Source organism: Lampetra fluviatilis, unplaced genomic scaffold (assembly GCF_964198595.1).
Source record: "Lampetra fluviatilis unplaced genomic scaffold, kcLamFluv1.1 SCAFFOLD_556, whole genome shotgun sequence".
In the NCBI taxonomy this organism is placed as follows: domain Eukaryota; kingdom Metazoa; phylum Chordata; class Hyperoartia; order Petromyzontiformes; family Petromyzontidae; genus Lampetra; species Lampetra fluviatilis.
The window spans coordinates 1-69,517 of record NW_027620550.1 but is presented as its reverse complement, the minus strand read 5'-3'; the positions used below and the strand labels follow the sequence as shown (position 1 = coordinate 69,517).

The window sequence follows — 69,517 nt, the reverse complement described above, 5'->3', positions numbered from 1 at the left end:
GACCTCACCGACAAAACCTACGAATATGATTCCTTGCAGTCGCGAAAGCTTCGAATCTAGAGTCAAGGGACATCTAAATATCAGCAGACTTCGCGTTTCAACGGAAACCAGGATGCGGTGCTAGAACAAGAGCCGCGAAAGGGGGTCTCCTTTTCTCTGGCGCGCTGTGGGATAGCCTGGAGGCGGACAAACGTGGACGTCGCGCCGACGGTCATGGGGGGGGGGGGGTGGGATTTCAACTGCACCCTTGACCCGGCCCTCGACCGTAACGGCGCCGAGCCTCACCCAGAGTCCTCAGCGTGGGCGGCATTGGCCGACGTGGTGCGGTGGCTGGGGGCTGCGCGGGATGCGTGGCGCCCTGCGCCGACCCGCGCAGCGGCAGTAACTCGTGGCGTCGCTGCGACTTTCACGGGAAAATAAGCCTCGCCAGGCTGGGATCGGCTGTACGTCAGCGCTGGCGAACACCAACCTGCGCGGCGAGAGCAGGATCATCCCGTCCGGGTTTTCAGACCATCACGTGGCCTCCTCGCTTGCTGCGCGTCCCCCCAAGGAGGGGCGCGCCGCAGCGCCTACTGGAAATTCGACACTCGGCTGCTGCAGGACGCAGCCTTCAAAGAGGCCTTCAGGGCCTGCTGGGCTCGTCGGGGGTGGCCGCCAAGAGCGTCTTCGACGGCGTTTTCGCGATGGTGGGAGCACGTAAAGGCGCAGGTACGGGCGCTCTCTGCCTGCAGCTCCGGAGCCAGCAAGCCTCTGCCAAGGAAGATGCGGTCAAGACGTCTACAGGACGAACTGTTGCTCCGCGAGGCGGAGCTGGGGGGGGGGGGGGTCGGCCCAGGGCACGCACGGCGGCAAGGGGAGAGCTGCTGCTGCTGCTGGAGAAGCAGCAGCTCTTCGGCGCCGTCACGGACCGACAGGCGAACGGCTCGTTCAGTACAAAGGAGGAGGAGGAGGAGGGGCCACATGGCAAGGTTGGCGAGGGAGTTTCAACCGCGACCTATTCCAGGCCGGGGGTTCGTGCCGAGGGAGTTTCAACCGCGACCTATTCCAGGCCGCGAATTCGTGGCGAGGGAGTTTCAACCGCGACCTATTCCAGGCCGGGGGTTCGTGGCGAGGGAGTTTCAACCGCGACCTATTCCAGGCCGCGGATTCGTGGCGAGGGAGTTTCAACCGCGACCTATTCCAGGCCGGGGGTTCGTGCCGAGGGAGTTTCAACCGCGACCTATTCCAGGCCGGGGATTCGTGCCGAGGGAGTTTCAACCGCGACCTATTCCAGGCCGCGGATTCGTGGCGAGGGAGTTTCAACCGCGACCTATTCCAGGCCGGGGATTCGTGCCGAGGGAGTTTCAACCGCGACCTATTCCAGGCCGGGGATTCGTGCCGAGGGAGTTTCAACCGCGACCTATTCCAGGCCGGGGATTCGTGCCGAGGGAGTTTCAACCGCGACCTATTCCAGGCCGGGGATTCGTGCCGAGGGAGTTTCAACCGCGACCTATTCCAGGCCGGGGATTCGTGGCGAGGGAGTTTCAACCGCGACCTATTGCAGGCCGGGGGTTCGTGGCGAGGGAGTTTCAACCGCGGCCTATTCCAGGCCGCGGATTCGTGCCGAGGGAGTTTCAACCGCGACCTATTCCAGGCCGGGGATTCGTGCCGAGGGAGTTTCAACCGCAACCTATTCCAGGCGGGGGATTCGTGGCGAGGGAGTTTCAACCGCGACCTATTCCAGGCCGGAGATTCATGCCGAGGGAGTTTCAACCGCGACCTATTCCAGGCCGCGGATTCGTGCCGAGGGAGTTTCAACCGCGACCTATTCCAGGCCGGGGGTTCGTGCCGAGGGAGTTTCAACCGCGACCTATTCCAGGCCGGGGGTTCGTGCCGAGGGAGTTTCAACCGCGACCTATTCCAGGCCGGGGGTTCGTGCCGGGAAGCAACTCGGGATTTATTCGACGGGTGGCCCCCCCGCCCCCTTCGAGGAATCCGAGAGCGTAACGCCCGGACGCCCCCCCGTCGAGCGGGAGGAACTCTACGCCGCCGTGAGAGAGAGGGCTCGCGGCCCGCAAGGCCCCCGGGCGTCGACGGCGTGCCGGCCGAATTTTACGCAACCTTCTGGGACGACCTCGCGTCGAGAGCCTGCCCAAGAAGGGGGGGGTGCTCCCTCAGAGCTGCTCGGAGGGCCGTCGTCACCCTGCCTGCCCAAGAAGGGAGACCTGCGCCGCGTCGAGAACTGGCGGCCGCTTTCTCTTCTGCGCGCCGACTACGAAATCTTTGCGAAGGCGCTGGCCACAACCGCCTCAAGCCGGCGGTGGGCCAGCTTGTTGGACCCGAGCAAAACTTTGCTGCGTCCCTGGCCGATGCTTGCACGACAACGCGAGCACGGGGTCAGGGACGTGATCGCACCGGAGGAGAGGGACGGCACGTACTTGGGCCTCCTCTTCCTCGACCAGGAGAAGGCCTTCGACCGGGTCGGCCACCGCTTCCTGGAGGAGCTGCTCGCCGCGTCCGGGTTTGGGCCGGCGTTCAGGTCGCGCGTGCGGCTCCTGTGTACGCCGCGCGAGCCGCTGTTCCTCAACGGCCGCTTCGCCGAGATCCCAGAGGAAGCGACGCCGGCCCGCCGGCCGTTTCCCCTCGGCGGGGACGCGACCGGCAACCCGGCGTGGAGATCCTCCGCCGCGGCCGACGTCGGCGGCGGCGGTGCCGCGAGATGACTCCGGCAAACTGTTCAAACTCGGGGGCTGCCAGAGCGTGACCTTTCGGGGGGCGCGCGGCTGAAGGGAGCGCCGTACGCGTGCAGCTTGAAGGCGCTGCGCTGCCGGGAGCTGGCGGAACTCCCAGACTCCAGGTGGAGGAGAGCGCCTCGGCACCGTCGGGCGCGGCCACCCCCCCAGTGGGGCCGCCTGTACAGGCCCCCCCCCCCCCCATCACCAAACGCCGTGGGGACCTGCAGTGGAGGCTGCTCCAACCGGACGCTGCCCTCGGCAGCGTCGCAGAACAAAGTCGTCCCCGGGGGCGTCTGACCGGTGTGCTTTCTGCGGCGCAAGAGAAGGCCTGGCGCACCAGTACGCGGGGTGAGCCGGAACGGCCGTCCCCGCTGTTCCGGCTCCTGGGAGACGTCTCAAGGAAACCGGGGATGGGCTTCCAGGGGAGCTGGTTCGCGTACGGGGTGCCCTACTTACCGAACAAGCGCCACGACCTTGTGAATTTCGTCCGTGCCCGGGCCAAAATGGCTGTATACGAGACGATATGCGTGGACTAGTCAAGGAGGCGCGGCTCCCATCTGGAGCACGCGTACCCGTGCGCGCACGCGGGTGGACAATCACGACGTTTTCTGCGAAAGGTCGGGGGGGGGGGGGCGGGGGGGGGTCCCGGTCAGGCCCTTTGCACCGTGTCAGACGGCAGGCTGACGCTCACCATCTAGAACGGGCTGCGCCTAGGAATGTGCCGGTGTTTTTTGTTTCCCTGCCGCTACGAGGGCTCGCAAAATATGAAGATGACTCCCGCGCGATTTGCCCCTTGGGGGCGATAAAGTTGCCCTAAAAGTGAAAAAAAAAGTCTGTGTCTCTCTGTCTCGCTGTGTGTCTCTCTGTGTCTCTCTGTGTCTCACTCTGTCTGTCTCTCTGTATCTCTCTGTGTCTCTCTCTGTGTCTCTCTCTGTGTCTCTCTGTCTCTCTGTCTCACTCTCTGTCTCTCTGTGTCTCTGTCTGTGTAGGTGAACGGCGTTGCTGTGGAGTGTACGTCTCTCTCTGTGTCTCACTCTGTCTCTCTGTGTCTCTGTGTCTCACTCTGTCTCTCTGTGTCTCTCTCTGTGTCTCTCTCTGTGTCTCTCTCTGTGTCTCTCTGTCTCTCTCTGTCTGTGTAGGTGAACGGCGTTGCCGTGGAGTGTACCTCTCTCTCCGAGTGGGAGAGCCTCCTCGCGCGGGAGAGCCTGGAGTCCGTGTCTCTCTCCGTCGTCAAGGTAAAGATAAAGACGCACATCTCCCCGGCGTAGCCTTCGTGGGCCGTCGGGGCAAGTGCTGTGAGCAGCGAGCAGATTCAACGGGAGGCTGATCGACGCCCGGGTGCGATCAAGGGATGGCTCCCCATTGGTCAACCACGTTGCGCATCTTCTTGGTTTTTTCGGTGAAGTCACGTAGAAGGGAAGTAATAAAATAATTAAAATAAAACATAAAACAATTCTCACGACGTTTCGGCCACAACGCAAGCAGCCGTCCTCAGGTGCGCCGATGATCTGGTGATTGCCGCTCGTTCAGAGGAGGCGTTGGAGACGCTGCTGCTGAGACTGGAGCGTGCCACTAAGAGGTGGGGCCTTACCATCAGCCCCACTAAAACTAAGCACCTGCCTGGCTATTTTGTACCATCGGACACTCCACCCACACAACTCCCAATCAGGTGATGGGGGGGCAGTTGTGGAGAGAGTGGAGAGTTTCCCACTTACCTGGGCAGTGTGCTCATGACACAAATCCTTAAAAGAGTGTGTGTGTGAGTGTGTGTGTGAGTGTGTGCGATCAAGGGATGGCTCCCTATTGGTCAACCACGTTCTGTATGCCGATGATTTGGTAATAGCTGCTCATTCAGAAGAGGAGTTGGGAGACGCTGCTGCTGAGACTGGAGCGTGCCACTAAGAGGTGCGGGGCCTTACCATCAGCCCCACCAAAACTAAGCACCTGCCTGGCTATTTTGTACCATCGGACACTCCACCCACACAACTCCCAATCAGGTGACGGGGGGGCAGTTGTGGAGAGAGTGGAGAGTTTCCCAAACCTGGGCAGTGTGCTCATGACACAAATCCTTAAAAGAGTGTGTGTGTGAGTGTGTGTGCGATCAAGGGATGGCTCCCTATTGGTCAACCACGTTCTGTATGCCGATGATTTGGTAATAGCCGCTCATTCAGAAGAGGAGTTGGGAGACGCTGCTGCTGAGACTGGAGCGTGCCACTAAGAGGCGGGGGCCTTACCATCAGCCCCACCAAAACTAAGCACCTGCCTGGCTATTTTGTACCATCGGACACTCCGCCCACACAACTCCCAATCAGGTGATGGGGCAGTTGTGGAGAGAGTGGAGAGTTTCCCACTTACCTGGGCAGTGTGCTCATGACACAAATCCTTAAAAGAGTGTGTGTGTGAGTGTGTGTGTGAGTGTGTGCGATCAAGGGATGGCTCCCTATTGGTCAACCACGTTCTGTATGCCGATGATTTGGTAATAGCTGCTCATTCAGAAGAGGAGTTGGGAGACGCTGCTGCTGAGACTGGAGCGTGCCACTAAGAGGCGGGGGCCTTACCATCAGCCCCACCAAAACTAAGCACCTGCCTGGCTATTTTGTACCATCGGACACTCCACCCACACAACTCCCAATCAGGTGATGGGGCAGTTGTGGAGAGAGTGGAGAGTTTCTCAAACCTGGGCAGTGTGCTCATGACACAAATCCTTAAAAGAGTGTGTGTGTGAGTGTGTGTGTGAGTGTGTGTGTGAGTGTGTGTGCGATCAAGGGATGGCTCCCTATTGGTCAACCACGTTCTGTATGCCGATGATTTGGTAATAGCCGCTCATTCAGAAGAGGAGTTGGGAGACGCTGCTGCTGAGACTGGAGCGTGCCCCTAAGAGGTGGGGCCTTACCATCAGCCCCACCAAAACTAAGCACCTGCCTGGGTATTTTGTACCATCGGACACTCCACCCACACAACTCCCAATCAGGTGATGGGGGGGCAGTAGTGGAGAGAGTGGAGAGTTTCCCACTTACCTGGGCAGTGTGCTCATGACACAAATCCTTAAAAGAGTGTGTGTGTGAGTGTGTGTGTGAGTGTGTGTGTGATCAAGGGATGGCTCCCTATTGGTCAACCACGTTCTGTATGCCGATGATTTGGTAATAGCCGCTCATTCAGAAGAGGAGTTGGGAGACTCTGCTGCTGAGACTGGAGCTTGCCACTAAGAGGCGGGGCCTTACCATCAGCCCCACCAAAACTAAGCACCTGCCTGGGTGTTTTGTACCATCGGACACTCCACCCACACAACTCCCAATCAGGTCATGGGGGGGCAGTTGTGGAGAGAGTGGAGAGTTTCCCACTTACCTGGGCAGTGTGCTCATGACACAAATCCTTAAAAGAGTGTGTGTGTGAGTGTGTGTGTGAGTGTGTGCGATCAAGGGATGGCTCCCTATTGGTCAACCACGTTCTGTATGCCGATGATTTGGTAATAGCTGCTCATTCAGAAGAGGAGTTGGGAGACGCTGCTGCTGAGACTGGAGCGTGCCACTAAGAGGTGTGGGGCCTTACCATCAGCCCCACCAAAACTAAGCACCTGCCTGGGTATTTTGTACCATCGGACACTCCACCCACACAACTCCCAATCAGGTGATGGGGGGGCAGTAGTGGAGAGAGTGGAGAGTTTCCCACTTACCTGGGCAGTGTGCTCATGACCGGCTCCGGTTTGACAGCGGAGGTCTCGCTCCGAATCAGTCGAGCGGCAATATCTTTTCATCGGTTGCGTGACGCTGCTGTGTGCAAGCTGCCTGGTCTGTCGCTCCGCACGAAGCTTCGGGTCTTCTCGGCCACCCCCTAACCACCCCCTAACCACCCCCTAACCACCCCCTAACCAGCCCCTAACCAGCCCCTAACCAGCCCCTAACCAGCCCCTAACCAGCCCCTAACCAGCCCCTAACCAGCCCCTAACCAGCCCCTAACCAGCTCCTAACCACCCCCTAACCAGCCCCTAACCAGCCCCTAACCAGCCCCTAACCATCCCCTAACCAGCCCCTAACCACCCCCTAACCAGCCCCTAACCAGCCCCTAACCAGCCCCTAACCATCCCCTAACCACCCCCTAACCAGCTCCTAACCACCCCCTAACCACCCCCTAACCAGCCCCTAACCAGCCCCTAACCAGCCCCTAACCATCCCCTAACCATCCCCTAACCACCCCCTAACCACCCCCTAACCATCCCCTAACCACCCCCTAACCACCCCCTAACCAGCCCCTAACCAGCCCCTAACCACCCCCTAACCACCCCCTAACCAGCCCCTAACCACCCCCTAACCACCCCCTAACCAGCCCCTAACCACCCCCTAACCACCCCCTAACCAGCCCCTAACCATCCCCTAACCACCCCCTAACCACCCCCTAACCAGCCCCTAACCAGCCCCTAACCAGCCCCTAACCATCCCCTAACCACCCCCTAACCAGCCCCTAACCACCCCCTAACCACCACGTCACAACAATACAAATACAGGATAGGATTGGAGAGTTTCCCATACCTGGGCAGTGTGCTGATGACCGGCTCCGGTTTGACAGCGGAGGTCTCGTTCCGAATCAGTCGAGCGGCAATATCTTTTCATCGGTTGCGTGACGCTGCTGCGTGGAAGCCACCTGGTCTGTCGCTCCGCACGAAGCTTCGGGTCTTCTCGGCCACGGTCATTCCCTCCCCCTTCTCTACGCTTGCGAAACGTGGACCCCCCCCCCCCCCTAGTGGAGCATCTTCGCCGGTTAGAAACATTGAGGCTGGCCTGCCTACGATCCATCCTGTGTCTCACTCTCTGTGTGTCTCTCTGTGTGTCTCTCTGTGTGTGTCTCTCTGTGTGTCACTCTCTGTGTGTCTCTCTGTCTCTCTCTCTCTCTGTGTGTCTCACTCTGTGTGTCTCACTCTGTGTCTCTCTCACTCTGTGTGTGTCTCACTCTGTCTCTCTCTGTCTCACTCTCTCCGTGTGTCTCACTGTGTGTGTGTCTCACTCTGTCTCACTCTCTCTCTGTGTGTCTCTCTCTGTGTCTCTCTCTCTCTGTGTGTCTCTCTGTGTGTCTCACTCTGTGTGTCTCTCTCACTCTGTGTGTGTCTCACTCTGTCTCTCTCTGTCTCACTCTCTCCGTGTGTCTCACTGTGTGTGTGTCTCACTCTGTCTCACTCTCTCTCTGTGTGTCTCTCTCTGTGTCTCTCTCACTCTGTGTGTGTCTCACTCTGTCTCTCTCTGTCTCACTCTCTCCGTGTGTGTCTCACTCTGTCTCTCTCTGTCTCACTCTCTCCGTGTGTCTCACTGTGTGTGTGTCTCACTCTGTCTCACTCTCTCTCTGTGTGTCTCTCTCTGTGTCTCTCTCTCTCTCTGTGTGTCTCTCTGTGTGTCTCACTCTGTGTCTCTCTCACTCTGTGTGTGTCTCACTCTGTCTCTCTCTGTCTCACTCTCTCCGTCTGTCTCACTGTGTGTGCGTCTCACTCTGTCTCACTCTCTCTCTGTGTGTCTCTCCCACCCCCCTCACACCCCTCACCCCCCCACAGACCTCCCCCACCACCACCGCCACGCTGGACATCATCGACCCCGCCACCACCACCACCACCACCACCACCCCCACACTCCTCCTCCCGCACCACCACTACCACCTCCGCCACCACCACCACCAGCACCACCACCACCACCAACACGTCCTCCTCGGTCAGCCGCAGACTCAACAGAATCAACCTCTGCTCCACCGCCGCCGCCGCCACCACCACCCTCACCGCCGCCTTATCCAAGAGCAGCAGATATCATCTCAGCCTGGCCTCGTAGTAGGAGGAGGAGTTGGAGGAGGAGGATCCATTGTGCACAGCCGTAGTAACAGCAGCGGCGGCAGTGGCAGCAGCAGCAGCAGCAACAGCGTCTCTCTGCACGCACCGCGGGCTTACCGGCTGTACGTTCCCGACGGTCAGCAGCAGCAGCAGCAGCAGCTGCAGCAGCAAGAGCAGCAGCAGCAGCAGCAGCAGCAGCAACAGCAGCTGGAACAGCAGCAGCAGCAGCGTCACAACAACAACAATCGTCACAACAAAAACAACAGCAGCAGCGGCGGCAGCAGCAGCAGCAACCGCCGCCACCACCGTCGTCACCAGCAGCAGCAGCAGCAGCAGCAAGATGTGCAACAGGTGGTGTATCAGCATCAGCAGCAGCAGCAGCAGCAGCAAGATGTGCAACAGGTGGTGTATCAGCAGCAGCAGCAGCAGCAGCAAGATGTGCAACAGGTGGTGTATCAGCAGCAGCAGCAGCAAGAGGATCAGAAGCAGGTAGTGCTGTATCAGCAGCATCAGCATCAGCATCATCAGCAGCAGCAGCAGCAGCATCAGCAGCATCAGGAGCAGCTGTATCAGCAGCAGCTGCAGCAGCAGCAGCAGCATCAGCAGCAGCAGCATCAACAGCAGCAGCATCAGCAGCATCAGGAGCAGCAGCATCAGCAGCAGCATTGCAGCCTTCTTTACTACCCACACCCAGTGACATCGCCACCACCACCACCAGCATCATCATCATCACAGCACCACCACCAACAACAACAACAACAGCAACAACAGCAGCAACAGCAGCAACAGCAACAGCAGCAACAGCAACAACAACAGCAGCAACACGGCGTTGGCAGCAGCCTCCAACGTAGCGGCAGCAACAACAACAACCACAACAACCTCCGTCGCAGCAGCAGCAGCGGCAGCAGCGGCGGTGGCAACGATAGCCAGAAGCTCCACCACCACCACCACCACAACAAGCAGCACAACCTCCACCACCACCACCACCACCACAGCAACAACGAAGATGACCACCACCACCACCACCGCCACCACCACCTCCTGGGGCTCCATCAACGGAGGCATTCGGACACGGTCTCCACGTTTCGCCCCGAGTTTGGTTCGCTCAACAACCCGGACCACCACAACCACCACCACCACCACCAGCAGCAGCAGCAGCAGCAGCAGCAGCAGCAGCAGCAGCAGCAGCGGCAAAGGCGGCGACATCGTCTCCCGCTTCTTGAAGAGCCACCGCCCCCGGGTTGTGGTGGTGGTGGTGGTGGTAGTGGTGGAGTTGGTGGTGGAGTTGGTGGTGGAGGAGGGAGTGGTGGTGGAGATGGCGGTGGAGATTGTGGTGGTGGTGGATTTTGTGGTGGTGGTGGTGGTGGAGTTGGTGGTGGTGGAGATATAGGAGGTATCGGTGGAGTTTGTGGTGGTGGTGGTGGAGTTTGTGGTGGAGGTGGTGGTGGAGTTGGTGGTGGAGTTAGTGGTGGAGTTGTTGGTGGTGGTGTCAACGTCTCTGGGAGAAGCCGCGGGACTTGGCCCAGAGTCTCCTCTTCGACGCTTTCGCTGTCGCTTGGCGGGGTCCTCTCGCCCCCCGTAGCTCCACCCCCCGTAGCTCCACCCCACGTAGCTCCACCCCACGTAGCTCCACCCCACGTCTCTCCCCACGTCTCTCCCCCCGTAGCTCCACTCCCCGTGTCTCCCCGTGTCTCTCCCCTTGTCTCTCCCCTCGCCTCTCCCCCCGTCTCTCCCCCCGTAGCTCCACCCCCCGTCTCTCCCCCCGTAGCTCCACCCCACGTCTCTCCCCCCCCCGTCTCTCTCCACGCTGCTGGGGACAGCGATGGTACCTCTCCGCCCGCCGCTGGTTGGGAGATCTCTTGCGATGGTACCTCTCCGTCCGTCGCTTGCGATGGGGTCTCCACCGCCGACTGGGGCGTTGGCGTCTCCTCCGTCACATCCACAGCCTCATCCACGGCGGCAACAGCGGCGATGACGGGGGTTTCGACAGCATCCGGCGCGGACAAACGCCTCGCCGCTGAGGAGAACTCGTCGGATGGGGAGAGGGAGGAGGAGCGAGTGTCGGTGGTGGTGGTCGGTGGTCGCGGTGGCAGTGGTGGTGGCGGTAGTGGTGGTAGTGGCAGTGGTGGTGTCAGTGGTGGCAACGTTGGTGGTGGTGGCAGCTTTGGCGTCAGCGGCGGTGGTGGTGGTGGTGGTGGTGTCAGGGTTGGTGGCATCAGCGGCATCATCATCAGCAGCAGCAGCAGCAGCAGCGGTGGTGTCAGGGTTGGTGGCATTAGTGGCGTCAGCGGTGGAGGCAACGTTGGTGCTAGCGACGTCAGCGTTGGTGGTGGCGGTGGTGGTGGCAACGTCAGTGGCATCAGCAGCATCAGCACTGGCATCAGCAGCATCAGCACTGGCATCAGCAGCAGCAGCAGCAGCAGCAGCAGCGTTGTCGTGGTTACGACGGACGCGACGGTGCCTGTGAGCGTCCGAGGCGCTGCCACTCTGGGCGGACGCCTCTCGGTGTTCAGGCCGCTTCGCCGACGGCCGCCCATCTCGTGCGACACGTTTCGACGTCCTGCCGGGTCCGTCACCACCACCACCACCACCACCGCCGCCGCCGCAGCAGCAGCAGCAGCAGCAGCAGCAACAGCAACAGCAGCAGGAGCTACAGCAGCAGCAGGAGGAGCTACAGCAGCAGCAGCAGCAGCAGCAGCAGGAGGAGCGGGTGAACCTGCGGTCGTGCCTGCCACCGTTTCTACGGCTGCAGCCGCCAACACCACCATCATCGGCAACACCACCGCCACCACCGCCGCCACCGCCGCCACCGCCGCCACCACCGCCGCCACCACATTGTCTCGGCATGGGCAGCACCAGCGGCGTGGTTGTGGGACGGTGGTGATGGAGGACGATCGCCGCGGCGGATTGGCGGAGGAGGAGGAGGAGACGTTGGAGTCGTCGTCGTCGTCATCAACTTCCGATGACGATGATGACGACGATGATGATGAGGAAGGGGTGGACAGCGATGGGGTTGAGAGTAGTAGGTGGAGCAGGAGGAGGACTGTGGCCGATGCTCCGGCCGACGGGCAGAGGTGGGAGAGCGGTGGTGGTGGAGCGAGCTTGGGTGGAGCGAGCGTGGGGGGTGGAGCGAGTGTGGGGGGTGGAGCAAGTTTAGGTGGAGCGAGCTTAGGTAGAGCAAGCTTGGGTGGAGCGAGCGGTGGTGGTGGAGCGGGGAGCGACACTACACTCACCCCGCCCGCTAGTCCCACCACCGCCACGTCCACCGCTCCCACACGGCTGCTGCTTCTGCTGCCCATGAAGAAGCGGCAGCGGCAGCAGCAGCAGCAGCAGCATCAGCAGCAGCAGCAGCAGCATCAGCAGCAGCATCAGCAGCAGCATCAGCAGCAGCAGCAGCAGCAGCAGCATCAGCAGCAGCATCAGCAGCAGCATCAGCAGCAGGAGGAGGAGGCACTGGTGGCGGTGAAACGGGAGCTTCGGAGTGCCGGGCCTGGACCAAGCGCTTCTGTGTCTCCTCCTCCACTCATCAGGGTGAGGGGAGACACAGGCTGTGTTGGCACGGCTCGCTTGTGGCAATGGAAAAACCTACAAACTGTAACCGTGCTAGACACAGGCTGTGTTGGCACGGTTGTGGAAAACCGTGACCTGTAACCGTGCTAGACACAGGCTGTGTGTTGGCACGGCTCGCTTGTGGTAATGGAAAAACCTACAAACTGTAACCGTGCTAGACACAGGCTGTGTGTTGGCACGGCTCGCTTGTGGCAATGGAAAAACCTACAAACTGTAACCGTGCTAGACACAGGCTGTGTTGGCACGGCTCGCTTGTGGCAATGGAAAAACCTACAAACTGTAACCGTGCTAGACACAGGCTGTGTGTTGGCACGGCTCGCTTGTGGCAATGGAAAAACCTACAAACTGTAACCGTGCTAGACACAGGCTGTGTTGGCACGGCTCGCTTGTGGCAATGGAAAAACCTACAAACTGTAACCGTGCTAGACACAGGCTGTGTGTTGGCACGGCTCGCTTGTGGCAATGGAAAAACCTGCAACCTGTAACCGTGCTAGACACAGGCTGTGTTGGCACGGTTGTGGAAAACCGTGACCTGTAACCGTGCTAGACACAGGCTGTGTTGGCACGGCTCGCTTGTGGCAATGGAAAAACCTACAAACTGTAACCGTGCTAGACACAGGCTGTGTTGGCACGGCTCGCTTGTGGTAATGGAAAAACCTACAAACTGTAACCGTGCTGGACACAGGCTGTGTGTTGGCACGGCTCGCTTGTGGTGTAATGGAAAAACCTACAAACTGTAACCGTGCTAGACACAGGCTGTGTTGGCACGGCTCGCTTGTGGCAATGGAAAAACCTACAAACTGTAACCGTGCTAGACACAGGCTGTGGTGGCACGGCTCGCTTGTGGCAATGGAAAAACCTACAAACTGTAACCGTGCTAGACACAGGCTGTGTTGGCACGGCTCGCTTGTGGCAATGGAAAAACCTACAAACTGTAACCGTGCTAGACACAGGCTGTGGTGGCACGGCTCGCTTGTGGCAATGGAAAAACCTACAAACTGTAACCGTGCTAGACACAGGCTGTGTTGGCACGGTTGTGGAAAACCGTGACCTGTAACCGTGCTAGACACAGGCTGTGTGTTGGCACGGCTCGCTTGTGGTAATGGAAAAACCTACAAACTGTAACCGTGCTGGACACAGGCTGTGTGTTGGCACGGCTGCTCTTGTTGGTGCCAGTGAGGGAACGCGGAGTTGGGGAGCGTTTGGAACTCATGGCGTTTATTTAACAACAAGTAAAAGGAGATTTCGCTCAGAAAAAAAAAATGGTGGGGGAGGGAGGGTGAGGGAGGGAGGGGGAGGGAGGGAGGGTGAGGGAGGGAGAGGGAGGGAGGGTGAGGGAGGGAGGGTGAGGGAGGGAGGGGGAGGGAGGGAGGAGAGGGAGGGAGGAGAGGGAGGGAGGGTGAGGGAGGGAGGGTGAGGGAGGGAGGGTGAGGGAGGGGAAGGGAGGGAGGAGAGGGAGGGGGAGGGAGGGAGGAGAGGGAGGGAGGAGGGAGAGGGAGGGAGGGTGAGGGAGGGTGAGGGAGGGGAAGGGAGGGAGGGAGGAGAGGGAGGAGGGAGAGGGAGGGAGGGTGAGGGAGGGAGGGTGAGGGAGGGAGGGTGAGGGAGGGAGGGGAAGGGAGGGAGGAGAGGGAGGAGGGAGAGGGAGGGAGGGTGAGGGAGGGAGGGTGAGGGAGGGAGGGTGAGGGAGGGAGGGGAAGGGAGGGAGGAGAGGGAGGAGGGAGAGGGAGGGAGGGTGAGGGAGGGAGGGTGAGGGAGGGAGGGGAAGGGAGGGAGGGGAAGGGAGGGAGGAGAGGGAGGAGGGAGAGGGAGGGAGAGGGAGGGAGGGTGAGGGAGGGAGGGGAAGGGAGGGAGGGGAAGGGAGGGAGGAGAGGGAGGAGGGAGAGGGAGGGAGAGGGAGGGAGGGTGAGGGAGGGAGGGGAAGGGAGGGAGGGGAAGGGAGGGAGGAGAGGGAGGAGGGAGAGGGAGGGAGAGGGAGGGAGGGTGAGGGAGGGAGGGTGAGGGAGGGAGGGTGAGGGAGGGGAAGGGAGGGAGGAGAGGGAGGGGGAGGGAGGGAGGGAGGAGAGGGAGGGGAAGGGAGGGAGGGAGGGTGAGGGAGGGAAGGGAAGGGAGGGAGGAGAGGGAGGAGGGAGAGGGAGGGAGGGGGAGGGAGGGAGGGGAAGGGAGGGAGGTCTGGACAAAGTCCCATCGGTGAGCTCCTCCGGCAGGCAAGGCTGCGTTGGCTGGGTCATGTAGCCCGCATGCCCAGCCACCGCATGCCTCAACAGCTTTTGTTCGGCCGGATCGAGGGGGCTAAACGGGCGCGGCACGGGCTAGAGAAGAGATGGAGCGATGTGGTACATGAGGCACGGGCTAGAGAAGAGATGGAGTGACGTGGTACGGGAGGCACGGGCTAGAGAAGAGATGGAGTGATGTGGTACGGGAGGCACGGGCTAGAGAAGAGATGGAGTGATGTGGTACGGGAGGCACGGGCTAGAGAAGAGATGGAGTGACGTGGTACGGGAGGCACGGGCTAGAGAAGAGATGGAGCGATGTGGTACAGGAGGCACGGGCTAGAGGAGAGATGGAGTGACGTGGTACAGGAGGCACGGGCTAGAGAAGAGATGGAGCGATGTGGTACAGGAGGCACGGGCTAGAGAAGAGATGGAGTGACGTGGTACGGGAGGCACGGGCTAGAGAAGAGATGGAGCGATGTGGTACAGGAGGCACGGGCTAGAGAAGAGATGGAGTGACGTGGTACGGGAGGCACGGGCTAGAGAAGAGATGGAGTGACGTGGTACGGGAGGCACGGGCTAGAGAAGAGATGGAGTGACGTGGTACGGGAGGCACGGGCTAGAGAAGAGATGGAGCGATGTGGTACAGGAGGCACGGGCTAGAGAAGAGATGGAGTGATGTGGTACAGGAGGACGTGGAGCTGAGTGGACTTGCCGATGACTGGTACCAGCGGTGTCAAGATCGGCCTCAGTGGAGGAGGCTCGTGAAGGACGCTGCTGGGCAGTTGGAGGCAGTCGCCCTCCAACAACAACGGAGGGCGGAGGAGCGACGCTCACAACAACGAGCGGAGCGCCGGGTGGCTAAAGCACAGCAAGTTGGCACAGTAGGGGGCACAGGTGGTGCATCAGCCAGTCATCTCGGTCATTTCGGTCAGTCGACCCGTGGCACCTGCTGGGTCTGCCCCGTGACCTCCTCCTCATGCACCTAGCCTGGCACAGCAGTCAACCCATGGCACCTGCTGGGTCTGCCCCGTGACCTCCTCCTCATGCACCTAGCCTGGCACAGCAGTACAACCCGTGGCACCTGCTGGGTCTGCCCCGTGACCTCCTGCCAGCGGGCGTTCGACACGTCACGTGGTAGCCTCAAGGTGCACATGGCCTGGCACAAGCGTCGTGGTGACGTCACCGCCACTTAGTGGCGAATGGCGGTTGTTGTTGTTGTTGTTGTGTCTGTGTGTGTGTGTGTCACTGTGTGTGTGTCTCTCTGTGTGTGTCTCTCACTGTCTCTGTGTGTGTCTGTGTGTCTCTCTGTGTGTCTCTGTGTGTGTCTCACTGTCTCTGTGTGTGTCTGTGTGTCTCTCACTGTCTCCGTGTGTGTCTGTGTGTCTCGCTGTGTGTCTCTGAGTGTCTCTGTATGTCTCTGTGTGTGTCTCTCACTGTCTCTGTGTGTGTCTCTCACTGTCTCTGTGTGTCTCTGTGTGTGTCTCTCACTGTCTCTGTGTGTGTCTGAGTGTCTCTGTATGTCTCTGTGTGTGTCTCTCACTGTCTCTGTGTGTGTCTGTGTGTCTCTCTGTGTGTCTCTGTGTGTGTCTCTCACTGTCTCTGTGTGTCTCTGTGTGTGTCTCTCACTGTCTCTCTGTGTGTCTGTGTGTCTCTCACTGTCTCTGTGTGTGTCTGTGTGTCTCTCACTGTCTCTCTGTGTGTCTGTGTGTCTCTCACTGTCTCTGTGTGTGTCTCTCACTGTCTCTGTGTGTCTCTGTGTGTGTCTCTCACTGTCTCTGTGTGTGTCTCTCACTGTCTCTGAGTGTCTCTGTATGTCTCTGTGTGTGTCTCTCACTGTCTCTGTGTGTCTCTGTGTGTCTCTGAGTGTCTCTCACTGTCTCTGTGTGTGTCTGTGTGTCTCTGAGTGTCTCTGTATGTCTCTGTGTGTGTCTCTCACTGTCTCTGTGTGTGTCTGTGTGTCTCTGAGTGTCTCTGTGTGTCTCTGTGTGTGTCTCTCACTGTCTCTGTGTGTGTCTGTGTGTCTCTGAGTGTCTCTGTATGTCTCTGTGTGTGTCTCTCACTGTCTCTGTGTGTGTCTGTGTGTCTCTGAGTGTCTCTGTATGTCTCTGTGTGTGTCTCTCACTGTCTCTGTGTGTGTCTGTGTGTCTCTGAGTGTCTCTGTATGTCTCTGTGTGTGTCTCTCACTGTCTCTGTGTGTCTCTGTGTGTCTCTGTGTGTGTCTCTGTGTGTGTCTCTCACTGTCTCTGTGTGTCTCTGTGTGTCTCTGTGTGTGTCTCTGTGTGTGTCTGTGTGTCTCTCTGTGTGTCTCTGTGTGTCTGTGTGTCTCTGTGTGTGTCTCTGTGTGTGTCTCTGTGTGTCTCTGTGTGTGTCTCTGTGTGTCTCTGTGTGTCTCTGTGTGTGTCTGTGTGTCTCGCTGTGTGTCTCTGTGTGTGTCTTTCACTGTCTCTGTGTGTCTCTGTGTGACTCTGTATGTCTCTGTGTGTGTCTCTCACTGTCTCTGTGTGTGTCTGTGTGTCTCTCTGTGTGTCTCTGTGTGTGTCTGTGTGTCTCTGTATGTCTCTGTGTGTCTCTGTATGTCTCTGTGTGTGTCTCTCACTGTCTCTGTGTGTGTCTGTGTGTCTCGCTGTGTGTCTCTGTGTGTCTGTGTGTGTCTGTATGTCTCTGTGTGTGTCCCTCACTGTCTCTGTGTGTGTCTGTGTGTCTCTCTGTGTGTCTCTGTGTGTCTGTGTGTCTCTGTATGTCTCTGTGTGTGTCTCTCACTGTCTCTGTGTGTGTCTGTGTGTCTCTCTGTGTGTGTCTCTCACTGTCTCTGTGTGTGTCTCTCTGTGTGTCTCTGTGTGTGTCTCTCACTGTCTCTGTGTGTCTCTGAGTGTCTCTGTGTGTGTCTGTGTGTCTCTCTGTGTGTCTCTGTGTGTGTCTCTCACTGTCTCTGTGTGTCTCTGAGTGTCTCTGTGTGTGTCTCTGTGTGTGTCTCTCACTGTCTCTGTGTGTGTCTGTGTGTCTCTGTGTGTGTCTCTGTGTGTGTCTCTCACTGTCTCTGTGTGTGTCTGAGTGTCTCGCTGTGTGTCTCTGTGTGTGTCTCTCACTGTCTCTGTGTCTCTCTGTGTGTCTCTCTGTGTGTCTCTGTGTGTGTCTCTCACTGTCTCTGTGTGTCTCTGAGTGTCTCTGTGTGTGTCTGTGTGTCTCTCTGTGTGTCTCTGTGTGTGTCTCTCACTGTCTCTGTGTGTCTCTGAGTGTCTCTGTGTGTGTCTCTGTGTGTGTCTCTCACTGTCTCTGTGTGTGTCTGTGTGTCTCTGTGTGTGTCTCTGTGTGTGTCTCTCACTGTCTCTGTGTGTCTCTCTGTGTGTCTCTCTGTGTGTCTGTGTGTGTGTCTCTCACTGTCTCTGTGTGTGTCTGTGTGTCTCTCTGTGTGTCTCTGTGTGTGTCTCTCACTGTCTCTGTGTGTGTCTGTGTGTCTCTCTGTGTGTCTCTGTGTGTCTGTGTGTCTCTGTGTGTGTCTCTCACTGTCTCTGTGTGTCTCTGAGTGTCTCTGTATGTCTCTGTGTGTGTCTCTCACTGTCTCTGTGTGTGTCTGTGTGTCTCGCTGTGTGTCTCTGTGTGTGTCTCTCACTGTCTCTGTGTGTCTCTGTGTGTGTCTGTGTGTGTCTGTATGTCTCTGTGTGTGTCTCTCTGTATGTCTCTGTGTGTGTCTCTCACTGTCTCTGTGTGTCTCTGTGTGTGTCTGTGTGTGTCTGTGTGTCTCTGAGTGTCTCTGTATGTCTCTGTGTGTGTCTCTCACTGTCTCTGTGTGTCTCTGAGTGTCTCTGTGTGTGTCTGTGTGTGTCTCTCTCTGTGTGTGTCTCTCACTGTCTCTGTGTGTCTCTGTGTGTGTCTCTCACTGTCTTTGTGTGTGTCTGTGTGTCTCTGTGTGTGTCTCTCTCTGTGTGTGTCTCTCACTGTCTCTGTGTGTCTCTGTGTGTGTCTCTCACTGTCTCTGTGTGTGTCTGTGTGTCTCTCTGTGTGTCTCTGTGTGTGTCTCTCACTGTCTCTGAGTGTCTCTGTATGTCTCTGTGTGTGTCTCTGTGTGTGTCTCTCACTGTCTCTGTGTGTCTCTCTGTGTGTCTCTGTGTGTGTCTCTCACTGTCTCTGTGTGTCTCTGAGTGTCTCTGTGTGTGTCTCTCACTGTCTCTGTGTGTGTCTGTGTGTCTCTGAGTGTCTCTGTGTGTGTCTCTCACTGTCTCTGTGTGTCTCTGTGTGTGTCTCTCACTGTCTCTGTGTGTGTCTGTGTGTGTCTGTGTGTGTCTGAGTGTCTCTGTATGTCTCTGTGTGTGTCTCTCACTGTCTCTGTGTGTCTGTGTGTGTGTCTCTCACTGTCTCTGTGTGTCTCTGAGTGTCTCTGTGTGTGTCTGTGTGTCTCTGTGTGTGTCTCTCACTGTCTCTGTGTGTCTCTGTGTGTGTCTCTCACTGTCTCTGTGTGTGTCTGTGTGTCTCGTTGTGTGTCTCTGTGTGTGTCTGTGTGTCTCTGTATGTCTCTGTGTGTGTCTGTGTGTCTCTGTGTGTGTCTCTCACTGTCTCTGTGTGTCTCTGTGTGTGTCTCTCACTGTCTCTGTGTGTGTCTGTGTGTCTCGTTGTGTGTCTCTGTGTGTGTCTGTGTGTCTCGTTGTGTGTCTCTGTGTGTGTCTCTCACTGTCTCTGTGTGTGTCTGTGTGTCTCTGTATGTCTCTGTGTGTGTCTCTCACTGTCTCTGTGTGTGTCTGTGTGTCTCGCTGTGTGTCTCTGTGTGTGTCTCTCACTGTCTCTGTGTGTCTCTGAGTGTCTCTGTGTGTGTCTGTGTGTCTCTCTGTGTGTCTCTGTGTGTGTCTGTGTGTCTCTGTATGTCTCTGTATGTCTCTGTGTGTGTCTCTCACTGTCTCTGTGTGTGTCTGAGTGTCTCTGTATGTCTCTGTGTGTGTCTCTCACTGTCTCTGTGTGTGTCTGTGTGTCTCTGTGTGTGTCTCTCACTGTCTCTGTGTGTGTCTGTGTGTCTCTCTGTGTGTCTCTGTGTGTGTCTCTCACTGTCTCTGTGTGTGTCTGTGTGTCTCTCTGTGTGTGTCTGTATGTCTCTGTGTGTGTCTCTCACTGTCTCTGTGTGTGTCTGTGTGTCTCGCTGTGTGTCTCTGTGTGTCTGTGTGTGTCTGTATGTCTCTGTGTGTGTCTCTCACTGTCTCTGTGTGTCTCTGAGTGTCTCTGTGTGTGTCTGTGTGTCTCTCTGTGTGTCTCTGTGTGTCTCTGTGTGTCTCTGTGTGACTCTGTATGTCTCTGTGTGTGTCTCTCACTGTCTCTGTATGTCTCTGTGTGTGTCTCTGAGTGTCTCTGTGTGTGTCTGTGTGTCTCTCTGTGTGTCTCTGTGTGTCTCTGTATGTCTCTGTGTGTGTCTCTCACTGTCTCTGTGTGTGTCTGTGTGTCTCGCTGTGTGTCTCTGTGTGTCTGTGTGTGTCTGTATGTCTCTGTGTGTGTCTCTCACTGTCTCTGTGTGTGTCTGAGTGTCTCGCTGTGTGTCTCTGTGTGTGTCTCTCACTGTCTCTGTGTCTCTCTGTGTGTCTCTCTGTGTGTCTCTGTGTGTGTCTCTCACTGTCTCTGTGTGTCTCTGAGTGTCTCTGTGTGTGTCTGTGTGTCTCTCTGTGTGTCTCTGTGTGTGTCTCTCACTGTCTCTGTGTGTCTCTGAGTGTCTCTGTGTGTGTCTCTGTGTGTGTCTCTCACTGTCTCTGTGTGTGTCTGTGTGTCTCTGTGTGTGTCTCTGTGTGTGTCTCTCACTGTCTCTGTGTGTCTCTCTGTGTGTCTCTCTGTGTGTCTGTGTGTGTGTCTCTCACTGTCTCTGTGTGTGTCTGTGTGTCTCTCTGTGTGTCTCTGTGTGTGTCTCTCACTGTCTCTGTGTGTGTCTGTGTGTCTCTCTGTGTGTCTCTGTGTGTCTGTGTGTCTCTGTGTGTGTCTCTCACTGTCTCTGTGTGTCTCTGAGTGTCTCTGTATGTCTCTGTGTGTGTCTCTCACTGTCTCTGTGTGTGTCTGTGTGTCTCGCTGTGTGTCTCTGTGTGTGTCTCTCACTGTCTCTGTGTGTCTCTGTGTGTGTCTGTGTGTGTCTGTATGTCTCTGTGTGTGTCTCTCTGTATGTCTCTGTGTGTGTCTCTCACTGTCTCTGTGTGTCTCTGTGTGTGTCTGTGTGTGTCTGTGTGTCTCTGAGTGTCTCTGTATGTCTCTGTGTGTGTCTCTCACTGTCTCTGTGTGTCTCTGAGTGTCTCTGTGTGTGTCTGTGTGTGTCTCTCTCTGTGTGTGTCTCTCACTGTCTCTGTGTGTCTCTGTGTGTGTCTCTCACTGTCTTTGTGTGTGTCTGTGTGTCTCTGTGTGTGTCTCTCTCTGTGTGTGTCTCTCACTGTCTCTGTGTGTCTCTGTGTGTGTCTCTCACTGTCTCTGTGTGTGTCTGTGTGTCTCTCTGTGTGTCTCTGTGTGTGTCTCTCACTGTCTCTGAGTGTCTCTGTATGTCTCTGTGTGTGTCTCTGTGTGTGTCTCTCACTGTCTCTGTGTGTCTCTCTGTGTGTCTCTGTGTGTGTCTCTCACTGTCTCTGTGTGTCTCTGAGTGTCTCTGTGTGTGTCTCTCACTGTCTCTGTGTGTGTCTGTGTGTCTCTGAGTGTCTCTGTGTGTGTCTCTCACTGTCTCTGTGTGTCTCTGTGTGTGTCTCTCACTGTCTCTGTGTGTGTCTGTGTGTGTCTGTGTGTGTCTGAGTGTCTCTGTATGTCTCTGTGTGTGTCTCTCACTGTCTCTGTGTGTCTGTGTGTGTGTCTCTCACTGTCTCTGTGTGTCTCTGAGTGTCTCTGTGTGTGTCTGTGTGTCTCTGTGTGTGTCTCTCACTGTCTCTGTGTGTCTCTGTGTGTGTCTCTCACTGTCTCTGTGTGTGTCTGTGTGTCTCGTTGTGTGTCTCTGTGTGTGTCTGTGTGTCTCTGTATGTCTCTGTGTGTGTCTGTGTGTCTCTGTGTGTGTCTCTCACTGTCTCTGTGTGTCTCTGTGTGTGTCTCTCACTGTCTCTGTGTGTGTCTGTGTGTCTCGTTGTGTGTCTCTGTGTGTGTCTGTGTGTCTCGTTGTGTGTCTCTGTGTGTGTCTCTCACTGTCTCTGTGTGTGTCTGTGTGTCTCTGTATGTCTCTGTGTGTGTCTCTCACTGTCTCTGTGTGTGTCTGTGTGTCTCGCTGTGTGTCTCTGTGTGTGTCTCTCACTGTCTCTGTGTGTCTCTGAGTGTCTCTGTGTGTGTCTGTGTGTCTCTCTGTGTGTCTCTGTGTGTGTCTGTGTGTCTCTGTATGTCTCTGTATGTCTCTGTGTGTGTCTCTCACTGTCTCTGTGTGTGTCTGAGTGTCTCTGTATGTCTCTGTGTGTGTCTCTCACTGTCTCTGTGTGTGTCTGTGTGTCTCTGTGTGTGTCTCTCACTGTCTCTGTGTGTGTCTGTGTGTCTCTCTGTGTGTCTCTGTGTGTGTCTCTCACTGTCTCTGTGTGTGTCTGTGTGTCTCTCTGTGTGTGTCTGTATGTCTCTGTGTGTGTCTCTCACTGTCTCTGTGTGTGTCTGTGTGTCTCGCTGTGTGTCTCTGTGTGTCTGTGTGTGTCTGTATGTCTCTGTGTGTGTCTCTCACTGTCTCTGTGTGTCTCTGAGTGTCTCTGTGTGTGTCTGTGTGTCTCTCTGTGTGTCTCTGTGTGTCTCTGTGTGTCTCTGTGTGACTCTGTATGTCTCTGTGTGTGTCTCTCACTGTCTCTGTATGTCTCTGTGTGTGTCTCTGAGTGTCTCTGTGTGTGTCTGTGTGTCTCTCTGTGTGTCTCTGTGTGTCTCTGTATGTCTCTGTGTGTGTCTCTCACTGTCTCTGTGTGTGTCTGTGTGTCTCGCTGTGTGTCTCTGTGTGTCTGTGTGTGTCTGTATGTCTCTGTGTGTGTCTCTCACTGTCTCTGTGTGTCTCTGAGTGTCTCTGTATGTCTCTGTGTGTGTCTCTCACTGTCTCTGTGTGTGTCTGTGTGTCTCGCTGTGTGTCTCTGTGTGTCTGTGTGTGTCTCTCACTGTCTCTGTTTGTGTCTGTGTGTCTCTGTGTCTCTGAGTGTCTCTGTATGTCTCTGTGTGTGTCTCTCACTGTCTCTGTTTGTGTCTGTGTGTCTCTGTGTGTGTGTGTGTCTCTCTCTCTGTGTGTCTCTCACTGTCTCTGTGTGTCTCTGTGTGTGTCTGAGTGTCTCTGTGTGTCTCTGTGTGTGTCTGTGTGTCTCTCTGTGTGTCTCTCACTGTCTCTGTGTGTGTCTCTCACTGTCTCTGTGTGTGTCTGTGTGTCTCTCTGTGTGTCTCTGTGTGTGTCTCTCACTGTCTCTGTGTGTGTCTGTGTGTCTCTCTGTGTGTGTCTGTATGTCTCTGTGTGTGTCTCTCACTGTCTCTGTGTGTGTCTGTGTGTCTCGCTGTGTGTCTCTGTGTGTCTGTGTGTGTCTGTATGTCTCTGTGTGTGTCTCTCACTGTCTCTGTGTGTCTCTGAGTGTCTCTGTGTGTGTCTGTGTGTCTCTCTGTGTGTCTCTGTGTGTCTCTGTGTGTCTCTGTGTGACTCTGTATGTCTCTGTGTGTGTCTCTCACTGTCTCTGTATGTCTCTGTGTGTGTCTCTGAGTGTCTCTGTGTGTGTCTGTGTGTCTCTCTGTGTGTCTCTGTGTGTCTCTGTATGTCTCTGTGTGTGTCTCTCACTGTCTCTGTGTGTGTCTGTGTGTCTCGCTGTGTGTCTCTGTGTGTCTGTGTGTGTCTGTATGTCTCTGTGTGTGTCTCTCACTGTCTCTGTGTGTCTCTGAGTGTCTCTGTGTGTCTCTGTGTGTGTCTCTCACTGTCTCTGTGTGTCTCTGAGTGTCTCTGTATGTCTCTGTGTGTGTCTCTCACTGTCTCTGTGTGTGTCTGTGTGTCTCGCTGTGTGTCTCTGTGTGTCTGTGTGTGTCTCTCACTGTCTCTGTTTGTGTCTGTGTGTCTCTGTGTCTCTGAGTGTCTCTGTATGTCTCTGTGTGTGTCTCTCACTGTCTCTGTTTGTGTCTGTGTGTCTCTGTGTGTGTGTGTGTCTCTCTCTCTGTGTGTCTCTCACTGTCTCTGTGTGTCTCTGTGTGTGTCTCTGTGTGTCTCTGTGTGTCTCTGTGTGTGTCTCTGTGTGTCTCTCACTGTCTCTGTGTGTCTCTGTGTGTGTCTCTCACTGTCTCTGTGTGTCTCTGAGTGTCTCTGTATGTCTCTGTGTGTGTCTCTCACTGTCTCTGTGTGTCTCTGAGTGTCTCTGTATGTCTCTGTGTGTGTCTCTCACTGTCTCTGTGTGTCTCTGAGTGTCTCTGTATGTCTCTGTGTGTGTCTCTCACTGTCTCTGTGTGTCTCTGAGTGTCTCTGTGTGTGTCTGTGTGTCTCTCTGTGTGTCTCTGTGTGTGTCTGTGTGTCTCTCTGTGTGTCTCTGTGTGTCTCTGTGTGTCTCTGAGTGTCTCTGTGTGTCTCTGAGTGTCTCTGTGTGTGTCTGTGTGTCTCTCTGTGTGTCTCTGTGTGTCTCTGAGTGTCTCTGTGTGTGTCTCTCTGTGTGTCTCTGTGTGTGTCTCTGTGTGTGTGTCTGTGTGTCTCTCTGTGTGTCTCTGTGTACACACATCAGCGTCCGCGCGAGTTCCTGCGCGCTCGCGACCGTCTGGACATCTCCCCGAGGCTCCTGGCGCCTCACACGGCGTGGCGCTCACACGGACAGAGACACAGCATCACCGGTGAGACACACAGACACAGAGAGACACAGAGAGAGAGACACACACAGACACACGGCGTGGCGCTCACACGGACAGAGACACAGCATCACCGGTGAGACACAGAGACACAGAGAGACACAGAGAGAGAGACACACAGACACACGGCGTGGCGCTCACACGGAGGACAGAGACACAGCATCACCGGTGAGACACACAGACACAGAGAGACACAGAGAGAGAGACACACACAGACACACGGCGTGGCGCTCACACGGAGGACAGAGACACAGCATCACCGGTGAGACACAGAGACACAGAGAGACACAGAGAGAGAGACACACACAGACACACGGCGTGGCGCTCACACGGACAGAGACACAGCATCACCGGTGAGACACAGAGACACAGAGAGACACAGAGAGAGAGACACACAGACACACGGCGTGGCGCTCACACGGAGGACAGAGACACAGCATCACCGGTGAGACACACAGACACAGAGAGACACAGAGAGAGAGACACACACAGACACACGGCGTGGCGCGCACACGGACAGAGACACAGCATCACCGGTGAGACACAGAGACACAGAGAGACACAGAGAGAGAGACACACACAGACACACGGCGTGGCGCTCACACGGAGGACAGAGACACAGCATCACCGGTGAGACACACAGACACAGAGAGACACAGAGAGAGAGACACACACAGACACACGGCGTGGCGCTCACACGGAGGACAGAGACACAGCATCACCGGTGAGACACACAGACACAGAGAGACACAGAGAGAGAGACACACACAGACACACGGCGTGGCGCTCACACGGAGGACAGAGACACAGCATCACCGGTGAGACACACAGACACAGAGAGACACAGAGAGAGAGACACACACAGACACACGGCGTGGCGCTCACACGGAGGACAGAGACACAGCATCACCGGTGAGACACACAGACACAGAGAGACACAGAGAGAGAGACACGCACAGACACACGGCGTGGCGCTCACACGGACAGAGACACAGCATCACCGGTGAGACACACAGACACAGAGAGACACAGAGAGAGAGACACACACAGACACACGGCGTGGCGCTCACACGGACAGAGACACAGCATCACCGGTGAGACACACAGACACAGAGAGACACAGAGAGAGAGACACACACAGACACACGGCGTGGCGCTCACACGGAGGACAGAGACACAGCATCACCGGTGAGACACACAGACACAGAGAGACACAGAGAGAGAGACACACACAGACACACGGCGTGGCGCTCACACGGACAGAGACACAGCATCACCGGTGAGACACAGAGACACAGAGAGACACAGAGAGAGAGACACACACAGACACACGGCGTGGCGCTCACACGGAGGACAGAGACACAGCATCACCGGTGAGACACACAGACACAGAGAGACACAGAGAGAGAGACACACACAGACACACGGCGTGGCGCTCACACGGAGGACAGAGACACAGCATCACTGGTGAGACACACAGACACAGAGAGACACAGAGAGAGAGACACACACAGACACACGGCGTGGCGCTCACACGGAGGACAGAGACACAGCATCACCGGTGAGACACAGAGACACAGAGAGACACAGAGAGAGAGACACACACAGACACACGGCGTGGCGCTCACACGGAGGACAGAGACACAGCATCACCGGTGAGACACAGAGACACAGAGAGACACAGAGAGAGAGACACACACAGACACACGGCGTGGCGCTCACACGGAGGACAGAGACACAGCATCACCGGTGAGACACACAGACACAGAGAGACACAGAGAGAGAGACACACACAGACACACGGCGTGGCGCTCACACGGACAGAGACACAGCATCACCGGTGAGACACAGAGACACAGAGAGACACAGAGAGAGAGACACACACAGACACACGGCGTGGCGCTCACACGGACAGAGACACAGCATCACCGGTGAGACACAGAGACACAGAGAGACACAGAGAGAGAGACACACACAGACACACGGCGTGGCGCTCACACGGACAGAGACACAGCATCACCGGTGAGACACACAGACACAGAGAGACACAGAGAGAGAGACACACACAGACACACGGCGTGGCGCTCACACGGACAGAGACACAGCATCACCGGTGAGACACACAGACACAGAGAGACACAGAGAGAGAGACACACACAGACACACGGCGTGGCGCTCACACGGACAGAGACACAGCATCACCGGTGAGACACACAGACACAGAGAGACACAGAGAGAGAGACACACACAGACACACGGCGTGGCGCTCACACGGACAGAGACACAGCATCACCGGTGAGACACAGAGACACAGAGAGACACAGAGAGAGAGACACACACAGACACACGGCGTGGCGCTCACACGGAGGACAGAGACACAGCATCACCGGTGAGACACAGAGACACAGAGAGACACAGAGAGAGACACACACAGACACACGGCGTGGCGCTCACACGGACAGAGACACAGCATCACCGGTGAGACACACAGACACAGAGAGACACAGAGAGAGAGACACACACAGACACACGGCGTGGCGCTCACACGGAGGACAGAGACACAGCATCACCGGTGAGACACAGAGACACAGAGAGACACAGAGAGAGAGACACACACAGACACACGGCGTGGCGCTCACACGGACAGAGACACAGCATCACCGGTGAGACACACAGACACAGAGAGACACAGAGAGAGACACACACAGAGACACACACAGAGACACACACAGAGAGACACAGAGAGACACAACAGAGACACACACAGACACACACAGACACACACAGAGACACAGACACACAGAGACACACAGAGACACACAGAGGCACACACAGACACACACAGAGACACAGACACACAGAGACACACACAGACACACACAGAGACACACACAGACACACAGAGACACACAACAGAGACACACACAGACACACACAGAGACACACACAGTCACACAGAGACACAGACACGGAGAGAGACACACACACACAGAGACACAGACATACAGACACACAGAGACAGAGACATACAGAGACACACAGAGACACACACAGATCCACACAGAGAGACACAGAGACACACAGAGACACACAGACATACAGACACACAGAGAGACGCACAGAGAGACAGAGACACACACAGACACACACAGACACACAGAGACACACAGAGACACACAGAGACACAGACACGGAGAGAGACACACACAGAGACACAGACATACAGACACACAGAGAGACGCACAGAGAGACAGAGACACACAGACACACACACAGACACACACAGACACAGAGACACACAGAGACACACAGATCCACACAGAGAGACACAGACACACACACAGACACACACAGACACAGAGACACACAGAGACACACAGAGACACACACAGATCCACACAGACAGACACAGAGACACACACAGACACACACAGACACAGAGACACACAGAGAGACACAGAGAGACACACAGATCCACACAGAGAGACACAGAGACACACACAGACACACACAGACACAGAGACACACAGAGAGACACAGAGAGACACACAGATCCACACAGAGAGACACACAGAGACACACAGAGAGGGGTGTGGACTTTGTTGAAGTTCTTTGGCACGTAGCCAACCATCGGTCTCTGTGGGACTCTGTGTCTCTCTCCCCGTGTCTCTCTCCCCTCTCCCCGTGTCTCTCTCTCCCCGTGTCTCTCTCCCCGTGTCTCTCTCTCCCCGTGTCTCTCTCCCCGTGTCTCTCTCCCCGTGTTTCTCTCCCCATGTCTCTCTCCTCGTGTCTCCCCGTGTCTCTCTCACCGTGTCTCTCTCCCCGTGTCTCTCTCACCGTGTCTCTCTCCCCGTGTCTCTCTCCCTGTGTCTCTCTCCCCGTGTCTCTCTCACCGTGTCTCTCTCCCCGTGTCTCTCTCCCTGTGTCTTTCTCCCCGTGTCTCTCTCCCCGTGTCTCTCTCCCCGTGTCTCTCTCCCCGTGTCTCTCTCACCGTCTCTCCCCGTGTCTCTCTCCCCGTGTCTCTCTCCCCGTGTCTCTCTCACCGTGTCTCTCTCCCCGTGTCTCTCTCCCCGTGTCTCTCTCACCGTGTCTCTCTCCCCGTGTCTCTCTCACCGTGTCTCTCTCCCCGTGTCTCTCTCCCCCGTCCCGCCGTGTCTCTCTCCCCGTGTCTCTCTCCCCGTGTCTCTCTCACCGTGTCTCTCTCCCCGTGTCTCTCTCCCCGTGTCTCTCTCCCCGTGTCTCTCTCACCGTGTCTCCCCATGTCTCTCTTCCCGTGTCTCTCTCCCCGTGTCTCTCTCACCGTGTCTCTCTCCCCGTGTCTCTCTCCCCGTGTCTCTCTCTCTCTCCCCGTGTCTCTCTCCCCGTGTCTCTCCCCGTGTCTCTCTCACCGTGTCTCTCTCCCCGTGTCTCTGTCCCTGTGTCTCTCTCCCCGTGTCTCTCTCCCCGTGTCTCTCTCCCCGTGTCTCTCTCCCCGTGTCTCTCTCACCGTCTCTCCCCGTGTCTCTCTCTCACCGTGTCTCTCTCCCCGTGTCTCTCTCTCACCGTGTCTCTCTCCCCGTGTCTCTCTCCCCGTGTCTCTCTCACCGTGTCTCTCTCCCCGTGTCTCTCTCCCCGTGTCTCTCTCCCCGTGTCTCTCTCACCGTGTCTCTCTCCCCGTGTCTCTCTCCCCCGTCCCCCCGTGTCTCTCTCCCCGTGTCTCTCTCCCCGTGTCTCTCTCACCGTGTCTCTCTCTCCCCGTGTCTCTCTCCCCGTGTCTCTCTCCCCGTGTCTCTCTCCCCGTGTCTCTCTCCAGGTTCCACGTCTTACCCCCCGGTGGCCGTGGCTACGTCCGTGATGCGTCACTGCAACGTGCCCACGTACACTGTGTTCAGCACCCACGTGCGTGCACACACCCCACCTGGCCTCGCCACCGGCTGTCCCACCACTCTGCTCACCGGGTGAGCTCACCCAGAGACACCCACCCACTCACCCACTCACTCACCCACTCACTCACTCACCCACTCACCCAGAGACACTCACTCACGTGCGTGCACACACCCCACCTGGCCTCGCCACCGGCTGTCCCACCACTCTGCTCACCGGGTGAGCTCAGACAGAGACACTCACCCACTCACCCACTCACTCACCCACTCACTCACTCACTTACTCACTCACACACTCACACACTCACCCACTCACTCACACACTCACCCACTCACTCACTCACTCACACACACACCCACTCACCCACTCACCCACCCACCCACCCACGTGCGTGCACACACCCCACCTGGCCTCGCCACCGGCTGTCCCACCACTCTGCTCACCGGGTGAGCTCAGACAGAGACACCCACCCACTCACCCACCCACTCACCCACTCACTCACTCACTCACACACTCACTCACACACTCACCCAGAGACACTCACTCACGTGCGTGCACACACCCCACCTGGCCTCGCCACCGGCTGTCCCACCACTCTGCTCACCGGGTGAGCTCACCCAGAGACACTCACCCACTCACCCACTCACTCACTCACCCACTCACCCACTCACTCACTCACCCACTCACCCAGAGACACTCACTCACGTGCGTGCACACACCCCACCTGGCCTCGCCACCGGCTGTCCCACCACTCTGGTCACCGGGTGAGCTCACCCAGAGACACCCACCCACTCACCCACTCACTCACACACTCACTCACTCACTCACCCACTCACTCACCCACTCACTCACACACCCACTCACCCACTCACCCACCCACTCACCCACTCACTCACTCACCCACTCACCCACGTGCGTGCACACACCCCACCTGGCCTCGCCACCGGCTGTCCCACCACTCTGCTCACCGGGTGAGCTCACCCAGAGACACTCACCCACTCACTCACCCACTCACCCACTCACTCACACACTCACACACTCACTCACTCACCCAGAGACTCACTCACTCACTCACCCACCCACCCACCCACCCACTCACTCACTCACCCACTCACCCACGTGCGTGCACACACCCCACCTGGCCTCGCCACCGGCTGTCCCACCACTCTGCTCACCGGGTGAGCTCACCCAGAGACACCCACCCACTCACCCACTCACTCACCCACTCACTCACACACTCACACACTCACACACTCACTCACCCAGAGACTCACTCACCCACCCACTCACCCAGAAACACTCACTCACGTGCGTGCACACACCCCACCTGGCCTCGCCACCGGCTGTCCCACCACTCTGCTCACCGGGTGAGCTCACCCAGAGACACCCACCCACTCACCCACTCACTCACCCACTCACTCACTCACCCACTCACCCACTCACTCACTCACCCACTCACCCAGAGACACTCACTCACGTGCGTGCACACACCCCACCTGGCCTCGCCACCGGCTGTCCCACCACTCTGCTCACCGGGTGAGCTCACCCAGAGACACCCACCCACTCACCCACTCACTCACCCACTCACTCACTCACTCACACACTCACACACTCACTCACTCACACACTCACTCACTCACTCACCCACTCACTCACTCACTCACTCACCCACTCACCCACGTGCGTGCACACACCCCACCTGGCCTCGCCACCGGCTGTCCCACCACTCTGCTCACCGGGTGAGCTCAGCCAGAGACACCCACCCACTCACCCACTCACTCACTCACCCACTCACCCACTCACTCACTCACCCACTCACCCAGAGACACTCACTCACGTGCGTGCACACACCCCACCTGGCCTCGCCACCGGCTGTCCCACCACTCTGCTCACCGGGTGAGCTCAGCCAGAGACACCCACCCACTCACCCACTCACTCACTCACCCACTCACCCACTCACTCACTCACCCACTCACCCAGAGACACTCACTCACGTGCGTGCACACACCCCACCTGGCCTCGCCACCGGCTGTCCCACCACTCTGCTCACCGGGTGAGCTCACCCAGAGACACTCACTCACTCACACACTCACCCACTCACTCACTCACTCACACACACACCCACTCACCCACTCACCCACCCACCCACCCACTCACTCACTCACCCACTCACCCACGTGCGTGCACACACCCCACCTGGCCTCGCCACCGGCTGTCCCACCACTCTGCTCACCGGGTGAGCTCACCCAGAGACACTCACTCACTCACCCACTCACTCACCCACTCACCCACGTGCGTGCACACACCCCACCTGGCCTCGCCACCGGCTGTCCCACCACTCTGCTCACCGGGTGAGCTCACCCAGAGACACTCACTCACTCACCCACTCACTCACACACTCACTCACTCACACACTCACTCACTCACACACTCACAGAGACACACACACTCACTCACTCACCCAGAGACTCACTCACTCACTCACTCACACACACACCCACTCACCCACTCACCCACCCACCCACTCACTCACTCACTCACTCACACACACACCCACTCACCCACTCACCCACCCACCCACTCACTCACTCACTCACCCACTCACCCACGTGCGTGCACACACCCCACCTGGCCTCGCCACCGGCTGTCCCACCACTCTGCTCACCGGGTGAGCTCACCCAGAGACACCCACTCACTCACCCACCCACTCACCCACTCACTCACTCACCCACTCACCCACTCACTCACTCACACACTCACTCACTCACACACTCACCCACTCACACACTCACTCACTCACGTGCGTGCACACACCCCACCTGGCCTCGCCACCGGCTGTCCCACCACTCTGCTCACCGGGTGAGCTCACCCAGAGACACTCACCCACTCACCCACTCACTCACCCACCCACTCACCCACTCACCCACTCACTCACTCACCCACTCACCCACGTGCGTGCACACACCCCACCAGGCCTCGCCACCGGCTGTCCCACCACTCTGCTCACCGGGTGAGCTCACCCAGAGACACCCACCCACTCACCCACTCACTCACCCACTCACTCACTCACCCACTCACCCACTCACTCACTCACTCACTCACTCACCCACTCACCCACTCACTCACTCACTCACCCACTCACTCACTCACTCACTCACCCACTCACTCACACACTCACACACTCACCCACTCACTCACACACTCACCCACGTGCGTGCACACACCCCACCTGGCCTCGCCACCCGGCTGTCCCACCACTCTGCTCACCGGGTGAGCTCACCCAGAGACACCCACACTCACTCACTCACTCACTCACCCACTCACTCACTCACTCACCCACTCACTCACTCACTCACTCACCCACTCACTCACACACTCACACACTCACCCACTCACACACTCACTCACCCACGTGCGTGCACACACCCCACCTGGCCTCGCCACCGGCTGTCCCACCACTCTGCTCACCGGGTGAGCTCACCCAGAGACACCCACCCACTCACCCACTCACTCACCCACTCACTCACTCACCCACTCACCCACTCACTCACTCACTCACTCACCCACTCACTCACACACTCACACACTCACCCACTCACACACTCACTCACCCACGTGCGTGCACACACCCCACCTGGCCTCGCCACCGGCTGTCCCACCACTCTGCTCACCGGGTGAGCTCACCCAGAGACACCCACCCACTCACCCACTCACTCACCCACTCACTCACTCACCCACTCACCCACTCACTCACTCACTCACTCACTCACCCACTCACCCACTCACTCACTCACTCACCCACTCACTCACTCACTCACTCACCCACTCACTCACACACTCACACACTCACCCACTCACTCACACACTCACCCACGTGCGTGCACACACCCCACCTGGCCTCGCCACCGGCTGTCCCACCACTCTGCTCACCGGGTGAGCTCACCCAGAGACACCCACCCACTCACTCACTCACTCACTCACCCACTCACTCACTCACTCACCCACTCACTCACTCACTCACTCACCCACTCACTCACACACTCACACACTCACCCACTCACACACTCACTCACCCACGTGCGTGCACACACCCCACCTGGCCTCGCCACCGGCTGTCCCACCACTCTGCTCACCGGGTGAGCTCACCCAGAGACACTCACCCAGAGACACTCACCCACTCACCCAGAGACGCAGACACTCACTCACCCACTCACTCACTCGCTCACTCACTCACACACCCACTCACCCACACACCCACTCACCCACTTACTCACTCACTCACCCACTCACTCACACACACACCCACTCACTCACACACTCACCCACTCACTCACTCACCCACTCACCCACTCACTCACTCACTCACCCACTCACTCACTCACCCACTCACCCTCTCACTCACTCACACACTCAGTCACTCACTCACCCAGAGACACACTCACCCACTCACTCACACACTCACTCACTCACTCACTCACACACTCACTCACTCACAGAGACACTCACACTCACTCACTCACACACTCACTCACTCACCCAGAGACTCACTCACTCACCCACTCACACACTCACTCACTCACGTGCGTGCACACACCCCACCTGGACTCGCCACCGGCTGTCCCACCACTCTGCTCACCGGGTGAGCTCAGACAGAGACACTCACCCAGAGACACTCACCCATAGACACACACACTCACTCACCCACTCACTCACCCACTCACTCACACACTCACTCACTCACTCACCCACTCACTCACTCACACACTCACTCACCCACTCACTCACACACTCACACACACACTCACTTACACACACACTCACCCACTCACCCAGAGACACACTCACTCACCAACTCAGAGACTCACACACTCACTCACACACTCACACACTCACTCACACACTCACTCACACACTCACTCACACACTCACCCACTCACTCACACACTCACCCACTCACTCACACACTCACTCACACACTCACCCACTCACTCACTCACTCACCACTCACTCACTCACCCACTCACTCACTCACCACTCACTCACTCACTCACACACTCACTCACACACTCACTCACTCACCACTCACTCACTCACCACTCACTCACTCACTCACCACTCACACACTCACTCATACACTCACTCACCACTCACTCACTCACCACTCACTCACTCACTCACCCACTCACTCACCCACTCACTCACTCACCCAGAGACACTCACTCACTCCCCATCTCTCTCCCTCTCCCCATCTCTCTGTGTCTCTCTATGTTTCTCTGTCTCTCTATGTGTCTCTCTATGTGTCTCTCTCTGTCTCTCTGTGTCTCTCTCTCTGTCTCTCTATGCGTCTCTCTCTGTCTCTCTCCCTCCCCGTGTCTCTCTCTCCGCGTCTCTCTCTCCCCGTGTCTCTCTCCCAATGTCTCTCTCCCCGTGTCTCTTTCTCTTTCCCCGTGTCTCTCTCCCCGTGTCTCTCTCTCCCCATGTCTCTCCCCCCGTGTCTCTCTCCCCGTGTCTCTCTCCCTCCCCGTGTCTCTCTCCCCCCGTGTCTCTCTCCCCGTGTCTCTCTCCCCGTGTCTCTCTCTCCCCGTGTCTCTCCCCCCGTGTCTCTCTCCCCGTGTCTCTCTCCCTCCCCGTGTCTCTCTCCCCCCGTGTCTCTCTGTGTCTCTCTCCCCGTGTCTCTCTCCCCGTGTCTCTCTCCCCGTGTCTCTCTCTCTCCCCGTGTCTCTCACCCTGTCCGCCCTCTCTCTGTGTCTCTCTCTCCCCGTGTCTCTCCCCCCGTGTCTCTCTGTGTCTCTCTCCCCGTGTCTCTCTCCCCGTGTCTCTCTCCCCGTGTCTCTGTCTCTCACCCTGTCCGCCCTCTCTCTGTGTCTCTCTCTCCCCGTGTCTCTCTCCCCGTGTCTCTCTCCCCGTGTCTCTCACCCTGTCCGCCCTCTCTCTGTGTCTCTCTCTCCCCGTGTCTCTCTCCCCGTGTCTCTCTCTCTCCCCGTTTCTCTCACCCTGTCCGCCCTCTCTCTGTGTCTCTCTCTCCCCGTGTCTCTCTCCCCGTGTCTCTCTCCCCGTGTCTCTCTCCCCGTGTCTCTCTCTCTCCCCGTGTCTCTCTCCCCGTGTCTCTCTCCCCGTGTCTCTCTCTCTCCCCGTGTCTCTTTCCCCGTGTCTCTCTCTCCCCGTGTCTCTCCCCCCGTGTCTCTCTCCCCGTGTCTCTCTCCCTCCCCGTGTCTCTCTCCCCGTGTCTCTCTCCCTCCCCGCGTCTCTCTCCCCGCGTCTCTCTCCCCGTGTCTCTCTCCCTCCCCGTGTCTCTCTCCCCGTGTCTCTCTCCCTCCCCGCGTCTCTCTCCCCGCGTCTCTCTCCCCGTGTCTCTCTCCCTCCCCGTGTCTCTCTCCCCGTGTCTCTCTCCCTCCCCGCGTCTCTCTCCCCGTGTCTCTCTCCCCGTGTCTCTCTCCCTCCCCGTGTCTCTCTCCCCGTGTCTCTCTCCCTCCCCGTGTCTCTCTCCCCGTGTCTCTCTCCCTCCCCGCGTCTCTCTCCCCGTGTCTCTCTCCCCGTGTCTCTCCCCGTGTCTCTCTCCCCGTGTCTCTCTCCCCGTGTCTCTCTCCCCGTGTCTCTCTCCCCGTGTCTCTCTCTCCCCGTGTCTCTCTCCCCGTGTCTCTCTCCCCGTGTCTCTCTCCCCGTGTCTCTCTCCCCGTGTCTCTCTCCCCGTGTCTCTCTCCCCGTGTCTCTCTCCCCGCGTCTCTCTCCCCGCGTCTCTCTCTCCCCGTGTCTCTCTCCCCGTGTCTCTCTCCCCGTGTCTCTCTCCCCGTGTCTCTCTCCCCGTGTCTCTCTCCCCGTCTCTCTCTCCCCGTGTCTCTCTCCCCGTCTCTCTCTCCCCGTGTCTCTCTCCCCGTGTCTCTCTCCCCGTGTCTCTCTCCCCGTCTCTCTCTCCCCGTGTCTCTCTCCCCGCGTCTCTCTCTCCCCGTGTCTCTCTCCCCGTCTCTCTCCCCCCGTCTCTCTCCCCCCGTGTCTCTCTCCCCGTGTCTCTCTCTCTCCCCGTGTCTCTCTCCCCGTGTCTCTCTCCCTCCCCGTGTCTCTCTCCCCGTGTCTCTCTCCCCGTGTCTCTCTCCCCGTGTCTCTCTCCCTCCCCGTGTCTCTCTCCCCGCGTCTCTCTCTCTCTCTGTCTCTCTCTCTCCCCGTCTCTCTCTCCCCGTCTCTCTCTCCCCGTGTCTCTCTCCCCGTCTCTCTCTCCCCGTGTCTCTCTCCCTCCCCGTGTCTCTCTCCCCGTGTCTCTCTCCCCGTGTCTCTCTCCCCGCGTCTCTCTCCCCGTGTCTCTCTCCCCGTGTCTCTCTCCCTGTGTCTCTCTCTCACCGTCTCTCTCTCCCCGTGTCTCTCTCCCCGTATCTCTCCCCGTGTCTTTCTCCCCGTGTCTCTTTCCCCGTATCTCTCCCCCCGTGTCTCTCTCCCTCCCCGTGTCTCTCTCCCCGTGTCTCTCTCTCTTTCTCCCCGTGTCTCTCTCCCCGTGTCTCTCTCCCTCCCCTTCTCTCTCTCCCCGTATCTCTCCCCCCGTGTCTCTCTCCCTCCCCGTGTCTCTCTCCCCGTGTCTCTCTCTCTCTCTCCCCGTGTCTCTCTCCCCGTATCTCTCCCCCCGTGTCTCTCTCCCTCCCCGTGTCTCTCTCCCCGTGTCTCTCTCTCTCTCCCCCCGTGTCTCTCTCCCCGTGTCTCTCTCCCTCCCCTTCTCTCTCTCCCCGTGTCTCTCTCCCCGTGTCTCTCTCTCTCTCCCCGTGTCTCTCTCCCCGTGTCTCTCTCCCTGTGTCTCTCTCTCACCGTCTCTCTCTCCCCGTGTCTCTCTCCCCGTATCTCTCCCCGTGTCTCTCTCCCCGTGTCTCTCTCCCTCCGCGTCTCTCTCTCCCCGTGTCTCTCTCCCCGTATCTCTCCCCGTGTCTCTCTCCCCGTGTCTCTCTCCCTCCCCGTGTCTCTCTCCCCGTGTCTCTCTCTGTCTCCCCAGGTCCCACCACTCTGTCTATCACCACTGCCTGGACCTGAACCCATGTGACCTCAGCTCGGACTCGCGGAGCACAACGCCACACAGCACCCAGTCGCTGCCCAGTGCCCACAGCACAGGTACTCAGAGGTACTCAGGTACTCAGAGGTACTCAGAGATACACAGGTACTCAGAGATACACAGGTACTCAGAGGTACTCAGAGGTACTCAGGTACTCAGAGGTACTCAGAGGTACTCAGAGGTACTCAGGTACTCAGAGGTACTCAGGTACTCAGAGGTACTCAGAGATACACAGGTACTCAGAGGTACTCAGAGACACACAGGTACTCAGAGGTACTCAGAGGTACTCAGAGATACACAGGTACTCAGAGGTACTCAGAGACACACAGGTACTCAGAGGTACTCAGAGGTACTCAGAGATACACAGGTACTCAGAGGTACTCAGAGATACACAGATACACACAGTGACTCATAGAGATACACAGGTACTCAGAGATACACAGGTACTCAGAGGTACTCAGAGATACACAGATACTCAGAGACACACAGGTACTCAGAGGTACTCAGAGACACACAGGTACTCAGAGACACACAGAGACTCAGAGGCACACAGGTACTCAGAGGTACTCAGAGACACACAGGGACTCAGAGACACACAGGTACTCAGAGACACACAGGTACTCAGAGACACACAGGTACTCAGAGACACACAGAGACTCAGAGGCACACAGGTACTCAGAGGTACTCAGAGACACACAGGTACTCAGAGACACACAGGTACTCAGAGACACACAGGTACTCAGAGACACACAGGTACTCAGAGACACACAGGTACTCAGAGACACACAGAGACTCAGAGACACACAGGTACTCAGAGACACACAGAGACTCAGAGACACACAGAGACTCAGAGACACACAGAGACTCAGAGACACACAGGTACTCAGAGACACACAGAGACTCAGAGACACACAGAGACTCAGAGACACACAGGTACTCAGAGACACACAGAGACTCAGAGACACACAGGTACTCAGAGACACACAGGTACTCAGAGGTACTCAGGTACTCAGAGACACACAGAGACTCAGAGACACACAGGTACTCAGAGACACACAGAGACTCAGAGACACACAGGTACTCAGAGACACGCAGGTACTCAGAGGCACACAGAGACTCAGAGACACACAGGTACTCAGAGACACACAGGTACTCAGAGACACACAGAGACTCAGAGACACACAGAGACTCAGAGACACACAGAGACTCAGAGACACGCAGGTACTCAGAGACACACAGGGACTCAGAGACACACAGAGACTCAGAGACACACAGGTACTCAGAGACACACAGGTACTCAGAGACACACAGAGACTCAGAGACACACAGGTACTCAGAGGTACTCAGAGACACACAGGTACTCAGAGACACACAGGTACTCAGAGACACACAGGTACTCAGAGACACACAGGTACTCAGAGACACACAGAGACTCAGAGACACACAGGTACTCAGAGACACACAGGTACTCAGAGACACACAGGTACTCAGAGATACACAGGTACTCAGAGACACACAGGTACTCAGAGACACACAGGTACTCAGAGACACACAGGTACTCAGAGACACACAGGTACTCAGAGACACACAGGTACTCAGAGACACACAGGTACTCAGAGACACACAGAGACTCAGAGACACACAGGTACTCAGAGACACACAGAGACTCAGAGACACACAGAGACTCAGAGACACACAGGTACTCAGAGACACACAGGTACTCAGAGACACACAGGTACTCAGAGACACACAGGTACTCAGAGATACACAGGTACTCAGAGACACACAGGTACTCAGAGACACACAGGTACTCAGAGACACACAGGTACTCAGAGACACACAGAGACTCAGAGACACACAGGTACTCAGAGACGCACAGGTACTCAGAGACACACAGGTACTCAGAGACACACAGGTACTCAGAGACACACAGGTACTCAGAGACACACAGGTACTCAGAGACACACAGGTACTCAGAGACACACAGAGACTCAGAGACACACAGGTACTCAGAGACACACAGGTACTCAGAGACACACAGAGACTCAGAGACACACAGGTACTCAGAGACACACAGAGACTCAGAGACACACAGGTACTCAGAGACACACAGGTACTCAGAGACACACAGGTACTCAGAGACACACAGGTACTCAGAGACACACAGGTACTCAGAGACACACAGAGACTCAGAGACACACAGGTACTCAGAGACGCACAGAGACTCAGAGACACACAGGTACTCAGAGACACACAGGTACTCAGAGACTCACAGGTACTCAGAGACACACAGAGACTCAGAGACACACAGAGACTCAGAGACACACAGAGACTCAGAGACACACAGGTACTCAGAGACACACAGAGACTCAGAGACACACAGGTACTCAGAGACACACAGGTACTCAGAGACACGCAGAGACTCAGAGACACACAGGTACTCAGAGACACACAGGTACTCAGAGACACACAGAGACTCAGAGACACACAGAGACTCAGAGACACACAGGTACTCAGAGACACACAGGTACTCAGAGACACACAGGTACTCAGAGACACACAGAGACTCAGAGACACACAGAGACTCAGAGACACACAGGTACTCAGAGACACACAGGTACTCAGAGACACGCAGGTACTCAGAGACACACAGAGACTCAGAGACACACAGGTACTCAGAGACACACAGAGACTCAGAGACACACAGGTACTCAGAGACACACAGGTACTCAGAGACACACAGAGACTCAGAGACACACAGGTACTCAGAGACACACAGGTACTCAGAGACACACAGAGACTCAGAGACACACAGAGACTCAGAGACACACAGGTACTCAGAGACACACAGGTACTCAGAGACACACAGGTACTCAGAGACACACAGAGACTCAGAGACACACAGAGACTCAGAGACACACAGGTACTCAGAGACACACAGGTACTCAGAGACACGCAGGTACTCAGAGACACACAGAGACTCAGAGACACACAGGTACTCAGAGACACACAGAGACTCAGAGACACACAGGTACTCAGAGACACACAGAGACTCAGAGACACACAGGGACTCAGAGACACACAGGTACTCAGAGACACACAGGGACTCAGAGACACACAGGTACTCAGAGACACACAGGTACTCAGAGGTACTCAGAGACACACAGGTACTCAGAGACACACAGGTACTCAGAGACACACAGAGACTCAGAGACACACAGGTACTCAGAGACACACAGAGACTCAGAGACACACAGAGACTCAGAGACACACAGGTACTCAGAGACACACAGAGACTCAGAGACACACAGGTACTCAGAGACACACAGAGACTCAGAGACACACAGAGACTCAGAGACGCACAGGGACTCAGAGACACACAGAGACTCAGAGACACACAGAGACTCAGAGACACACAGGTACTCAGAGGTACTCAGAGACACACAGGTACTCAGAGACACACAGGTACTCAGAGACACACAGGTACTCAGAGACACACAGGTACTCAGAGACACACAGGTACTCAGAGACACGCAGGTACTCAGAGACACACAGAGACTCAGAGACACACAGGGACTCAGAGACACACAGGGACTCAGAGACACACAGGTACTCAGAGACACACAGAGACTCAGAGACACACAGGGACTCAGAGACACACAGGTACTCAGAGACACACAGAGACTCAGAGACACACAGGGACTCAGAGACACACAGGTACTCAGAGACACACAGAGACTCAGAGACACACAGAGACTCAGAGACGCACAGGTACTCAGAGACACACAGGGACTCAGAGACACACAGGTACTCAGAGGTACTCAGAGACACACAGAGACTCAGAGACGCACAGGTACTCAGAGACACACAGAGACTCAGAGACACACAGGTACTCAGAGATACACAGAGACTCAGAGACACACAGAGACTCAGAGACACACAGAGACTCAGAGACACACAGAGACTCAGAGACACACAGGGACTCAGAGACACACAGGGACTCAGAGACACACAGGTACTCAGAGACACACAGGTACTCAGACACACAGGTACTCAGAGATACACAGAGATACATAGAGACTCATAGAGACACATAGAGACTCATAGAGACACATAGAGACACATAGAGACTCATAGAGACACATAGAGACACATAGAGACTCATAGAGACACATAGAGACTCATAGAGACTCATAGAGACACATAGAGACACATAGAGACACATAGAGACTCATAGAGATACATAGAGACACATAGAGACTCATAGAGACACATAGAGACACATAGAGACTCATAGAGACTCATAGAGATACGTAGAGACACGTAGAGACACGTAGAGACACGTAGAGGCTCATAGAGACACATAGAGATACATAGAGACACATAGAGACTCATAGAGACACATAGAGACACGTAGAGACACATAGAGACACGTAGAGACACATAGAGACACGTAGAGACTCATAGAGACACATAGAGACTCATAGAGACTCATAGAGACACATAGAGACACGTAGAGACACATAGAGACACATAGAGACACATAGAGACACGTAGAGACTCATAGAGACTCATAGAGATACATAGAGACACATAGAGACACATAGAGATACACAGAGACACGTAGAGACACGTAGAGACTCGTAGAGACACATAGAGACACATAGAGACGCATAGAGACACATAGAGACTCATAGAGACACATAGAGACTCATAGAGACACATAGTGACTCATAGAGACACATAGAGACACATAGAGACTCATAGAGACACATAGAGACGCATAGAGACTCATAGAGACACATAGAGACACATAGAGACTCATAGAGACACATAGAGACACATAGAGACTCATAGAGACGCATAGAGACACATAGAGACTCATAGAGACGCATAGAGACACATAGAGACACATAGAGACGCATAGAGACGCATAGAGACGCATAGAGACTCATAGAGACGCATAGAGACACATAGAGACACATAGAGACTCATAGAGACGCATAGAGACACATAGAGACACATAGAGACTCATAGAGACACATAGAGACACACAGAGACACATAGAGACACATAGTGACACATAGAGACTCATAGAGACTCATACAGACACATAGAGACTCATAGAGACACACAGAGACTCATAGAGACACACAGAGACTCATATAGACTCATAGAGACACATAGAGACTCATAGAGACACACAGAGACACACAGAGACTCATAGAGACACATAGAGACTCATAGAGACACATATAGACACATAGAGACTCATAGAGACACATAGAGACATAGAGACTCAGAGACACATAGAGACTCATAGAGACGCATAGAGACTCATAGAGACTCATAGAGACACATAGAGACTCATAGAGACACATAGAGACTCATAGAGACTCATAGAGACTCATAGAGACACATAGAGACTCATAGAGACTCATAGAGACACATAGAGACACATAGAGACTCATAGAGACACTTAGAGACTCATAGAGACACATAGAGACACATTGAGACTCATAGAGACACATAGAGACTCATAGAGACACATAGAGACACATAGGGACTCATAGAGACACATAGGGACTCATAGAGACACATAGAGACACATAGAGACACATAGAGACTCATAGAGACACATAGAGACACATAGAGACTCATAGAGACACATAGAGACTCATAGAGACTCATAGAGACACATAGAGACACATAGAGACTCGTAGAGACTCATAGAGACTCAGAGACACATAGAGACACATAGAGACTCATAGAGACTCATAGAGACACATAGAGACACATAGAGACTCATAGAGACTCATAGAGACACATAGAGACTCATAGAGACACATAGAGACACATAGAGACTCATAGAGACGCATAGAGACTCATAGAGACGCATAGAGACGCATAGAGACACATAGAGACACATAGAGACTCATAGAGACACATAGAGACACATAGAGACACATAGAGACTCATAGAGACGCATAGAGACGCATAGAGACGCATAGAGACTCATAGAGACTCATAGAGACACATAGAGACTCATAGAGACTCATAGAGATACACAGAGACACACAGAGACTCATAGAGACACATAGAGACACATAGAGACACATAGAGACTCATAGAGACGCATAGAGACGCATAGAGACACATAGAGATACATAGAGACTCATAGAGACTCATAGAGACACATAGAGACGCATAGAGACACATAGAGACTCATAGAGACACATAGAGACGCATAGAGACTCATAGAGACACATAGAGACGCATAGAGACACATAGAGACTCATAGAGACACATAGAGACGCATAGAGACTCATAGAGACACATAGAGACTCATAGAGACTCATAGAGACACATAGAGACACATAGAGACGCATAGAGACACATAGAGACTCATAGAGACACATAGAGACGCATAGAGACTCATAGAGACACATAGAGACTCATAGAGACTCATAGAGACACATAGAGACACATAGAGACTCATAGAGACACATAGAGATACATAGAGACGCATAGAGACGCATAGAGACTCATAGAGACTCATAGAGACACATAGAGACGCATAGAGACGCATAGAGACACATAGAGACTCATAGAGACGCATAGAGACGCATAGAGACGCATAGAGACACATAGAGACGCATAGAGACGCATAGAGACACATAGAGACGCATAGAGACACATAGAGACGCATAGAGACGCATAGAGACGCATAGAGACGCATAGAGACACATAGAGACGCATAGAGACGCATAGAGACGCATAGAGACGCATAGAGACGCATAGAGACGCATAGAGACGCATAGAGACACATAGAGACTCATAGAGACACATAGAGACGCATAGAGACACATAGAGACACATAGAGACGCATAGAGACACATAGAGACACATAGAGACACATAGAGACTCATAGAGACGCATAGAGACGCATAGAGACGCATAGAGACACATAGAGACTCATAGAGACACATAGAGACACATAGAGACACATAGAGACGCATAGAGACGCATAGAGACGCATAGAGACGCATAGAGACACATAGAGACTCATAGAGACACATAGAGACGCATAGAGACGCATAGAGACACATAGAGACACATAGAGACGCATAGAGACACATAGAGACACATAGAGACTCATAGAGACACACATAGACACACAGAGACACACAGAGACACATAGAGACACACAGAGACTCATAGATACTCATAGAGACACACAGAGACACACAGAGATACATAGACACACAGAGACACACAGAGACACATAGAGACACACAGAGACTCATAGATACTCATAGAGACACACAGAGACACATAGAGACACATAGAGACACATAGAGACACATAGAGACTCATAGAGATACACAGAGACTCATAGAGACACATAGAGACTCATAGAGACACATAGAGACACATAGAGACACGTAGAGACTCATAGAGATACACAGAGACACATAGAGACACATAGAGACGCATAGAGACACATAGAGACACATAGAGACGCATAGAGATACACAGAGACACATAGAGACACATAGAGACTCATAGAGACACATAGAGACACATAGAGATACACAGAGACACACAGAGACACATAGAGACACATAGAGACGCATGGAGACGCATAGAGACACATAGAGACACATAGAGACACATAGAGACTCATAGAGACACATAGAGACACATAGAGATACACAGAGACACATAGAGACACATAGAGACTCATAGAGACTCATAGAGACTCATAGAGACACATAGAGACACATAGAGACACGTAGAGAATCATAGAGACACATAGAGACACAGAGACACATAGAGACACAGAGACACATAGAGATACATAGAGACACATAGAGACTCATAGAGACACATAGAGACACATAGAGACTCATAGAGACTCATAGAGACACATAGAGACACATAGAGACTCATAGAGACTCATAGAGACACATAGAGACACAGAGAGACGCATAGAGACACATAGAGACACATAGAGACACATAGAGACTCATAGAGACGCATAGAGACGCATAGAGACACATAGAGACACATAGAGACTCATAGAGACTCATAGAGACACATAGAGACACATAGAGACTCATAGAGACACATAGAGACACATAGAGACTCATAGAGACACATAGTGACGCATAGAGACACATAGAGACACATAGAGACACACAGAGATACATAGAGACACACAGAGACTCATAGATACTCATAGAGACACACAGAGACACACAGAGATACATAGACACACAGAGACACACAGAGACACATAGAGACACACAGAGACTCATAGATACTCATAGAGACACACAGAGACACGTAGAGACACATAGAGACTCATAGAGACACGTAGAGACTCATAGAGACACATAGAGACACATAGAGACACATAGAGACACATAGAGACTCATAGAGACACATAGAGACTCATAGAGACACATAGAGACACATAGAGACACACAGAGATACATAGAGACACACAGAGACTCATAGATACTCATAGAGACACACAGAGACACACAGAGATACATAGACACACAGAGACACACAGAGACACATAGAGACACACAGAGACTCATAGATACTCATAGAGACACACAGAGACACGTAGAGACACATAGAGACTCATAGAGACACGTAGAGACTCATAGAGATACACAGAGACACATAGAGACTCATAGAGACACATAGAGACACATAGAGACACGTAGAGACGCATAGAGACACATGTATAGACACATAGAGACACACAGAGACACATAGAGACTCATAGAGACACATAGAGATACACAGAGACTCATAGAGACACATAGAGACACATAGAGATACACAGAGACACATAGAGACGCATAGAGACACATAGAGATACATAGAGACACATAGAGACACATAGAGACACATAGAGACACACAGAGACTCATAGATACTCATAGAGACTCATAGAGACACATAGAGACTCATAGAGACTCATAGAGACACATAGAGACACATAGAGATACACAGAGACACATAGAGACACATAGAGACGCATAGAGACGCATAGAGACACATAGAGACACATAGAGACGCATAGAGACGCATAGAGACACATAGAGACTCATAGAGACTCATAGAGACACATAGAGACACATAGAGATACACAGAGACTCATAGAGACTCATAGAGACACATAGAGACACATAGAGACACATAGAGACTCATAGAGACTCATAGAGACACATAGAGACACATAGAGATACACAGAGACTCATAGAGACTCATAGAGACACATAGAGATACACAGAGACTGGCTTTCACATCATCTCCCCCCCCCCCTCTCCTCCCCCCTCTCCCCCCCGCCCCCCCTCTCCTCCCCCTCTCCTCCCCCCCTCTCCCCCCCCCTCTCCCCCCCCCTCACCCCCCCCCTCCCCCCCCCTCTCCCTCCCCCCCTCGCCTCCCCCCTCTCCCCCCCCTCTCCTCCCCCTCCCCCCCTCCCCCCCTCTCCTCCCCCCCTCGTCCCCCCCCTCTCCCCCCCCTCTCCGCCCCCCTCTCCCCCCCCTCGCGCCCCCCCTCGCCCCCCCCGCTCCCCCCCCTCTCCCCCCCCTCGCCCCCCCCTCTCCCCCCCCTCTCCCCCCCCCTCTCCTCCCCCCTCCCCTCCCCCCCTCTCCTCCCCCCCTCTCCCCCCCCTCCCTCCCCCCCCCTCCCCCCCCCTCTCCCCCCCCCTCTCCCCCCCTCTCCCCCCCCTCTCCCCCCCCTCCCCCCCTCTCCCCCCCCCTCTCCCCCCCCCTCTCCCCCCCCTCTCCCCCCCCCTCTCCCCCCCTCTCCCCCCCTCCCCCCTCCCCCCCCCTCCTCCCCCCCTCTCCCCCCCCTCTCCCCCCCCCTCTCCCCCCCCCTCTCCCTCCCCCCCTCACCCCCCCCCTCTCCCCCCCCTCTCCCCCCCTCTCCCCCCCCTCTCCCCCCCCCTCTCCCCCCCCTCTCCCCCCCCTCTCCCCCCCCTCTCCTCCCCCCTCTCCCCCCCCCTCTCCCCCCCCTCTCCCCCCCCCTCCCCCCCCTCTCCCCCCCTCCCCCCCTCTCCTCCCCCCTCTCCCCCCCCCTCTCCTCCCCCCTCTCCCCCCCTCTCCCCCCTCCCCCCTCCCCCCCCTCTCCCTCCCCCCTCTCCTCCCCCTCTCCCCCCCCCTCTCCTCCCCCCTCTCCTCCCCCCTCTCCCCCCCTCTCCTCCCCCTCTCCCCCCCCTCTCCCCCCCCTCTCCTCCCCCCTCCCCCCCCTCTCCTCCCCCCTCTCCCCCCCCCTCCCCCCCCTCCCCCCCCCTCTCCCCCCCCTCTCCCCCCCCCTCTCCTCCCCCCTCTCCCCCTCCCCTCTCCCCCCTCCCCTCTCCCCCCTCCCCCTCTCCCCCCTCTCTCCCCCCCCCTCTCCCCCCCTCTCCCCCCCCCTCTCCCCCCCCTCTCTCCCCCCTCCCCCCCCCTCCCCCTCTCCCCCTCTCCTCCCCCTCTCCCCCCCCTCTCCCCCCCCTCTCCCCCCCTCTCCTCCCCCCCTCCCCCCCTCTCCTCCCCCCTCTCCCCCCCCTCTCCTCCCCCCTCTCCCCCCCCTCTCCCCCCCTCTCCTCCTCCCCCTCCCCCCCCTCTCCTCCCCCCCTCTCCCCCCCCTCTCCCCCCCCTCTCCTCCCCCCTCTCCCCCTCCCCCTCCCCCCTCCCCTCTCCCCCCTCTCCCCCCCCCTCTCCACCCCCCTCTCCCCCCCCCTCTCCCCCCCCCTCTCCCCCCCCTCTCCTCCCCCCTCTCCCCCCTCTCCTCCCCCCTCTCCCCCCCCCTCTCCCCCCCCTCTCCTCCCCCCTCCCCCCCCTCTCCTCCCCCCTCTCCCCCCCCCTCCCCCCCCTCTCCCCTCCCCTCCCCCCCCTCTCCTCCCCCCTCTCCCCCCTCTCCTCCCCCCTCTCCCCCCCCCTCTCCCCCCCCTCTCCTCCCCCCTCCCCCCCCTCTCCTCCCCCCTCTCCCCCCCCCTCTCCCCCCCCTCTCCTCCCCCCTCTCCCCCTCCCCCTCCCCCCTCCCCTCTCCCCCCTCTCCCCCCCCCTCTCCACCCCCCTCTCCCCCCCCTCTCCCCCCCCCTCTCCCCCCCCTCTCCTCCCCCCTCTCCCCCTCCCCCTCCCCCCTCCCCTCTCCCCCCTCTCCCCCCCCTCTCCTCCCCCCTCTCCTCCCCCCTCCCCCCCCTCTCCTCCCCCCTCTCCCCCCCCCCTCCCCCCCCTCTCCCCCCCCCTCCCCCCCCTCTCCTCCCCCCTCTCCCCCCCCCTCTCCCCCCCCTCTCCTCCCCCCTCTCCCCCTCCCCCTCCCCCCTCCCCTCTCCCCCCTCTCCCCCCCTCCCCCCTCCCCTCTCCCCCCCCCCTCCCCCCCCTCTCCTCCCCCCTCTCCTCCCCCCTCCCCCCCCTCTCCTCCCCCCTCTCCCCCCCCCTCCCCCCCCTCTCCCCCCCCCTCTCTCCCCCCTCTCCCCCCTCTCCCCCCCCCTCCCCCCCTCTCCCCCCCCTCTCCTCCCCTCTCCCCCCTCTCCCCCCCCCTCCCCCCCCTCTCCCCCCCCCCTCTCCTCCCCCCTCTCCCCCCCCTCTCCCCCCCCCTCCCCCCCCTCTCCCCCCCTCTCCTCCCCTCTCCTCCCCTCTCCCCCCTCTCCCCCCCCCTCCCCCCCCTCTCCCCCCCCCTCTCCTCCCCCCTCTCCCCCCCCTCTCCCCCCCCTCTCCTCCCCCCCTCCCCCTCCCCCCTCCCCCCCCCCTCCCCCCCCTCTCCCCCCCTCTCCTCCCCTCTCCCCCCCCCTCTCCTCCCCCCTCTCCCCCCCCTCTCCCCCCCCCTCCCCCCCCCTCCCCCCCCTCTCCCCCCCCTCTCCTCCCCTCTCCCCCCCTCTCCCCCCCTCTCCTCCCCCCTCTCCCCCCCCTCTCCCCCCCCCCTCTCCCCCCCCTCTCCTCCCCCCTCTCCCCCTCCCCCTCCCCCCTCCCCTCTCCCCCCTCTCCCCCCCCTCTCCTCCCCCCTCTCCTCCCCCCTCCCCCCCCTCTCCTCCCCCCTCTCCCCCCCCTCCCCCCCCTCTCCTTCCCCCTCCCCCCCATCTCCTCCCCCCTCTCCCCCCCCCTCTCCCCCCCCTCTCCTCCCCCCTCTCCCCCTCCCCCCTCCCCTCTCCCCCCTCTCCCCCCCCTCCCCTCTCCCCCCCCCTCCCCCCCCTCTCCTCCCCCCTCTCCTCCCCCCTCCCCCCCCTCTCCTCCCCCCTCTCCCCCCCCCCTCCCCCCCCTCTCCCCCCCCCTCTCCTCCCCCCTCTCCCCCCTCTCCCCCCCCCTCCCCCCCCTCTCCCCCCCCTCTCCTCCCCTCTCCCCCCTCTCCCCCCCCCTCCCCCCCTCCCCCCCCCTCTCCCCCCCCTCTCCTCCCCCCTCTCCCCCCCCTCTCCCCCCCCCTCCCCCCCCTCTCCCCCCCTCTCCTCCCCTCTCCTCCCCTCTCCCCCCTCTCCCCCCCCCTCCCCCCCCTCTCCCCCCCCTCTCCTCCCCCCTCTCCCCCCCCTCTCCCCCCCCTCTCTCCTCCCCCCCTCCCCCTCCCCCCTCCCCCCCCCCTCCCCCCCCTCTCCCCCCCCTCTCCTCCCCTCTCCCCCCCCCTCTCCTCCCCCCTCTCCCCCCCCTCTCCCCCCCCCTCCCCCCCCCCTCCCCCCCCTCTCCCCCCCCTCCCCCCCCCTCTCCCCCCCCCTCTCCTCCCCCCTCTCCCCCCCCTCTCCCCCCCCCTCCCCCCCCCTCCCCCCCCTCTCCCCCCCCTCTCCTCCCCTCTCCCCCCTCTCCCCCCCCCTCCCCCCCCTCTCCCCCCCCCCTCTCCTCCCCCCTCTCCCCCCCCTCTCCCCCCCCTCTCCCCCCCCTCTCCCCCCCCCCCCCCCTTCCCCCCCAGGCTCGTTTGGCAGTGTGGGTGGGGGTGCAGTGAAACCGGGTCGGATACGAATCCGGATTCCTTCCAGCCACTCGCTTCCACACAGCAACTCAGCCACACGGCTCCATCCTGGTGATAGACACCTTCATGTGACACTCACCCACCCACCAAGTCACTCACCAAGTCACTCACTCACCCACTCACTCACTCTCACTCACTCGCTCACTCATTCGCTCACCCACTCACTCACCAAGTCACTCACTCGCTCGCTCGCCCGTCCCGCTCGCTCACTCATTCGCTCACTCACTCACCCACCACTCACTCACCAAGTCACTCACTCACTCACTCACCAAGTCACTCACTCACTCATTCGCTCACTCACCCACTCACCAAGTCACTCACTCACTCACTCACCCACTCACTCACTCACTCATTCGCTCACTCACCCACTCACCAAGTCACTCACTCACTCACCCACTCACTCACTCACTCATTCGCTCACTCACCCACTCACCAAGTCACTCACTCACTCACTCACCCACTCACTCACTCACTCATTCGCTCACTCACCCACTCACCAAGTCACTCACTCACTCACTCACCCACTCACTCACTCACTCATTCGCTCACTCACCCACTCACCAAGTCACTCACTCACTCACTCACCCACTCACTCACTCACTCATTCGCTCACTCACCCACTCACCAAGTCACTCACTCACTCACCCACTCACTCACTCACTCATTCGCTCACTCACCCACTCACCAAGTCACTCACTCACTCACTCACCCACTCACTCACTCACTCATTCGCTCACTCACCCACTCACCAAGTCACTCACTCACTCACTCACTCACTCGCTCGCTCACTCACCCACCACTCACCCACCAAGTCACTCACTCACTCACTCGCTCGCCCGCTCGCTCACTCACCCACCACTCACTCACCAAGTCACTCACTCACTCACTCACTCATTCGCTCACTCACTCACCCACCACTCACTCACCAAGTCACTCACTCACTCATTCGCTCACTCACCCACTCACCAAGTCACTCACTCACTCACTCACCCACTCACTCACTCACTCATTCGCTCACTCACCCACTCACCAAGTCACTCACTCACTCACTCACTCACCCACTCACCAAGTCACTCACTCGCTTCCACACAGCAACTCAGCCACACGGCTCCATCCTGGTGATAGACACCTTCATGTGACACTCACCCACCCACCAAGTCACTCACCAAGTCACTCACTCGCTCGCTCACTCACCCACTCACCAAGTCACTCACCAAGTCACTCACTCACTCACCCACTCGCTCACTCACTCGCTCACTCACTCACTTCCACACAGCAACTCATCCACGTGGCCTCATCCTGGTGATAGACACCTTCATGTGACACTCACTCACCCACCAAGTCACTCACCAAGTCACTCACCAAGTCACTCACTCACTCACCCACTCACTCACTCACTCGCTCGCCCGCCCGCTCGCTCACTCACTCATTCGCTCACTCAGTCACTCACTCACTCACTCACCCACTCACTCACTCACTCATTCACTCACTCACTCACCAAGTCACTCACTCACTCATTCGCTCACTCACCCACTCACCAAGTCACTCACTCACTCACTCACCCACTCACTCACTCACTCACTCGCTCACTCACTCACTCACTCACCCACTCACTCACTCATTCGCTCACTCACTCACCCACCACTCACTCACCAAGTCACTCACTCACTCATTCGCTCACTCACCCACTCACCAAGTCACTCACTCACTCACTCACCCACTCACTCACTCACTCACTCGCTCACTCACTCACTCACTCACCCACTCACTCACTCATTCGCTCACTCACTCACCCACCACTCACTCACCAAGTCACTCACTCACTCATTCGCTCACTCACCCACTCACCAAGTCACTCACTCACTCACTCACCCACTCACTCACTCACTCACCACCACTCACTCACTCACTCTCACTCACTCACTCACTCACCACTCACTCACTCATTCGCTCACTCACTCACCCACCACTCACTCACCAAGTCACTCACTCACTCATTCGCTCACTCACCCACTCACCAAGTCACTCACTCACTCACTCACCCACTCACTCACTCACTCACTCGCTCACTCACTCACTCACTCACCCACTCACTCACTCATTCGCTCACTCACTCACCCACCACTCACTCACCAAGTCACTCACTCACTCATTCGCTCACTCACCCACTCACCAAGTCACTCACTCACTCACTCACCCACTCACTCACTCACTCACTCACTCACTCACTCACTCACTCACCCACTCACTCACTCATTCGCTCACTCACTCACCCACCACTCACTCACCAAGTCACTCACTCACTCATTCGCTCACTCACCCACTCACCAAGTCACTCACTCACTCACTCACCCACTCACTCACTCACTCACTCGCTCACTCACTCACTCACTCACCCACTCACTCACTCATTCGCTCACTCACTCACCCACCACTCACTCACCAAGTCACTCACTCACTCATTCGCTCACTCACCCACTCACCAAGTCACTCACTCACTCACCACTCACTCACTCACTCACTCACTCATTCGCTCACTCACCCACTCACCAAGTCACTCACTCACTCACTCACCCACTCACTCACTCACTCACTCACTCGCTCACTCACTCACTCACCCACTCACTCACTCATTCGCTCACTCACTCACCCACCACTCACTCACCAAGTCACTCACTCACTCATTCGCTCACTCACCCACTCACCAAGTCACTCACTCACTCACTCACTCACCCACTCACTCACTCACTCACTCGCTCACTCACTCACTCACCCACTCACTCACTCATTCGCTCACTCACTCACCCACCACTCACTCACCAAGTCACTCACTCACTCATTCGCTCACTCACCCACTCACCAAGTCACTCACTCACTCACTCACCCACTCACTCACTCACTCACTCGCTCGCTCACTCACTCACTCACTCACCCACTCACTCACTCATTCGCTCACTCACTCACCCACCACTCACTCACCAAGTCACTCACTCACTCATTCGCTCACTCACCCACTCACCAAGTCACTCACTCACTCACTCACCCACTCACTCACTCACTCGCTCGCTCACTCACTCACTCACTCACCCACTCACTCACTCATTCGCTCACTCACTCACCCACCACTCACTCACCAAGTCACTCACTCACTCATTCGCTCACTCACCCACTCACCAAGTCACTCACTCACTCACTCACCCACTCACTCGCTCATTCGCTCACTCACTCACTCACTCACTCACCAAGTCACTCACTCACTCACTCGCTCACTCATTCGCTCACCCACTCACTCACCAAGTCACTCACTCGCTCGCTCGCCCGTCCGCTCGCTCACTCATTCGCTCACTCACTCACCCACCACTCACTCACCAAGTCACTCACTCACTCATTCGCTCACTCACCCACTCACCAAGTCACTCACTCACTCACTCACCCACTCACTCACTCACTCATTCGCTCACTCACCCACTCACCAAGTCACTCACTCACTCACTCACCCACTCACTCACTCACTCATTCGCTCACTCACCCACTCACCAAGTCACTCACTCACTCACTCACCCACTCACTCACTCACTCATTCGCTCACTCACCCACTCACCAAGTCACTCACTCACTCACTCACCCACTCACTCACTCACTCATTCGCTCACTCACCCACTCACCAAGTCACTCACTCACTCACTCACCCACTCACTCACTCACTCATTCGCTCACTCACCCACTCACCAAGTCACTCACTCACTCACTCACCCACTCACTCACTCACTCATTCGCTCACTCACCCACTCACCAAGTCACTCACTCACTCACTCACCCACTCACTCACTCACTCATTCGCTCACTCACCCACTCACCAAGTCACTCACTCACTCACTCACTCACTCGCTCACTCATTCGCTCACCCACTCACTCACCAAGTCACTCACTCACTCACTCACCCACTCACTCACTCACTCATTCGCTCACTCACCCACTCACCAAGTCACTCACTCACTCACTCACTCACCCACTCACTCACTCATTCGCTCACTCACTCACCCACCACTCACTCACCAAGTCACTCACTCACTCATTCGCTCACTCACCCACTCACCAAGTCACTCACTCACTCACTCACCCACTCACTCGCTCACTCACTCATTCGCTCACTCACCCACTCACCAAGTCACTCACTCACTCACTCGCTCGCCCGCTCGCTCGCTCGCTCGCTCACTCATTCGCTCACTCACTCACCCACCACTCACTCACCAAGTCACTCACTCACTCACTCACCCACTCACTCACTCACTCACCCACCACTCACTCACCAAGTCACTCACTCACTCACTCACTCATTCGCTCACTCACCCACTCACCAAGTCACTCACTCACTCACTCACCCACTCACTCACTCACTCACTCACCCACCACTCACTCACCAAGTCACTCACTCACTCACTCACTCATTCGCTCACTCACCCACTCACCAAGTCACTCACTCACTCACTCGCTCACTCATTCGCTCACCCACCCACTCACCAAGTCACTCACTCGCTCGCTCGCCCGTCCGCTCGCTCACTCATTCGCTCACTCACCCACTCACCAAGTCACTCACTCACTCACTCGCTCACCCACTCACTCACTCACTCGCTCACCCACTCACTCACTCACTCACTCGCTCGCCCGCCCCGCTCGCTCGCTCGCTCACTCACTCACTCACACACTCACTCACTCATTCGCTCACTCACTCACCCACCACTCACTCACCAAGTCACTCACTCACTCATTCGCTCACTCACCCACTCACCAAGTCACTCACTCACTCGCTCACTCATTCGCTCACCCACTCACTCACCAAGTCACTCACTCGCTCGCTCGCCCGTCCGCTCGCTCACTCATTCGCTCACTCACCCACTCACCAAGTCACTCACTCACTCACTCACCCACTCACTCACTCACTCATTCACTCACTCACTCACCCACCACTCACTCACCAAGTCACTCACTCACTCACTCGCTCACTCACTCACCAAGTCACTCACTCACTCACCCACTCACTCACTCACCAAGTCACTCACTCGCTCACTCACCCACTCACTCACTCACCCACTCACTCACTCACCAAGTCACTCACTCACTCACCCACTCACTCACTCACCAAGTCACTCACTCGCTCACTCACCCACTCACTCACTCACCCACCACTCACTCACCAAGTCACTCACTCACTCGCTCACTCACTCACCAAGTCACTCACTCACCCACTCACTCACTCACCAAGTCACTCACTCGCTCACTCACCCACTCACTCACTCACCCACTCACTCACTCATTCGCTCACTCACTCACTCACTCACCAAGTCACTCACTCACTCATTCGCTCACTCACTCACTCACCACTCACCCACTCACTCACCCACTCACCACTCACTCACTCACCCACTCACTCACTCACTCGCTCGCCCGCCCGCTCGCTCGCTCACTCACTCACACACTCACTCACTCATTCATTCGCTCACTCACCCACCACTCACTCACCAAGTCACTCACTCACTCACTCATTCGCTCACTCACCCACTCACCAAGTCACTCACTCACTCACTCACCCACTCACTCACTCACTCACCCACTCACTCACTCACTCACTCATTCGCTCACTCACTCACTCACTCACTCACCAAGTCACTCACTCACTCACTCGCTCGCTCGCCCGTCCGCTCGCTCACTCATTCGCTCACTCACCCACTCACCAAGTCACTCACTCACTCACCCACTCACTCACTCACTCACTCATTCGCTCACTCACTCACCCACTCACCAAGTCACTCACCCACTCACTCACTCATTCGCTCACTCACTCACTCACTCACCAAGTCACTCACTCACTCACTCGCTCACTCATTCGCTCACCCACTCACTCACCAAGTCACTCACTCACTCACTCACTCGCTCGCTCGCCCGTCCGCTCACTCACTCATTCGCTCGCTCACTCACTCACCCACCCACTCACTCGCTCGCCCGTACCGCTCGCTCGCTCACTCACTCACTCACTCACCCACTCACTCACCCACTCACTCACGCACCCACTCACTCACTCACAACTCACTCACCCACCAAGTCACTCACTCACCCACTCACTCACTCACCCACTCACTCACCCACTCACTCACGCACCCACTCACTCACTCACCACTCACTCACCCACCAAGTCACTCACTCACCCACTCACTCACTCACACACTCACCTACACACTCACTCACCCACTTACTCACTCACTCACCCACTCACTCACTCACTCACTCACTCACCCACCCACTCACCCACCCACCCACCCACTCACTCACTCACCCACTCACCCACCCACTCACTCACTCACTCGCTCGCCCGCCCGCTCGCTCACTCACTCACTCGCTCACTCATTCGCTCACCCACTCACTCACCAAGTCACTCACTCGCTCGCTCGCCCGTCCGCTCGCTCACTCATTCGCTCACTCACCCACTCACCAAGTCACTCACTCGCTCACTCATTCGCTCACTCACCCACTCACCAAGTCACTCACTCGCTCGCTCGCCCGTCCGCTCGCTCACTCATTCGCTCACTCACCCACTCACCAAGTCACTCACTCACTCACTCACTCATTCGCTCACCCACTCACTCACCAAGTCACTCACTCGCTCGCTCGCCCGTCCGCTCGCTCACTCATTCGCTCACTCACCCACTCACCAAGTCACTCACTCACTCACTCACCCACTCACTCACTCACTCATTCGCTCACTCACCCACTCACCAAGTCACTCACTCACTCATTCGCTCACTCACCCACTCACCAAGTCACTCACTCACTCACTCACCCACTCACTCACTCACTCATTCACTCACTCACTCACCCACCACTCACTCACCCACCACTCACTCACCAAGTCACTCACTCGCTCGCTCGCCCGTCCGCTCGCTCACTCATTCGCTCACTCACTCACTCACCCACCCACTCACCCACCCACCCACCCACTCACTCACTCACTCACCCACTCACTCACTCACCCACCCACTCACTCACTCACTCACTCACCCACTCACCCACTCACTCACTCACTCACCAAGTCACTCACTCACCCACCCACTCACACAGCAACACCTTCCACTCGCATACCACTCATAACACGCTCCGTGTCTCTCCCCCCGTGTCTCTCTCCCCGTGTCTCTCTCCCCGTGTCTCTCTCCCCCAGTCTCCCCTCCCCCCGTGTCTTTGTCCCCCTCGCCTACTGTGACCCAGGCTGTGGATGCTGCCCTGGTGGTTGCCATGGCCACCACCACCGCCACCACCACGGCCACCACCACCACCATGGCCACCACCACCACCACGGCCACCACCACCGCCGCCGCCGCCTCTCCCCACAACATCCCCACCGCTCACGGCACCCTGGGGGAGAGAGACACACAGCGGTGAGGGGGAGGGGGGAGGGGAGGGAGGGGGGGGGAGGGGGGGGAGGGGGGAGGGGGGGAGGGGGGGAGGGGGGAGGGAGGGGGGAGGGGGGGAGGGAGGGTGGGGGGGAGGGGAGGGGGGGGGGGAGGGGAGGGGGGGGGGAGGGGAGGGGGGGGGGGGAGGGGGGAGGGAGGGGGGGGGAGGGGGGGGGGAGGGGGGGAGGGGGGGAGGGGGGGGAGGGGGGGAGGGGAGGGAGGGGGGGGGAGTGTGGGGGAGGGAGGAGAGGGGGGGAGGGGAGGGAGGGGGAGAAATGGAGTTGACGGGTACGGGTAGGGTACGGGTAGGGTACGGGGTAGGGTAGGGTACGGGTAGGGTACGGGTAGGGGTAGGGTACGGGTAGGATACGGGTAGGGTACGGGTAGGGTACGGGTAGGGTACGGGTAGGGTACGGGTAGGGTAGGGTACGGGTAGGGTACGGGTAGGGGTAGGGTACGGGTAGGATACGGGTAGGGTACGGGTAGGGTACGGGTAGGGTACGGGTAGGGTAGGGTACGGGTAGGGTACGGGTAGGGGTAGGGTACGGGTAGGATACGGGTAGGGTACGGGTTAGGGTACGGGTAGGGTACGGGTAGGGGGTAGGGTACGGGTAGGGTAGGGTACGGGTAGGGTACGGGTAGGGGTAGGGTACGGGTAGGGTACGGGTAGGGTACGGGTAGGGTACGGGTAGGGGTAGGGTACGGGTAGGGTAGGGTACGGGTAGGGTACGGGTAGGGTAGGGTACGGGTAGGATACGGGTAGGGTACGGGTAGGGTACGGGTAGGGTAGGGTACGGGTAGGATACGGGTAGGGTACGGGTAGGGGTAGGGTACGGGTAGGATACGGGTAGGGTACGGGTAGGGTACGGGTAGGGTACGGGTAGGGTAGGGTACGGGTAGGATACGGGTAGGGGTAGGGTACGGGTAGGGTAGGGTACGGGTAGGATACGGGTAGGTACGGGTAGGGTACGGGTAGGGTACGGGTAGGGTAGGGTACGGGTAGGGTACGGGTAGGGGTAGGGTACGGGTAGGGTAGGGTACGGGTAGGATACGGGTAGGGTACGGGTAGGGTACGGGTAGGGTACGGGTAGGGTAGGGTACGGGTAGGATACGGGTAGGGTACGGGTAGGGTACGGGTAGGGTAGGGTAACGGGTAGGGTACGGGTAGGGTACGGGTACGGGTAGGGTACGGGTACGGGTAGGGTACGGGTAGGGTACGGGTACGTGTATCGGGTAGGGTACGGGTAGGTACGGGTAGGGTACGGGTAGGGTAGGGTACGGGTAGGGTACGGGTAGGGTAGGGTACGGGGTAGGGTACGGGTAGGGTACGGGTACGGTAGGGTACGGGTAGGGTAACGGGTACGGTAGGGTACGGGTAGGGTACGGGTACGGGTAGGGTACGGGTAGGGTACGGGTAGGGTAGGGTACGGGTAGGGTACGGGTAGGGTAGGGTACGGGTAGGGTACGGGTAGGGTACGGGTAGGGTACGGGTAGGGTAGGGTAGGGTACGGGTACGGGTAGGGTACGGGTAGGGTACGGGTACGGGTAGGGTACGGGTAGGGTACGGGTAGGGTAGGGTACGGGTAGGGTACGGGTAGGGTACGGGTACGGTAGGGTACGGGTAGGGTACGGGTACGGGTACGGGTAGGGTACGGGTAGGGTAGGGTACGGGTAGGGTACGGGTAGGGTAGGGTACGGGTAGGGTACGGGTAGGGGTAGGGTACGGGTAGGGTACGGGTAGGGTAGGGTACGGGTAGGGTACGGGTAGGGTACGGGTACGGGTAGGGTACGGGTACGGGTAGGGTACGGGTAGGGTACGGGTACGGGTAGGGTACGGGTAGGGTAGGGTACGGGTAGGGTACGGGTAGGGTAGGGTACGGGTAGGGTACGGGTAGGGTACGGGTACGGGTAGGGTACGGGGTAGGGTACGGGTAGGGTACGGGTAGGGTACGGGTAGGGTAGGGTACGGGTAGGGTACGGGTAGGGTAGGGTACGGGTAGGGTACGGGTAGGGTACGGGTTAGGGTAGGGTACGGGGTACGGGTAGGGTACGGGTAGGGTAGGGTACGGGTAGGGTACGGGTAGGGTAGGGTACGGGTAGGGTACGGGTATCGGGTAGGGTACGGGTAGGGTACGGGTAGGGTACGGGTAGGGTACGGGTAGGGGTACGGGTAGGGTACGGGGTAGGGTACGGGTACGGGTATCGGGTAGGGTACGGGTAGGGTAGGGTGCGGGTAGGGTACGGGTAGGGTACGGGTAGGGTACGGGTAGGGTACGGGTAGGGTACGGGTAGGGTACGGGTATCGGGTAGGGTACGGGTATCGGGTAGGGTACGGGGTAGGGTAGGGTGCGGGTAGGGTACGGGTAGGGTACGGGTAGGGTACGGGTAGGGTACGGGTAGGGTACGGGTATCGGGTAGGGTAGGGTACGGGTAGGGTACGGGTATCGGGTAGGGTACGGGTAGGGTACGGGTAGGGTACGGGTAGGGGTACGGGTAGGGTACGGGTAGGGTACGGGTAGGGTAGGGTACGGGTAGGGTACGGGTAGGGTACGGGTAGGGTACGGGTAGGGTAGGGTACGGGTATCGGGTAGGGTACGGGTAGGGTACGGGTAGGGTACGGGTATCGGGTACGGGTAGGGTAGCGTACGGGTAGGGTACGGGTAGGGTAGGGTGCGGGTAGGGTACGGGTAGGGTAGGGTACGTGTATCGGGTAGGGTACGGGTAGGGTACGGGTAGGGTACGGGTAGGGTACGGGTAGGGTACGGGTATCGGGTAGGGTACGGGTAGGGTACGGGTAGGGTAGGGTACGTGTATCGGGTAGGGTACGGGTAGGGTACGGGTAGGGTAGGGTACGGGTAGGGTACGGGTAGGGTAGGGTACGGGTTAGGGTAGGGGTAGGGTAGGGTACGGGTATCGGGTAGGGTACGGGTAGGGTACGGGTATCGGGTAGGGTACGGGTAGGGTACGGGTGCGCTCAGACGCACTCGTGAATGAATGGCTGGTGCCAACGTTACAGTGACAACATTTGTGTCGCTGCAGTTGTGTGTTAGCTACGTGCGTTCGCAATGACGGTCAACAGACACTCAGACACCCACTCGCTCACACACCCACTCGCTCACTCGCTCACTCGCTCACTCGCTCACTCGCTCACTCGCTCGCTCGCTCACTCGTACACTCACAGACTGACTCATACACTCACTCATACACTCACTCACACACTCACTCACTCATACACTCATACACTCACTCACTCACTCACACACACACTCACACACTCACTCACACACTCACTCACACACTCACTCACTCATACACTCATACACTCACTCACTCACTCACACACACACTCACACACTCACTCACACACACACTCACACACTCACTCATACACTCACTCACTCACACACTCACTCACACACTCACTCACACACTCACTCACACACACACTCACACACTCACTCACTCATACACTCATACACTCACTCACACACACACTCACTCACTCACTCGCTCACACACTCGCTCGCTCACACACTCACTCACACACTCACTCACACTCACACACTCACTCACTCGCTCACACACTCACTCACACACTCATACACTCACTCACACACTCACTCATACACTCATACACTCACTCACACACTCACACACTCATACACTCACTCACACACTCACTCATACACTCACTCACTCATACACTCACTCACACACTCATACACTCACACACTCATACACTCACTCACACACTCACTCATACACTCACTCACTCACACACTCATACACTCACTCACACACTCATACACTCACGCACACACTCATACACTCACTCATACACTCACTCATACACTCACACACTCACACACTCATACACTCACTCACACACTCATACACTCACTCACACACTCACACACTCATACACTCATACACTCACTCACACACTCATACACTCACTCACACACTCACTCATACACTCATACACTCATACACTCACGCACACACTCATACACTCACTCATACACTCATACACTCACTCACTCACTCACACACTCACTCATACACTCACTCATACACTCACTCATACACTCACTCATACACTCACTCACTCACTCACACACTCACTCATACACTCACTCATACACTCACTCATACACTCACACACTCACTCACACACTCACTCACACACTCACTCACTCGCTCACACACTCACTCACACACTCACTCACTCACTCACTCATACACTCACTCACTCACTCACACACTCACTCATACACTCACTCATACACTCACTCATACACTCACTCATACACTCACTCACTCACTCACACACTCACTCATACACTCACTCATACACTCACTCATACACTCACACACTCACTCACACACTCACACACTCACTCACTCGCTCACACACTCACTCACACACTCACTCACTCGCTCACACACTCACTCACACACTCACTCACTCGCTCACACACTCACTCATACACTCATACACTCACTCACTCACACACTCACTCATACACTCACTCACACACTCATACACTCACTCACTCACTCACACACTCACTCACTCGCTCACACACTCACTCATACACTCACACACTCACTCACACACTCACTCACACACTCACTCACTCACTCACACACTCACTCACACACTCACTCACTCGCTCACTCACTCACTCACACACTCATACACTCACTCACACACTCACTCATACACTCACTCACTCACTCATACACTCACTCACACACTCATACACTCACACACTCACTCACTCATACACACACTCACTCACACACTCATACACTCACGCACACACTCATACACTCACTCATACACTCATACACTCACTCACACACTCATACACTCACACACTCATACACTCACTCACACACTCACTCACACACTCATACACTCACTCACACACTCATACACTCACTCGCTCACACACTCACTCACACACTCACTCACTCGCTCACACACTCACTCACACACTCACTCACACACTCACTCACACACTCACTCATACACTCACTCACACACTCACTCACTCACTCACACACTCACTCACACACTCACTCACACACTCACTCATACACTCACTTACACACTCACTCATACACTCACTTATACACTCACGCACACACTCATACACTCACTCATACACTCACTTACACACTCACTCATACACTCACTTATACACTCACGCACACACTCATACACACACTCATACACTCACTCATACACTCACTCATACACTCACGCACACACTCACTCATACACTCACTCACACACTCATACACTCACTCACACACTCATACACTCACTCACACACTCACTCATACACTCACTTATACACTCACGCACACACTCATACACTCACTCACACACTCATACACTCACTCACACACTCACTCATACACTCACTTATACACTCACGCACACACTCATACACTCACTCATACACTCACTCATACACTCACTCACACACTCATACACTCACTCGCTCACACACTCATACACTCACTCACACACTCACTCACACACTCATACACTCACTCATACACTCACTCACACACTCATACACTCACTCACACACTCACACACTCACTCAAACACTCACTCATACACTCACTCACACACTCATACACTCACTCGCTCACACACTCACTCACACACTCATACACTCGCTCACACACTCATACACTCACTCACACACTCACTCACACACTCATACACTCACTCACACACTCACTCATACACTCATACACTCACGCACACACTCACTCATACACTCACTCACACACTCATACACTCACTCGCTCACACACTCACTCACACACTCATACACTCACGCACACACTCACTCATACACTCACTCACACACTCATACACTCACTCGCTCACACACTCACTCACACACTCATACACTCACGCACACACTCACTCATACACTCACTCACACACTCATACACTCACTCGCTCACACACTCACTCACACACTCATACACTCACTCACACACTCACTCATACACTCACTCACACACTCATACACTCACTCGCTCACACACTCACTCACACACTCATACACTCACTCACACACTCACTCATACACTCACTTATACACTCATACACTCACTCACACACTCACTCATACACTCACTCACACACTCATACACTCACTCACACACTCATACACTCACTCACACACTCACTCACACACTCACACACTCACTCACACACTCACTCACACACTCATACACTCACTCACACACTCACTCACACACTCATACACTCACTCACACACTCACTCACACACTCACTCACTCACTCATACACTCACACACTCACTCACACACTCACTCACACACTCATACACTCACTCACACACTCACTCACACACTCATACACTCACTCACTCACTCACACACTCACTCATACACTCACTCACACACTCACTCACACACTCATACACTCACTCACACACTCACTCATACACTCATACGCTCACTCACACACTCACTCATACACTCACTCACACACTCATACACTCACTCACACACTCACTCACTCATACACTCACTCACACACTCATACACTCACTCACACACTCACTTATACACTCACGCACACACTCACTCATACACTCACTCATACACTCACTCACACACTCACACACTCACTCACTCACTCACTCACACACTCACTCACTCACTCACTCACACACTCACTCACACACTCACTCACTCACTCACTCACTCACTCACTCACACACTCACTCACTCACTCACTCACTCACTCACACACTCACACACTCACTCACTCACTCACACACTCACACACTCACTCACTCATACACTCACTCACACACTCACTCACACACTCACTCACTCACTCACTCACACACTCACTCACTCACTCACTCACTCACACACTCACTCACACACTCACTCATACACTCACTCACACACTCATACACTCACTCACACACTCACTCATACACTCACACACTCACTCACACACTCACTCACACACTCACTCATACACTCACTCACACACTCACTCATACACTCACTCATACACTCACTCACACACTCACACACTCACTCACACACTCACTCACACACTCACTCACACACTCACTCACTCACTCACTCACACACTCACTCACTCATACACTCACTTATACACTCACGCACACACTCATACACTCACTCACACACTCATACGCTCACTCACGCACACACTCATACACTCACTCACACACTCACACACTCACTCATACACTCACTCGCTCGCTCACACACTCACTCATACACTCACTCACTCGCTCACACACTCACTCATACACTCACTCACTCGCTCACACACTCACTCACACACTCACTCGCTCACTCACTCGCTCACACACTCACTTATACACTCACGCACACACTCATACACTCACTCACACACTCATACGCTCACTCACACACTCACTCACACACTCACTCACACACTCATACACTCACTCGCTCACACACTCGCTCACTCACTCACTCACACACTCATACGCTCACTCACACACTCATACACTCACTCGCTCACACACTCGCTCACTCACTCACTCACACACTCACTCACACACTCACACACTCACACACTCACTCATACACTCACTCGCTCACTCACTCGCTCACACACTCATACGCTCACTCACACACTCACTCACACACTCATACACTCACTCACACACTCATACACTCACTCATACACTCACACACACACTCATACACTCACACACTCATACACTCACTCACACACTCACTCATACACTCACTCACACACTCATACACTCACTCACACACTCATACACTCACACACTCATACACTCACTCACACACTCACTCATACACTCACTCACTCACTCATACACTCACTCACACACTCATACACTCACACACTCACACACTCACTCATACACTCACTCACACACTCATACACTCACTCACACACTCACTCAAACACACACACTCACTCACTCATACACTCACTCATACACTCACTCACTCATACACTCACTCACACACTCATACACTCACACACTCATACACTCACTCACACACTCACTCATACACTCACTCACTCATACACTCACTCACACACTCATACACTCACACACTCATACACTCACTCACACACTCACTCATACACTCACTCACTCACTCATACACTCACTCACACACTCATACACTCACTCACACACTCACACACTCATACACTCACTCACACACTCATACACTCACTCATACACTCACTCACTCATACACTCACTCACACACTCATACACTCACTCACACACTCACACACTCATACACTCACACACTCATACACTCACTCACTCACTCATACACTCACTCACACACTCATACACTCACTCACACACTCATACACTCACTCACACACTCATACACTCACTCACACACTCATACACTCACACACTCATACACTCACTCACACACTCACTCATACACTCACTCACTCACTCATACACTCACTCACACACTCATACACTCACTCACACACTCATACACTCACTCACACACTCATACACTCACTCACACACTCATACGCTCACTCACACACTCACTCACACACTCACTCATACACTCACTCACACACTCACTCGCTCGCTCGCTCACACACTCACTCACACACTCACTCACTCATACACTCACTCACACACTCACTCACTCACACACTCACTCACTCATACACTCACTCACACACTCACTCACTCACACACTCACTCACTCACTCATACACTCACTCATACACTCACGCACACACTCACTCATACACTCATACGCTCACTCACACACTCACTCACACACTCACTCATACACTCACTCACACACTCACTCGCTCGCTCGCTCACACACTCACTCACACACTCACTCACTCATTCACACACTCACACACTCACTCACTCGCTCACACACTCACTCACACACTCATTCACACACTCACACACTCATACACTCACTCATACACTCACTCACACACTCACTCACACACTCACTTATACACTCACACACTCACTCATACACTCACTCATACACTCACTCACACACTCACTCACACACTCACTTATACACTCACACACACACTCATACACTCACTCATACACTCACACACTCACTCACACACTCACACACTCACACACTCACTCGCACACTCACTCACACACTCACACACTCACTCATACACTCACTTATACACTCACACACTCACTCATACACTCACGCACACACTCATACACTCACTCGCACACTCATTCACACACTCACACACTCACTCACTCGCTCACACACTCACTCACACACTCATTCACACACTCACACACTCACTCATACGCTCACTCATACACTCACGCACACTCATACACTCACTCGCACACTCATTCACACACTCACACACTCACTCACTCGCTCACACACTCACTCACACACTCACTTATACACTCACTCACACACTCATACACTCACTCACACACTCACTCAAACACACACACTCACTCACTCATACACTCACTCATACACTCACTCACTCATACACTCACTCACACACTCACTCATACACTCACTCACACACTCATACACTCACTCACACACTCACTCATACACTCACTCACACACTCATACACTCACACACTCATACACTCACTCACACACTCATACACTCACTCACACACTCATACACTCACTCACACACTCACTCAAACACTCACACACTCACTCACTCATACACTCACTCATACACTCACTCATACACTCATACACTCACTCACTCATACACTCACGCACACACTCACTCACACACACACACACTCACTCACACACTCACTCACACACTCATACACTCACTCATACACTCACTCACACACTCACTCAAACACTCACACACTCACTCACTCATACACTCACTCATACACTCACTCATACACTCATACACTCACTCACTCACACACTCACTCGCTCACTCACTCACACACACACACACTCACTCACACACTCATACGCTCACTAACACACTCACTCACACACTCACTCATACACTCACTCACACACTCACTCACTCGCTCGCTCAAACACTCACTCACACACTCACTCACTCATACACTCACTCACACACTCACTCACTCACACACTCACTCACTCATACACTCACTCACACACTCACTCACTCACACACTCACTCACTCACTCATACACTCACTCATACACTCACGCACACACTCACTCATACACTCATACGCTCACTCACACACTCACTCACACACTCACTCATACACTCACTCACACACTCACTCGCTCGCTCGCTCACACACTCACTCACACACTCACTCACTCATTCACACACTCACACACTCACTCACTCGCTCACACACTCACTCACACACTCATTCACACACTCACACACTCATACACTCACTCATACACTCACTCACACACTCACTCACACACTCACTTATACACTCACACACTCACTCATACACTCACTCATACACTCACTCACACACTCACTCACACACTCACTTATACACTCACACACACACTCATACACTCACTCATACACTCACACACTCACTCACACACTCACACACTCACACACTCACTCGCACACTCACTCACACACTCACACACTCACTCATACACTCACTTATACACTCACACACTCACTCATACACTCACGCACACACTCATACACTCACTCGCACACTCATTCACACACTCACACACTCACTCACTCGCTCACACACTCACTCACACACTCATTCACACACTCACACACTCACTCATACGCTCACTCATACACTCACGCACACTCATACACTCACTCGCACACTCATTCACACACTCACTCACTCGCTCACACACTCACTCACACACTCACTTATACACTCACTCACACACTCATACACTCACTCACACACTCACTCAAACACACACACTCACTCACTCATACACTCACTCATACACTCACTCACTCATACACTCACTCACACACTCACTCATACACTCACTCACACACTCATACACTCACTCACACACTCACTCATACACTCACTCACACACTCATACACTCACACACTCATACACTCACTCACACACTCATACACTCACTCACACACTCATACACTCACTCACACACTCACTCAAACACTCACACACTCACTCACTCATACACTCACTCATACACTCACTCATACACTCATACACTCACTCACTCATACACTCACGCACACACTCACTCACACACACACACACTCACTCACACACTCACTCACACACTCATACACTCACTCATACACTCACTCACACACTCACTCAAACACTCACACACTCACTCACTCATACACTCACTCATACACTCACTCATACACTCATACACTCACTCACTCACACACTCACTCGCTCACTCACTCACACACACACACACTCACTCACACACTCACTCACACACTCACTTACCCACTCACTCATACACTCACTCATACACTCACTCATACACTCACGCACACACTCACTCGCTCGCTCACACACTCATACACTCACTCACACACACACTCACACACACACCCACACTCACTCATACACTCACTCAACCACTCATTCACTCACACACTCACTCACACACTCACTCACTCAGACACTCACTCACCTACACACTCGGTCACCCACTGACCCACTAACTCTCCCCCCCCCATCTCTCCCCCCATCCCCCCCATCTCCCCCCATCTCTCTCCCCCCAACTTTCTCCCCCTATCTCTCTCCCCCCATCCCCCCCATCTCCCCCATCTCTCTCCCCCCACCCCCCCCATCTCTCCCCCCATTCCCCCCATCTCCCCCATCTCTCTCCCCCCATCTTTCTCCCCCCATCTCTCTCCCCCCATCCCCCCCCATCTCTCTCCCCCCATCTCCCCCATCCCCCCATCTCTCTCCCCCATCTTTCTCCCCCCATCTCTCTCCCCCCATCTCCCCCCATCTCTCCCCCCATCTCCCCCATCTCCCCCATCTCTCCCCCCATCTCCCCCATCTCCCCCATCTCTCCCATCCCCCCCATCTCCCCCATCCCCCCCCATCTCTCTCCCCCCATCTCTCTCCCCCCATCCCCCCCATCTCCCCCC

At 56.1% G+C, this 69,517-nt stretch overlaps 1 protein-coding gene and 1 long non-coding RNA gene across 3 annotated transcripts; both read left to right on the top strand.

Annotated features, from left to right (window-relative positions):
- The first annotated feature begins 9,917 nt into the window (after window positions 1–9,917).
- LOC144954057 (uncharacterized) lies at window positions 9,918–28,988 on the top strand. Its single transcript, XM_078884632.1, has 3 exons — window positions 9,918–12,048; window positions 23,927–24,032; window positions 28,840–28,988. Exons 1-3 carry the CDS (start codon window positions 10,489–10,491, stop codon window positions 28,986–28,988), a joined length of 1,815 nt encoding a protein of 604 aa, XP_078740758.1. The 5' UTR covers window positions 9,918–10,488.
- Window positions 28,989–32,982: 3,994 nt separating this feature from the next.
- LOC144954056 (uncharacterized) lies at window positions 32,983–57,316 on the top strand. 2 transcript variants are annotated; one of them, XR_013641023.1, is made up of 4 exons: window positions 32,983–33,046; window positions 36,880–36,995; window positions 49,837–49,947; window positions 57,107–57,316. It is a non-coding gene; the product is annotated as an uncharacterized LOC144954056 (long non-coding RNA). The 2 variants fall into 2 exon arrangements; XR_013641024.1 differs by lacking the exon at window positions 32,983–33,046 and adding an exon at window positions 33,520–33,549.
- Window positions 57,317–69,517: the final 12,201 nt, after the last annotated feature.

Coding starts and splice junctions, on each gene's coding strand:
- LOC144954057 (XM_078884632.1), top strand. CDS start 10,489: ATGACGGGGGTTTCGACAGCATCCGGCGCGGACAAACGCCTCGCCGCT. Junction 12,049..23,926: donor CTCCTCCTCCACTCATCAGG/GTGAGGGGAGAC, acceptor TACACACATCAG/CGTCCGCGCGAGTTCCTGCG. Junction 24,033..28,839: donor ACAGAGACACAGCATCACCG/GTGAGACACACA, acceptor GTCTCTCTCCAG/GTTCCACGTCTTACCCCCCG.